Below are 65,781 nucleotides of genomic sequence, written 5' to 3'. Positions count from 1 at the left end.
TATATACATATACACACATATACATATATATATATATATATATATATATATATATATATATATATATACACACATATACATATATACACACACACACATATATACACACATATACACATATATATATATATATATATATATATATACACACACACACACACACACACACACATATATATACACACACACATTATATATATATATATATACACACACACACACACACACACACACACACACACACACACACAATACATAAGATACAAAAGCACAAAGGCAATCAAGCATCTACGGATATCTGTTTATGTCATGGAGTAAAAATAAAATGCGTCTCCGTTGATTACCTCTGCCAAGCTTCCTGTTTGTTTGTTTGTTATTTAGGATATTTTCAAAACCTGCTAACAGCTTTTAAACATGGACGTTTTGGCCATCAACCAAGGAAAAAGTGATTAGGGTTTGGTGCAGATCCAGATCCACGTGTGGTTAATCATTTTCCTGTCTTTATCACTGCGAGGCTAGTCATCTGTGATTTTCTTTATATACCTACTGCACTTATGCATGCCATAAGTCTATAAGTATGTCTATGTTTTGATGCAGATTTTAATCACAGTATTCTTTCCACATCTACAGTGCATAAATTACAAGTTCTAACTTCTGTCTAACATTTGCCATTATCAAAAAAAAAAAAAAAAAACATGATTGTGGACCCTTTCTGGAGATATTTGCTCTGTGTGCTGAGTTTTTATTTTTCTAATAACAAATAGGTTACCTCACACTGTTGTGTAACATGTTTGATTTTTGATCACCTTTGGCAGTTTAGGAGGAGGCTGCCTCATTAATTCAGGCGCTCAGGCCTTTATATCCACTACATCATCTGTATTTCTGTATAGTGACTCAGTAAGAAGTATAGTGGTTTTATGATACTTCTTCGCTGTGTTCCTATACTGTACAGTACTACTTACAAGGCTGTCAGTAAAAACTATACAGGAGCAGACTGCATAAATGGTCAGAGCACCTAAGTCTGTATATCACAGTAAGAGGGCTTTAATCAATTATTTCAAAGGAGTCCACCTGCTCTGGCCTGTCTGTTAGAGTGAGGGTGGAATTGACAGAGACTGGCCGGTACACTGCTTCTCACACATCGAAAGCTGAAGCTAGGCCTGCAGCCAAAGGGTCTGCATTAAACAACAGCTTAGCATTAAAACTCAGCCGACGCGTCTCTCTGCCCCCATTCTGCAAACGCTAGGCCCAGGATTTACTACGGACGGATAATCTCACTAGTAGGGCGCGCACATGGACCATCTGCCGCAGGCCGGTACAACCAAGTCTCTGGTGACTGACAAGTACACTGTAAGGTTACATCGCGTGTGCCGGTAGGATGCATGCTCACCATTAAGTTGAAAAGGTGGTCCGGCGTGGGACGGCGACTTGCAACATCATTTTGTAGAGTTTCTTATTCAGAGCTGGCGTGTGTGTGAATGTGTGTATGTGTGTGTCTCTCTCTGGGGAATATGACAGCTGAGCTGTCTGAACGCGCACACACAGGAGGAAACACGTTGCTAAGGAAATGTGATCAGACGCCGAGGGCTGAAGGCGTGCCTGCCTGCAGAGGAGATGGCACTCTGGAGCAGGGCAGGGCGGGGATACAGCCTGCCTGATTGATTATTTAATTACGCTTAACTAAATATTCATTAGGCAAGCCGAGTCATTATCTTGTGTAAACAACTGAAGCTCTCTCACTGAATGAAAATGATTTTATTTGGTTCCTGTGGGGTGAAAAAAATAAAAATAATAACTGGATTGTCTAATAACTCTAAATGGACCATAGCAGATCTGGATTAGGAAACACATTTAATAAAAACTAAGACCCAAAAACAATTTAACTCGTTCATTCAATAAATTGATGGCTATTCCATAGTAAAAAAAACAACAACACATTACTGTACTAATTATTTTCCATGCATGAGCTACCTCAATTGCTTAGGCTGATAATTAGATGATTATCACTAATGCAGCCTTTCAGAAACTTGAGCATTGCAGGATGCCATCTTTTAATGTTGCGCTAGATTAAATGAGTAGAGTAGATATTTTGGGAATATGCGTTTGTTTTGCATTCTTGATGAGTGTTAACTAGGCACATGTTTGTTGCCTACTGGCCATGTTCGGCCCCAGCAAAATGTAGCAAACACCTCTGAGACACGCCAAACCAGAGAAAACGTACCTTAAAGCCCACACCGTCTCGAGGAAACAGATGTCCCAAAATGCGTCAATCAAACTTTGACATGTGTGAAGACCTGCCCCCAGAGAAATATACTAGAAAGCCATAGCCCCTCACCTTCCGGTGGACCACCATGGGACCACTTTGGAAAAAAACGAGTCGTTGGATTAAACACATCAGGTGAGATATATTTCTGCGTGGAACATAGCTACGTTATCTAGCTAGCAGCAACCAAGCAATGAACGTTAGCTAGCATTACCGTGTTAACATGTTGGTGATGTATATTGTGCGAGAGGAGAGATGTAGTTCATTGAACGGTTTTCACCCAAAATGACATGTGACATTATTGTTTTAAGACAAACTGCAACTTTATTGACAGACAAAATTATCTATTAAATTGACAAACATCCATCCATCCATCCATCCATCATCAACCACTTATCCTGTGTACAGGGTGGCAGGGAAATTGACAAACATCATATGTGTAATTTAGGGCACAGTTCCAACAGGATAAAAAAAAAGTTGTCTCTCGCCACTTACTGCCATACATATTTTTTCCAAAATAAGGTCCCAAGGCCGGAAGCAGAAGCGAGTGACTTAGGCTCTCTATAAGCCACCAGTCTTATCTTTCCAGGCATTGCTATGTTATGGGAGTTTTACTGCTTTAATGCTGCATTCACGTGCTCCTCGGATGGTCCCATTTCCCAAGATGTGAAGTTGTTCTACTGACTTTGTGTCTTCTTGTGCTTTGAAGTCAGAATGTGGAAACAATATGGACGATACTACAAAAATGTGTTGGACTGTCATTGTCATTGTTATCCAAGGATGCTGAAACTGTTTGAAACTTTCAATTGCAAAGTGATTTTTGTCTCAGAGTTGTTAATGCACCAGTATATTCCTGAAACCACTAAAATATTGCTTGCACAATTAATTAAACATTTCTAACCATCAACCATGTTATCTGCCATGTGTCTACGTGACACATGACATCGACAACTCCGCGACTTGTGTACTAAAATTTTCTAGCTAACCGGCTGCTGACTGTATAGCTCCAAATCGTACATGAGAGTGGTATCAAACTACTCTCTGCAAGGACACTAAATGCATTGTGTAGAATTATTTAAGCTATTTAAATATAGCTTTCTGACCCAAACCACATTACGTTTGGTATTATTTCAAAGTTAAGTTAACAGTAAAGAGTTCCCCGTCCACACACTCTCTCTCTTACACACAGGCTGTAGGTATTGTAGTTATGTCATATTAAATGTTTATTTGCTCTGGGAATGTTTTGACAGTGTGTGTATGATGTGTTTTTGCATTGACCTAAATCCTCATTCACTGTACAGCTACATTCACACTGGGGAGCGGCACTGCAATCACTCTTGTACTGGTTGTTGCTGTGGAACAATATGAGTAAGGGGTTAAGTGCCTTGCTCCAGGGCAATTTGGTGGTAGTTGCCAAGGGAGAGGAGAGCGTTAGCCATTTTCTTTTTCAGCCCAAATTCCTCCAGCTGGCCAGGGATCCAACCTGGAGACTGTCCATTCATAAGCCTGTCACTGGACTGCTACCACTGTTTGTCCAGGAAATGTACCAGTGCCCCTGAGCAAGTCAGTTTAGTTATTCAGAGAGACATAGTCCATCTTGTGGCATCAAGGTTTCACTGACATCATCCATGAGGGTGACGGGGTCAGAGTTTTCTTGTTTCATGTAGTAGGAAACAGATACTGTATAAGGCAACTGGATTCATAGTAACCAAGTAAGTACAGACAGTGGCAATTATAAGAGCTTTGTATTAATTTTATTAATTATTATTTTTAAAACCGGGTTAAAGTAAAATATATATTGTAACCGATAAAAGAAACAAGCTGGCTTCTGAAACGCATCAGAATTTAGTTTAACACAGTTTTCCATGTCATTTTAATACAATAAAAATGAAGCACAGATTTTCTTTGGCACATGTCCAAATCAAGCTCTGACATGATTCTTTGACCCAATTTTAAGCCCTACCAGTTGAGAAACACAGAGCGAGATGACATATGTTTCTCATAAAGGTCACAGGCTTCTGGAACACCTTACTTTCATTGATTGTTTTTTCACAGTGGGATTCTAGGTTCCTCTGTGGTTTATGCTCTATACTTATTCTGTCCTCTATTATAAGCTTTCGCCCTGCAGAAGCTCTGCAAATAATTGTCTTGCCAGTAGTCAGTTTCAAGTAATTTCAGGATCAATTTAAAGATGACTGTTTTTTATCAAAATACATCAGTATGAAGCACCTGCCTGACCTTAAGATTTGACATATCCTATCTCCTATGCTTATCCTGGTGAAAGACATTTAAGTTCTCAAATTTGGTTTGCTTCCCCACTGTGACTAGATTAACGAGCTGCCCTTTTGCTTGTAGCATTGGCCATATTTCCTGCAGCTTTAGGTATCTTCATTAGATATAGAAATATTGACCTTCAGAGCTTTTTATGAGAATGTACAACAGAGAAAAGCAAGCATTTATCTATATAGCGCCGCAAACTATTCTCATCATTCCATATCTTCCTGTACTGTAACAAGCCCAACGCTGATATTTTGTATTGCGCTCTCAGTTCTCATGTGAAGCATTTGTTTTACATCTGATTCCTTTTGTGAAATGTGTCAATTTGCAACAGTAGGAATTTATTTACAACCAGTGTAGTGAATTTGAAACTACAAAACAGCAGCATCTAATTATCACCAAACAAACAGCAAATCAAAACACTTCATTGAACTGCAATAAAATCAAACGATTACAACTATACAGGGACATGATTGGTCAGTAGTATTGAAACATAATTGAGATGGGGATCAGCTTTACGTGCTATTTTATCCAGTATATCTATTATTTCAGCTCGACAAGAAATCTCAAGGAAGTTGTAGTGACACTAAGAATGGTCATATTTTATTGACTGCAAAGGTTTAGATGTTATTTGGTGCATATAAAGCCAGACAATGTGTATTGAATACAAAATTCTTTGAACTTAAATGGCCTAAAAGTGTTGTCAACAATTAACTTAAAAAAATTAAGAGGAATTTTACAAGAAAACGAATTTCTGGTACTTTTTAGCACCTTGCTGTAGGTTAGAAAGTCTGTGGGCTTGAAGCACTTTACTACAGTATGTGCTGACTCAACAACTTTTTAATCAAGCCCATAGTTATGCACACACAGTCAGCTGCATGGAGCCCGCTGAGAAATACTCGGATCCCTCTTGAATATAGATATAATTAGATTGTTGCACAAGATCTTGCAGGCTGAATTATGAACTCAGGCGCACACTTTATGTTCACTAAACAGAGCGTCGTGAGTGATGCTGCAGTGTGCAGTCTAAACAAAATCAATGGAGTATAAAGTCTAAGGTTTGATATTCAGAGGTTCCCACATGTACAGTGAGGAAAATAAGTATTTGAACACCCTGCTATTTTGCAAGTTCTCCCACTTAGAAATCATGGAGGGGTCTGAAATTGTCATCGTAGGTGCATGTCCACTGTGAGAGACATAATCTAAAAAAAATAAAAATAAAACCAGAAATCACAATGTATGATTTTTGAACTATTTATTTGTATGATACAGCTGCAAATAAGTATTTGAACACCTGAGAAAATCAATGTTAATATTTGGTACAGTAGCCTTTGTTTGCAATTACAGAGGTCAAACGTTTCCTGTAGTTTTTCACCAGGTTTGCACACACTGCAGGAGGGATTTTGGCCCACTCCTCCACACAGATCTTCTCTAGATCAGTCAGGTTTCTGGGCTGTCGCTGAGAAACACGGAGTTTGAGCTCCCTCCAAAGATTCTCTATTGGGTTTAGGTCTGGAGACTGGCTAGGCCACGCCAGAACCTTGATATGCTTCTTACAGAGCCACTCCTTGGTTATCCTGGCTGTGTGCTTCGGTTCATTGTCATGATGGAAGACCCAGCCTCGACCCATCTTCAATGCTCTGAGGGAAGGAGGTTGTTCCCCAAAATCTCACAATACATGGCCCCGGTCATCCTCTCCTTAATACAGTGCAGTCGCCCTGTCCCATGTGCAGAAAAACACCCCCAAAGCATGATGCTACCACCCCCATGCTTCACAGTAGGGATGGTGTTCTTGGGATGGTACTCATCATTCTTCTTCCTCCAAACACGGTTAGTGGAATTATGACCAAAAAGTTCTATTTTGGTCTCATCTGACCACATGACTTTCTCCCATGACTCCTCTGGATCATTTAACTGACATTTTAACTGATATATGGAAGATTACAAATATTACAACAAAATTACTCCTCCACAATGAGAATGTTAAAGTTAAGTCTTGCCAACACCGTCTAGTTAACATTAACTAGTAAGTTACTTAGCTTCTCAGTTTAATGGCACATTTAAGCTAGCCATCAACTCGGTCACATATTTATTGCATTTTTAACCACAGCTGTTTGCAAATGTGTTGTAGCTGATTGGGTAACACTTCTGACACGCCCACCAAACGGGCAAGCCCGTTGTAGTGATGGGAAAAGTCACTCTTTTGAAAGTCTGGAGTCACCAAATCTCGTTCATTAAAATGAACTTTTTTTTGTGTTATTTTGTTCATTTTAACTAGGCTGGTTATTGCAGCGCTGCAGCTCTCTTGTGGGCGATTTAAAAAAAACAGCGCAGTTCTCAAACACAGAAGGCTGCCTGTCTTGCTCTAATTGTCAAAGTATAATCCACAAATTCACCTCTTGATCTTTCTCTATCATGGTTCTATAAAGCCCTATGGAGCCACAACCAAATTCAAACCATGTAAAAACCACAGAAATATGTTGTCAATATTCGATTAAGCCACTACTCTGGCTAAATCCGTCCATTTTCATAATCTTTCCTGAGTATACAACCAGACCAGCCATATATATATAATTACTATCACTATATCGCTAAAGTGCTCATTCATACAGTAGCCTAACGCCTATCCATGAGTAAAATCTATATATCAACATCAGATTTATAGGGAATATATTGAAGTAATAAGCCTGACACACTAGATGAATAAAACACACTCTTATTAAAATTTAACAAATTTAATAATAATCTCAAACACTGCAGGTTGTTCACCAGTGAGAAGTTGTGAAACAACAGCACGGCTCTGTTGGTAAATAAAAAGGAAAAGTTACGTTAAGTTTTAATGGTTTAATGTCCAGGTCTCTTTGTTTTGGAGAGGAGACGACCTCTGTGGTAATTCAGCTTCGGGTAGAAACTTGTCAGGGCTCTGAAGTGGACCCAGAACAACTCTCATCAGCTGTTGGCTGTAAACACTAGTAGGACTAAAGTTATGGTGCGGCTGTGTTAAAACTATAACTTAGCACAACATTACTGCGCTGTAATAACGTTATGCTTTATTAAATGTCACAAAATTATCAAAATAGATATTAGATATATGTCAGTCCAGTGACTGTTACCTGACAACAGTCAGCCTGCCGAGTGAAGACAGACTCCGAGGAGGACCCATGTGAGCGCTAAACGATTAGTTCATTCCTGCTCCACAGCTTCCGAGATGTCATGTGACAAATGAACGACTCAAAACCAGAAGACCACAGTTGAGCGTCCTGAACTAATCAATTCTGTTTCCTGTGCTGACGGAGACCTTCCAGCTGCTGTGTAACGAGTGAACGTAAGACTATTCACGCATGCGTGAAAATGAACGAATTACTCACTGAGACTACCCGTTCCTCCTGAGTCACATACAAGATTAGATCAAATGAACGAAACGTTCTTTGAACGACACAACACTAGCCCGTTGCCCAACATTGCACAATGTTGACTGAAAAACTGTTAATTAATAACTAATTTACAAAGTTCAAGAGAACCCAGCTTTCTTTGCAGTGCTGTGAAAGTGTTTTTTTCTGTTCTGTGACTTTATTTTATAACCGTACACTGGGATGAACGGAGGCAGTACGTTGAGTCAGTGTGCCGCATTCCTGTTATGCTAACGTTAGGTAACAGTTAGCTAACGTAAGCTAACGTAACGAATCACCTGTGGCTGAAACCTTTCCAGACAATGCAGGATTTATTGCAGAAATGTTGGGTTAGACTGCATTAAATTTAGCTAGATGTACCAAATAAACTGGTAACTAAGTCTAAGACTAAATACATTTATCACAACAATAAACTCTACCCATATCACGTGTTTCGTGAGAAGTGTTTACATGACCTTTATTTTGTAAACTATAGAGGGTATGCACATGATGTCACAGAACGCAGTTATGCTGATTGAGTGGCAGAAAGAGGAGCAGCGGTGTTAGCTTGAATCAGCTAAAACACAAACAACACATCTAAAATGGGAAAGAGCTGGACCACTGGTTCTTTGGTAAGCAGTTAGGATCACTGTCAAGTCCGACTGCCTTTAATTTGAGCAAATAATCACTTGTTTTACTCCCAGTTTGCTAAATGCAGCCATGGTAACAGATGTTCACAGTCCAACGTGTTCCGGAAGGGGAAGTGACATCAACGCATGCACTCTATTCAAAAGTTGGTGTTCATATAGTGGTGCTACCAGCAGAGTTTCAGGAGCGGGACCACACATCAATGACCTCACTCCCTGCATTTCCATAAATACCCACACAACACAGGTCCTCTTCTTCGCTCTCGCATTCCGCCCACCCTTTCTCTTAATAGCTCGGACAGGAGGAGGCCAAGGTGCTGCTGAGAAAATGGGGAAACAGAAAGGGAAAGGCTTAGTGATTTATTGTAGGAAATCCTCTTCACGCCAATCCCGTAATCATACAACAGAAACACAGTGCAGTGACATCCAGTGTTGGGCAACTTACTCAGAAATTGAATATATTACCAGTTACTTATTACTCCTTAAAGTTATATTATTACTTTACTTATTACTGGGTGATAAAAGTAACTAGTTACGTTACTATATTACTTTCGAGTGTTTCCCGCGTGTTTTCCTAACTTTGGACAGGTTTGTGCAGCGTTTTCACGAGAGAGAGAGAGGGAGCGAGCGAGGAGGTGCTGCACAAATATATGCTCCTCAAAACAGCTCCTCAATCAAAAATGATTTTGAATAGCCCACACCTAGTAAAAAAATTTGAAATTCAATATGTGGTGGTCCTATCCAAATTATAGGCTAATTATGGGAAACACTGCTTATAAAATCTCTCCAGCTGAACTAAATGATTTAATATGAGCTTGTAACGTGGGCTAACGTTACACAGCTATTTTACCACAGGAGACACAAAGTTAGAAAACTGCACAGCAGACTTACCTTGAGGTGACAAGGATGAACCCGATCCTGAATCACGAGCGTTGAGTTAAAACAAGATTCTCCACTTTATTTTTCCGCTGCTGGTTGAAACAAGGCTACAGTCCCTTTCCCTGTTGTGTCTACCGATGAGGATGAAGCTAGCTAGTGCCGTGCAGAGGGCTCTGGTGCCGTGAATATCCTTTCAATTCACGGGAGAGGATGTCGCTGTCGCCACCTGCTGGTGTAGCTAGTAAATTACTCTCAAACTTACACATCTCTGTTTACAGATCTCAGCGGGACAGAGTGGACAAAATTCCACAAATGTGTAAAAAGGAAGTTACAAATGTCACGTGACCTGCAAATTGACAGGAAGCAATCCGCAAATGTGTAAAAACAGTTTTGTGTGTAGAAATGGATCCACAAATGCGTAAATAACACTTTTTTTGTGAAAATATAAAGATTTGGACAGATTTAATTGTGTGTATTTGCAAATCACACTGTATTTTTGTGAATACAAATGTAACAGGACCCACAAATTCACACGAAGTAATCTTCAAATGTGTAAAAACTGTTTTGTGTGTACACATCACCCTATATTTTTGTGGATATGATTTTACACATCACAAATGTTAAAATACACATCTACAGATAGTGAAATATTTGCGCATCATTGTACACATTTGTAGATTGTCTTCTGTGGGTTACAAATATTAAAGTCCTATTAAATCTTCCATATATTTGCAGCATGCTGGTGTGATGTCAACTTATTTCTCATTTCAGAATGGTTCTGTTTTGGGTTTTTTGTCTTTTAACTCAAGGACACTTCAGCAGCACTGTTTCAGACTGACTCACCTTTCAGATTTCCTCTAACAAATCAGCATTTGAGCACCTATCAGGTTATTTTAAGAAGTCAAAATAGTTGGAAGTCATCCAGCCCAAGATCAAAGCTTCTTTGGTGACACAGGACCTCTTGTGTTGCTTTGACTCCAATACCACAATGCACAGCCAACACATCATTTCATGGACGTTTGCATTCTTGGATAATACCATTACCATTAAAAACTAAAGAAAGGTGATTTACTCAAAGCAGAGGGAAGTAAGGGATATTGTGATTGTCTCTGCTTTCCAAAAGATATGAAAGCTGTATTTGATCTGAGTTTATTTTTGTAAGTCAGATAAATTAGACTTTATAGGGCCTGGCTTTATTTTGTGCAAGGTTACTGCCAGGCCAAGACTTCACATCCTGATTTAATGAGACCAAACGCAGCTGTTCCCAGTTTCACACCGGTGCCATCAAGACCTTAGTGGAAACAAGCCCTGCTCTGACATGCTGGACGTTTTTTTGGCAATCATACTTGCATATTACTGTATCTGTAAAAACTGCAGTTGCATTCGGTTTTCTTGAATATACATCCCTAAAGATGAGTGCCTTTATCAGCCTGGATTTGCACAAATGTCCAAACATATAATTACTGCTGCATGAGAAAACCTTTCCTTCTTTTCCACTTGAAACATCTTCCTAGTTCTTGCTTCTTGACTGTTGTACCACTCTCTGATGTCAGTCATTGAAAGCATCTGAAATGAAGCATCTCAAACCCATGAGTAATATCAAAGAACTGGGTTTATGCAGACAGCTTGGAGCCCCTATGCTGCAGGACCTCAGCTTGCAGCCCAACGCTTATGGCACCTCTGTTTTCTGGGAGCAATGAATGTGCGTGCCCAAGGTTGGCAGAGAGAAGGACCATGGATATTTTCCCAATGACTAGAGGAACTCATGCCCTGAAATAAATGACTTACTTTATTTCAAATGACAGGCCCACTTCTTTCCTACCACACTTGCCCTTGGCAGCCCCATAGCAACTTTGTTCAGCAACAACATAGGTTCACTCATTAAAGGAGCCAGTGGGAACACTAAATGCTGATTTCCCTTGGATTCCAGGAAGCAAGAAAAAAAATGCATGTTTCCCGGGAGTCAAAGCTACTCTTGCTCTGTGATCAAAAATATGTTTCCGTTGAGGCACTGGACCTGGTGGCTGGGGTTTAAGCACATGTTGAGGTTTGATTTTCTGATATGAAAAGGGGCACTCCACCGATTTTACATATTATGTTCAGTTTACTCGTCACAGAGAGTATTATTCTGCCTGTGAAAATAATGGCTCCTATGGCTCTAAAGGGACCTTTCTAAAGTCTGATGATTGAAAATTCTGAATTGCAGAAAGCCTGCTTTACAAACTGAGGGCATACAGTTTAAAAGATATGAGCATTTACAAAGCAAGATGGGTCAAACAAAAGACACTATTAAGTTGTAGCCTGGGTTAAGACCTTTGAATCTGTCCACTCCGCAGAGTTGACTGATTAGTCTGGAATCATGACATGAAACAGCGGTTTCTCAGTTAAAAAGCGGTGGAGCCAATGACCGCCACAGGGGGACTAATGATTAGCCACGGGAGGAACTAACACTGTTGTCAAGCTGTGCGCCGGAGCCAAAGAGGAGAAATAACAGTAGTGGCTATAGACAAGATAGACGCTGCTATCAAAGCTGTTATAAATATATCATTATAAATAAGGTAGTTTGTTCATACTTCACTCTGTCAACTCTTAAAACTTCATCAAAACCAGTATGTTGGCATGGTTACGCATCAGTGTCAACTTAGTAAACATTAGAATCAGGCGGATCTGTTGGTCTCAAGTTATGAGTTAGAGTGGAGGCAATGTCAGACTGAAGATGGAAATGAAGTTTAAGGAGTTAAGAATTCTGTCTGATATCAGGCAAATAAAGTTGCATTATGGAAAATGTAGTACCCAGTGTTTTGGGGACTTGACCTAGACTTGACATACAATTGAGATACTTGAGTGATGATATCTCGGCCTCTGCTACTTTTATAGGCATTGTTCAACATTATTTGGTTTCTTACTGAGTTAGATGAAAGGATCAATACAATTGTAATGTCTATGGACCGACGCCAAGTCCTGTTCCCGATAAGAAAGAAGCTTATTGGAGATGGATCACGGGCTGTCATCACGGTGGATAAACTTTACGTTGGCAGGTTAATAGTAATAAAATACAGTGCACGTCTCAACAGTATACTGTGGTTATCTGACTAGACTGTCTGATAATGTTTTGTGTATTTTCCTCTGTTTTTGTTTCCCTGTTTCTTTCTTTTGTTAATGTTGCTCTTCCTCCGCCGTTTACACGTCGATCAGCTGCGCTATTTTCATTCTGTTTAATTCACAAGCAGTGGGGCACACCGCTAGCACACACACGCAGGGGCATACAACATGAACACATAGACACACACATAATAGCGCATACAACACACACACCACACACAATTATACAACACACACACTGCACACACTAGCCTACACCACATCCCTTAGTTGAATGATGACCACACTTAAGCTCACCTCATGGAATGCACGTGGAGTTGGTTCAAGGGAAAAGAGATTAAAAAATGTTAACCATCTAAATAATCTGCAAGCAGACATTGTCCTATTACAGGAGACTCATTTATCCAAGACAGCAGATAAACTAAACTCACCACAGTTTCCTCACTCATACTCAGCCTGTTATAACTCAAATCAAAGGGGTGTCACTATTATGATAAATAGAAAAACACACTGGAATCATAATACCACTACTATAGATCCAGAGGGTCGATTTATTATTGTTAACATTTCGATTCGAATGTTGACGACCCCTCCTTTTTTCATGCTTTCTTCAACTCACTCTCGGCTCACTCAGACAAAGCTTTTATATTAGGAGGGGACTTCAACCTGTGTAATCCAGGAGTTGACAGGCTCAGTACGGCAGGTGGTCACTGTATTTGGAAATCAACAGACACCCTTAAACAATATATGAGCGATTTTGGTCTCTGCGATGTTTGGAGTTCTCACCAACCCACTCTTAGAGAATATACCTTCTTTTCACCCGTCCACCACTCATATTCTCGGCTTGACTATTTTATGGTTAGCAGCTCAATTATGACATACATTTCCGACACTCAGATTCACCCTATCACTATCAGTGATCACGCACCGGTTTCTATCACTCTTACTAATAAAAGGGTCACACGGGCAATTAGAAGTTGGGGATTTAATGCATCATTGCTTAAAGACCTAGATTTTATAAGTTATTTCAAAAAGGAGTGGGCAATATATATGGAAACCAATGGCCTGCCAGGAACCTCGCCTTGTCTTCTTTGGGAGGCAGCAAAAGCAGTCATGAGAGGTAAAATAATCTCCTATTCATCATACAAAAAAAAGAAAGAGAGATCTTGTGAATTAGAGCTAGAACAAAAAATAAAAACATTAGAAACTGCCCTTGCTGTCTCTCCACAGGAACACATCCTGAAAGATCTGAGAAAATCAAAACTTGAATTAAATGAAATTATTAATAAAAAGACCCAATTTCAGTTGCAAAGACTACGCTTGGAGAACTTTGAACATGGCAATAAATCCAGCAGATTCTTAGCCAACCAAAACCATCTTAAAATCATCTGCAAAACCCTAGCAAGAAGGCTAGAGAAGGTCACTCATGGTATAATACACTCCGACCAAACAGGATTTATTAAGGGCAGGCTCTCCACCAACAATACACGCAGGCTACTTAACGTAATAGACTATGCCACTATTCATAACCTGGAAAGTTACAGTTGTTTCTTTAGATGCAGAGAAAGCATTTGACAGAGCAAATTGGAAATTTCTATTCGCTACTTTATATAAATTTGGATTTGGAAACTCTTTCATAGATTGGATTAAAATCTTATACAGTTCCCCAAGAGCTTCTGTCAGAACAAATGATCATAATTCTCCATGCTTTAGTCTCCAGAGGGGTACCAGGCAGGGTTTCCCACTCTCTCCCTCGCTATTTGCCATTTTTATAGAACCACTAGCAGCTGCTATTAGACAAAATAATAATATTAAAGGAATTCAAACAGAAAATATACACCACAAGATAAGCCTTTATGCAGATGATGTATTACTTTTCCTCCTAAACTCACAAACTTCTCTTTCTGAGACAATCACACTTATAGATAAATTCTCTACCACACCGCTAAAGTCTGGGAATATTAAATATCTGGGTGTCAATATTTCCTCCAGGGTGTCAGAACTGACATGGCTAAACTACATGCCTTTACTTTAATCATTAGAGGATGACCTTGTACGGTGAACATCATTACCTATATCACTCATAGGAAGAGTCTCCACCATAAAAATGATGGTCCTACCTAAAATCAATTACCTGTTTTCAGTGTTACCCACCAAACCCTCTGCTGTCTGGTTTAAATCACTGGACTCAAACATCTCAAAATTTTTGTGGAAAAATAAATCCACACGAATCAGTTTAAAAACTATGCAAAAAGCAAAAGATTGTGGTGCTTTAGAACTGCCAAATTGTTATCATTACTTCCTGTCCTATAGACCACAATCTATCTCAAAATGGATCAATCAAAGCCCTCTGGACCACTCATGGGTGGAAAATAGAACAAACAAAAATTTCCGATATGCCATTCATCAGTTCCAGAATCAAACGTCATACCTGCTTTAAAAGCATTAACATAAGCATTTCCCTGGCAGCTTGGTGGGAACTTAAAATATCTGGGTTTTCACCTATCCCATGCAAATTTACCCCAATCTGGAATAATCCTGCATCCTGCAAAATAAGAAAACACTAAATTCCCCACTGTGGTATGACAAAGGGATAAGAAATCTAGAGCATGTAATACAAGGCAATAACTTTATTCCATTCCAGGATCTAGTGGCACAGTATGGAATTAGCCATAATAGATTTCTGGAATTTCAACAGTTTAAATCCATAATTCATGCTAGGTTTAAGGATAAAAGAATGGACTTAGATTTACCTCCAATGATAACAGACTTTCTTAAACTCTCGCCTCCAAAACTGTTATCAAAAGTATACATGTTACTGTTAAAAACAGATAGTTCAATCTCTCTCCCATTCTTAAAGTGGGAGACAGATTTATCCATTAGTCCAGACCAAAACTTTTGGATGCAGATATGTTTAAATACCTTTAGAATGACTACAAATCCCAATCTACAACTCATAGAACATAGAACACACTATACTGGACAAAGGATGTTCAGAATGGGTCTTATGCAGTCAAACACCTGCTGGAACTGCTCAGGTTTCATATCTGATAATTACATGCATGCTATGTGGCAATGTGCACCTGCTGTTCAAAATTTCTGGCAGAAGATATGTGAAGACCTATCGATATGGCTAAGTTACGGTGGGGGTTGGCGGGGGAGGGGGGAGGGGGGGTTGTGGTGGGTTTCTGTCTGGTGGTGAACGTGCAGTGTGGGTCACGGTGTAGCCGTAGGTGGGGGTCTGTGGTCTCCCTGGATGCAGGGGTGTGCTGGCATCTCTCCTGTGCAGCGCATTACTTGGCTGTTGTGTGGCGTTAGTTAGATTGGTAGCGGGTTAGTATTGGTTCACCTGTAGGTCGTGATTGGCTTGTGTGCTTGTTGGGGGTTAGGGGCCTCAGGTGCGGGCCTGGACTGGGCTGGTGTGCGGCTCTGTCCTGTGTGCATGTTATGTATCCTGATAATTGTATTTCGGTTCTCTGAGGGGTCCGGCGGCTTGTTGTTGGAGGGGTCGGGGACCGGGAAGAAGGGGGTTGATGGGGTAGGTTGGGGGTGGTGGGCTGGTCCTTTTTGAGCTGGTTGGGGGGGTGTCTCCTCTGGATTTTGTGCTCGGACTGGATGCTTGGTGGTTGTATGAGGATCCTGTGTGGAGAAGGATTGTACTTTGGGGTGTGTCGATGGTTGTTTTGTGGTCGCGTCGCGGCCCTCTGGATCGTAGTCGGTTTAAGTTGTGGGGTGCCGGGAGTTTCCTGCCCCTAGGTGGGTCCTAGGTGCTGGGTGCATCTGCTCACTTCCTAGGGCTGAGGGGCTGTTGCTGCTGTCGCGGGGTGACTGCTGTCTCTTTTCTTTGGGGACGGTGTCACGATCCTGTCCTGAGCTTGTCTGTCCTTAGCCGATCCCCCAGCCAAGTTCGCATCAGTTCCTCAGTCCGTTAGCCTGGAGACGGCTAACACTCGGACCATTAGCCTCCGGCCGTCAATTCCCTGGACAGCTAGCCCTCAAAGGACTTGTTCTCGGCCTGCTATTTGCAGGTTGGGAAGCATCCTCTTGTCCTGCCCGGCTAGTGCTACTAGTCCTCCGCCTGTCATGTCTGTGTCCTGCTCGGCTAGCGCTGCTAGTCCTCCGCCTGTCCTGCCTGTAACCTGTTCGGCTAGCGCTGCTAGTCCTCCGCCTGTCCTGCCAGTATTCTGCTCGGCTAGCGCAGCTAGTTCTCCGCCTGTCCTGCCAGTATTCTGCTCGGCTAGCGCAGCTAGTTCTCCGCCTAGCCTGTCCGTCTGCCTGCCCCATCTACCAAGGACTCAGAGACAATGACTCCAGGGAGTCAGAGGCAGCATGGGCAGCTAGCCTATAGCCTGATAGCCTGGAGGCTAGGCTTTCCCCGGAGTCATCCTTTCAGTACTTGTGTTATGTCTGTTCACCTCCAGTAATCTGCCTGTCAGCCAGTCTCTCTGTTTTCCCCTTCTGTCTCTCTGCCTCGTTAACCCTGATTCCAGTCACCTGTGTTGCTCCCGCCCTGCGCGTTAGTCCCTGTGTATAAATATTGGGTGTTTCTTTTTTGTCCTCGTCCGGTCATTGTCGGATGTCATGTGTAGTGTGATGTGTGTCCTGCCTGTTCTTCTAACTACCTGTTCATCATTTTGGATGTACCAGTCTCTGCAACCTGTAAGCTTTAATGCTTGTTTTTGGTTTGGATTAAAATCCTGAACTTGACGTCGGCTCTCTAGTGGGGCTGGGTGTCTCCTCTCCTTGCCTGGGCCCTCTTCGGCAGGGGTGGGGCTCCTGCTGCTTCCCCCTGCCTGTTAGTTTTCGGATGTGCAGTGTGGGTGCACGGCTGTACTCCGGTTTATTCTGGGCTTGTGCCTGGAGTTCTCGGCCCTTGACGGGTGCGTGGGTTGGTGGTGGCATGCAGCTGAGCTAGTTGATTTTGCCTCGTTGCTGGTTTGGCTGGTGTTGCACGGTGGCCTGGGGGCGTGCTGTGCATGGGGGATGTCGGCTGGCGCGGGCAGTCTTAGTTTTTCCGTCGGTTGGGGGGACGGTGGACTTTTATTGGCGGGTGCAAGGTGGCCTACGCGGCGCGTTTGCTGCCGGGCTGGGACTTGCTGCTGGTGTTTCTCTCTGCTGGCTTTCGCTGTCGTGTTCTGCCGCTCGCTCTCTCTCGTTTGCCCGACCTCACACGCGGGACTGGTTGTTCGCTGTGCGGCGGTGGGGTGCTGGGTTGGGGTGGAGCACTGGTCTATGTTGTGTGCGCGCCGCGGTCGGTTCGTGCGCTGCTCTTCCGTGGGTTATGCCTCTTGCGTTCTGTCGGCATTGCATTGTCAATTGGCATTTGGATGGTCGTTTTTATTTTTATTTACTTATTTCGGGGGTCTGTTGGTTGGGTCAGGGTCATATGTATCTGGGAGTCATATTTTTATTCGTTTATTTTTTTTCTTTCTCCAACCCCTGTTTTCATTTTTCTCTTAGTTGTCTTACTATGTCAGCTGTTTATTGCTGCTGGTTGTCTTTTATTATTATTATTATTTTTGTTTGTTGTTTTTCTCCTCCCCAAGCCCCCCCTCTCTGTTCTATTGCAGGTTACGTTGCTTTCTGTAATTGGTGTTTCCCTCTCCTATTCCCTGTTGTCCCCACCTTCCATCCCCCTTCTCTTGCAGGTGTTGTCCTTTCTCTGTGCTGTCTGTTTGTACCCCTCATCCCCACATCTGCCCCTCTGTCGGCCCGGTCACAAATCAATACATAATTAAATAAATAATAAAACAGACAAAGGAGTATATTAATACTCTCTTGTTAAAGTAAAATCTGTCTGACACAATATGCTATCCAGCTCATCATACTCTATACCAGGCTGCTGGGCAGGACAGGTTAAAAAAATAAAAAATAACAAAGGTCTATAAATTGTCATTTTGGCACTTTGGTTTTAGTATGGATTAAACAAACTCAATATAATATGTTCATTTGTGAGCTTCAGAGGTGCTGATAGGTGGATTTTTTTTTTACTTGACAGTGGCTATCTCTAATTGTGCAAACAAGTCTTTGTGCTAAGCCCCCTGACAGGGGTATCACGCTTCTCATCTCACTCTTGAGTGCGTTTCCCAAAATGTTAAACTATTCCATTAACAGGCAATATATTTGTAGTATTTGAATATAAAATTTTGATATAGGAAAATAAGGTAGAACAATCCAATGTCTTTTAAAAAGAAGGTGATTTACACTGGAAACTGAGACACCTACTAGCTGATTTATTCAGGTTCTATGAAAAAATAAGATTTCTGGACCAGATTAACTTTTAGATGGATATTTTGTCTACTGGCAGTGACATTTGTCAATGAGCTCTCATATTTTCTAAAAGCCATTAATTTGATGCTCTTGTGTTGGTTTCTTAAAATACCTCAGGTTTTCCCCCCTTTCTGGGCTCATTTGTGTCTGTCCAGCCTATTATTATAATAATAATAATAATAATAATCTTTATTTGTAGAGCACTTTTCAAAAACAAGTTACAAAGTGCTTTAAATTTATAAAATTATGTGACCAACGAGTTTTCATTTTGCCATTGTTAACAGGTTGGAGCAACCACTCGCGACGCTTCATCTAGAGAGTCGGCTTCTCGCCTATCAGCAAAAGCAGACAGTGAAAATTACATATCAGCAATATTACACCTTCCACTACAGTTTCAATGTCTATATCTGTAGAACTTAAACTCATACTCAGTCTAGACAGATAGGGCTGACAGTAGCACACAGGTAGAGGTAGGCAGTGTGGCCCTGCCGTTACATTTTCACATTAGCAGAATTTATGAACAATTGTCAAAAAGGAAAGAGTGAGGAAGCAGTGGAGTTAGTATAAAGTAGAGAAAGTCAGCAAGTAGAAAATTGTCTATAGTTACAGCAGCCCAGCATTGCTCAGGCTGGTATTTCACACCACTGTGACTGAAGGGGAACATCATACACAGAGCAGCTCTCCTTTTGAACTTTTATTTGAATAAGAGGCTTCCCCATTTGCCTTCAGCTTTCGGTGTATCTCTCTGTGCTGTTAAAACTGACAATCTGGTGCCGAGCTCAACATCCGTACCTCCAAGGTAGATACATATCCTTGCCAATCTATCTGGGCTTCAACTTGACAATCTCATCTTTGGTGTCACTGCAAACCGCTCACCTTGTGACAGTTTGTCTTAAAGACAGCTAGTGAAAGTGAACTTTTCTTGATGTTCTTTCAATTAATTGCAGCCAATTTACTTGAGGTTATTCATTCTTTTAAAATGCCTTCTGGTTGCTAAATACTTGCCTCAGCAGAAAATGCTGGTTTACTGTGTCACACATTGACATCCTCTGGCAAAGCAGTATGAACCACCCTGGAACGTGCTCTGGGCTTGAAACCAACCACCAGTGCCAGACCCATATAGCAAGTCTTTGGTGTGTGCCACGTGGACTATTCCAAGAGCCTAAACCCAAATATCTCTACCACAGAGCTACGAGAGCAAGGTTTTGACTTCCCCATTTTCCCTAATAGCACATTTTTTTCCTGGCCTCGCCATCATTTTACTTAACCCTTTCAGTCCCTGGTTTCTGCACTGTGAGACAGATGGTCTGGTGAAAAACCTTTTCATCTTTCTAAACCATAAGATTCTCAACTGTACATTATCAGACGACTGCTGGGGTAATACAAATGTTCCAATTTTATTTTACTATGAAATGTATTTGAGGAATTGGATTTGTAGTGGTGGAAGATTGACTTTCTTTTCAATTTAAAAGAGGGAGGCTTTTACAGGAAATTGACTTTTCATATTTTCTTGTCTATTGTTGCATGTTAGTCCATCCCAGACAGAGAACAGACAAACTTGATATGTACTGTATGTTTGTCTAAATATGCCTTATGTGCTAACAGTAGATAACTAAGTAATAACAGATTATGTTCTCACCAATACTTTAGCTCTGAGATCTTCCTCATCACTGTGAATTAATTTTTATTTTAAATGAATGTCTGTAACAGTTTGCCAGCAAGATGAACACAGATAGATTGCTACTGAGTGCAATTGAGTTTCAGCTGAAAATGATAATTGAAAATGTATATTTTTGATGTTCTATGTTTTCTTTTTGTCAGTTCTATGAAAAGAACAAAACCAACAATGAATTGATCCCATTAACAAGTATTGTCTGTGTATACAAAGCCTATGGGTCATTCCTCTGTGCCATAGAGCTTCATAGCTGTTTTAATACATCAATCAGCCATACTGTTCCACTGTGTGACATACAATATTTTCATATAATATAATTTTGATATTGTTTATTTTGAGTCAATCCGACAAATACTGTCCTGAAGCTATAAATACTCACTAGCGCACCAAATGTGTATTATTCCGCCATTGAATATAGTCCCCAATAAACTTACATTTTACCCAGCAATATTTGCTAAAAACTACCGTACCCACCTGTTTATGGAAATTATTAGGCCTTTAAAAAAATAAAACCTACATTTTTGTAGCAGGTATTTAAAGAAGTATTCAGTGGGAACAAATGAGTTTGGGGCTGAGAGGCACATACAAAATAGATAGACTGTAAGAAAGGTATTTTCATGGGATTTGTGACAATAACAAAAATATAAATGGACACTAACCTTATCATTTAAAATGTATTTTAGCTAGTATTTCATACTGTATGAGTAATGTTGGTCAAACAGCATTGTTTTAATAGTACAATGCAGTCATTACAATGGGATACCTGTCAATCTTCATGTATATAATCAACAAAATGGTGTACAAGTGATTTATTTATGAAACAGAACAATCTTACACTAATGTTTGTAGAAAATGTATATCTAACAACATAAGTATACAAAAACATTTACATTTGTGCATTGCAAACTCTCAACAAAATGAACAAGATGGAAACCAAACATGGAAGAACACAAATGCTATACAAACTAGGGACAAGGTTGTACATTAACACGTCCTCGATCCACACTAGTCACACAGTCACACGTCATCTTTAGAGACCTTCATCTGGATTCCTTTTCAACCAACACTGTTAAGTTTCACAACATCCAAGAGTGATATTTGTTTTTTTATAAACATATGAATGAAAAAGTTATTTGTATAAAGTGTTTTCACTGCATTTGATCTTCACGACTCCATCACACATAATGACTGACTGTTGAACCTCTGTTGACTCTGGTACACAACATTAGATTTACAAGGAGTCTGGCCCCTAAACTGCAATTCTATTTATTTCACTACCTTTAAAACTGATGTTATTACCATATCCTTCTTTCTTTTTTGTAGACATGTTATAGATAAGGAGTGTTTCAATATAATGTAAAAAAAAAAAAAAAAAAAGGCAGTTTGCTACAGTTCAAGTAGGTCAATTTGCAGCCAATTTTTGTGATGGAGCATTTATAAGCTCCTATACGTGTAGAGTAGGAGCACTGAAAAATGTTCCACAATTGATATATCATTTTGAGGGCAACAAGGCCCTGTATGCACAGCTAAGAAAATAAACACAGTGGCTTTTTTAACATACACATACTACCAGAATTAACTTTCTTTGGCAGCTACTATCACATACATAAACACAGCATGTGTTTATGTATGTGATTACTTAAGAGCAGCTAATGCTTATCCCTTCCAAAGCTTTGCGCCACAGTTTATCAGATTTCAAAAACTAACAAGGAAAGGGAACTGCATGACAACACTAAAAAACTTGCAATACTATAATGAAATATCTTGACGTTTGTGATATTCAATTATGCGTTTTGTCAGTGTAAACAAATAAATAATTATTTACAAACTCTAGCAAAACATCTAAACAAACAAAACAAGCAGAGCATAAATAATTTACAAAAGGAATTATAATACAGACTTAGTATAAACATCTTTGGCACTTGCTAAAATGGCTTATTTAAATTGTTCACCCAAGTTCTCCATAAGAAAAAAAAACACTTTCAGGATGAAAAGAATGAGGAGAAATAGTAATGGACTGGAGACAACTTAATGATTATGCTTTGGTTACAGTTTATGTTTGTCAGACACTTTATGATCAGTTGTTTGGCAAAACAGAAGCCAAACAGACAGAAATGTATTAAAAATAGAGAACAACCGAGTCACTTACAAGTTGTAGAAAGTAAGAAACTGTAGGAAAGCACATACAGCATGTAAGTGGTTGTACTATGAATCCTTTAAAATGTAGACATAGATACATGAGTTATAATTAGATAATCTGCTGAGGCTTTTTTAAAACTTGTCCACTCTCATCAGTTTTTCTTTCCCAGCTTCAGGAAATGTATATAAGTCACAGAAAAACTGAAATCAGCCATGGTTTCCTCTCCAGTGGATGGATCCAGGCGAAACACGGAAAAGTATGGAAAGTCTCATTTAAGTTGAAATGGATTTAGTGAGGATGACGTGATGTTTACTTTGAGAGATTCTTGTCTTTTCGCCTTCTGATGTTTTTCTATCAGACTTGATTCAGTTATCTGTGGAAAGATTGAGAAAATAGCTTCTATTACCGCCACATTTATAATCAAGACTAGACTCAACGAGATTCACACAGTCAAAGTGCCAGAGTGCAGCAACAACATGTGGACTGGTGCGTCAAAAAGCGTGCCTTCAGTAATGTGGCTGTGATTGTGAAAAGGCTGCAGGCACATTTTCCACTGTTTAGCACTCAACAGAAGATCTGAAGTCCTTGGACCAATACACAAGGTCTTTCACAATGCATCTGCGGCATTGTACATGGGCAAGCTGACAAGCAGAAACATAGCGTGACTCTTTTTCTTGCTTCAGCCAACACACAACACATAACCGCATTTAGCATTACCTTGTGAACACTGTTGGCAACTCCGGCTTATCTGAGGTTTGAAAAAGATGTTGAAGGTTTTAAGATGTGACTCACATTATTCAAACATGGAGAAGGTTTTCTCCCCCACTTTCTGATCTTTGTACTGTGCAGGTATCATATATAAACTGGCTACTTTTTGTACAAATTATCCTGTAATGCACTAATTTTGGTGCATTAGGTTTAGCAGTCTTGGTTGTCGCATGTAGTGGTTTCCTAAGTTTCTGTTTTTTAAAATTTAATGTCTCACATATCCTACACACACATATTTACACACACATATTATTTCTATGACAAAAAAGAAACATGAATGGAAGTACTGAAAATGTTTGTACTAACCTCTACACTCATACTTGAGATCGGAGAAGAACACCAACTCTTGCGAGAAAACAAACAAGCCTAACCTTCCTCCGGCAAACGTCTTGTCATAAACTGGTCCTGAGTCAGCCATGATCTGTTTACCTTCATAGACCACAACCCTGCAAAATAAAAGGCAAACATTAGGACGCATAGAATACTTTATCACTACATTCGGTGATAAAAATGTAATAATGTAAGTGAATAACTAGAATCCCCATTATATTCAGTAAGTGTCACTGATTATACGTCACTGAACGAAACGTTGTGTCTATATTTAAAACAACATTTAACCTTTTTATACACTTGTTGTCACTGGTGACCCTTCTTTTGTTTTCTGTGGTGCACTAAAAGGCCATGTGGCATAAAAACTGCAGTGGAGTGACTCTTTGGAATCCTGTACTCAAAGTTGCCCATTATTGAAACAAAAAAACAATATGTTTTCCTGTTCTGGTCAACTTAATTTCTTACCTTATAAAACCAGTCTTCGGTCTGTGGATGAGATGCCACCTGTAAGCTGTGTAATCCTTCCAACCAATGTTTTTGGGGTCATGCCACAGAGTGCGCACCTATGTAAAATAGGTAACAACACTTAATTCTGCTACCGCCTTTAAAACACACTAGATAGCATTTAGACTGCAGCTCACCTGTCCAGGAGTGTTGCCCGTGTGCCACAAAGCATTTCTGAGGTTTTCTCCAGTTCCAGTGGTTGAGTTGACGACTTTGAGTGAAACACCAGAGATGCCAAAGGCCTTGGAGGGCTTGTCCTCCCAGTAAGTCTGTGTGATCTGTTTCCACATCACTACATAAAAGCGCCCACTGGACTGGTAGCCGAACACAAAGCCTGCATAGTCATCATCTCTGTCCGTGTTCACGTACATCGTTCCACTGAAGTCCACAGCATTGAACTCATCAAAACCTGTGATGGTGTGAGAGAAACACGAGAGAAACATGATGCTAAATCATAGGGCTGTGTGCAGTCAAATGGAGTTTGAGCAACAATTTAACATGACATGGTTGTTGGAGAGTTGTTGAAACATATGTGTGCCACTCACCTACTGCAATGCCTGGATCAGAGTTGGCAGTCTGAACCAGCTCTTTGCCCTGGTGTCTGACCACCCAGTTGGGATCGATTTGAGTGGTTCCCTTAGGATCCAAGTGGACCATCTGGAACTTCCTGAAGTCTGTGACACTGATGGCATTGTTTTCCGGACACACATCAAGAATATCTGGGATATTGTCATTGTCAAAGTCATCTTTGCAGGCATCCCCTCTTCCATCACCTTTAACAAAAGACATCAAATAAAAATGTTTGACCTAATTTAAATTAGATGTACATGATATAAACTATTTTTTCCCTTATTTACCGTAGGTTGGAAAATTCTCTATGGTAGCTAATGTAAATGTCATTATACTGCAGTCAGTGTTGAGGAGCTCCTCCAAGTTAATATTAAAAAATGGGGAAAATAAAAATTCCTCCCAGGAAACTGGCTTTAATACCTTTGCCAAGTCCACTAAGGAAAATCAGCCATCTTTTCATGCTGTGACAACTTCCACTGATACTTGTAACTATCTGCAGCCTGAAGTCTATTAGAGCCAGACTGCATGCCAGGAGCTCACAGTGGAAAGGACGCCAGTGGCTTATGAAGGCCACTGCGTGGAAGTAGCTAGCTGTTTTCTGTCAACAGCTTTGTTATTTCACGAGGGGCTAAAACGATTCTATCAAATAAACACTATCTGACGAGCTGTGAAGAAAGTGAAAACGTCAGTGTCTAAGGCCTTCATCCTTCATGGTCTGTTTCCAGTTACAGACAGCTGTACAAACTCCAGGTAACCCTGCTTATTGGGCACTGTGGATTAATCACGAGCAAAGCCTTAAGGAAATAAAAACTTCATAGCCTGGCGTGTACCCTTGCAGGTGGCTAACTGAAGTCATGCAGAATGACATCATGCCAACCTAGTCGTTGACTCTTTCCACAGCCACCATATTTCACACTTGCTGCAGTTAAGCAAATTGCTACTGTGAAATCTGGGAAAAGGCATACTGAAGCAAAATGTGAACACCACTGGGTAATGAGTACGAAATATGAGTGCATGGAGTCCATGGGAGAAAGCAAACACACAAACTGGGCCATTGTACAAGCTACAAATCTAGCTATAGATTATCAATTCCCAGACTGACAAGTACAGCTTGAGTATTAACAAGTCTACTTCATCAGGCCAAATTATATTCAATTTACTGTGTACTGGAATGTATCATAAACTGGCCATGTGAGATTAATGGGGGTAAATTACCTAATGTTTTTTTTAATTAAGTGTTAATTCATGAATTAATGGTGAGATTATTCTGTCAACTGCTGTTTTCAAGGTCAAAAATAAGAAGAATAAGAAGAACTCTCAATCTCGAATTTTAAGCCAACACTGACAAAAAGTCCTGTCAGTGCTCAGAGAAATGGGAAATCTCAGCAACTACAAACCCATGACAGCTAGGCAACTCAATCTGCTAAGGAATCTCATGATACAATAGAAAGCTCCAACAGCTACTGTGTGGACCCATGTACTATATAATATTTGCATGAAAGTTATTTTCTAGTTTTTGTATGTTTATATTTTGACTGGAAACCTCACTACAAATTACACCTTCATTTCAAAGTACAAAATCTGATGGTTTTCCATGCACATTGCATTATAAACACGCCAGTAAAAAAATTATAGCTGCATCAAAATTAGAATTCTACAGAATGACAACAAACTGTGTTATGAAATACTAAAATATCCCTAATCCTAGCTTATTCAACATAAACCAAAAAGCACCTAGCATCTAGTTAGGAATTTATAGTGTTAGTATTAGTTTTGTTGGCTGGCTAGTTTGCTAGTCTTACAATAGCATGCAGCAAAATGATGACAATTGATGACTACAATTTACTGACCTTAGTCTGAGAATTTTTTAAGTTAGCTTTCTTTGACTCAAGCAAATGTTAACAGTAGAAGTACAAGTAGAAAAATATCTGTACCCTTTGTACCAACATTTTTCCATTACTGCATCAAACAGTACATACACCACTGGCTGAAATGTGCAAATCATCAACAGCTGGATTTGCATGTCATTAAAAAGCACATGGCACGCACCCAACGCTGCAACCTTTAAACCCAGGGTACAAAACTAACTTATTTGTCCACCAGCCAATGGCTAGTGAATGCTCAAAATCTACCAGCCACTCAATAGATTACCATAGTTTTTTGGCTGGTGATGAAGTACTGTAAATCTACCAGCCATTTGCATTTTTTACTGGCATTTGGCTGATGCTAATTTTGGAGCCTGTTTAAACCGTTTGAATGTTACATCCTCACCATCAGAGTCCAGCTGGTCTGCGTTGGGTGTCAGTCTGCAGTTGTCCCTGTCATCAGGTATACCATCATCATCATCATCATAGTCACATGCATCTCCTTTGCCATCCTTGTCGTGGTCAGCTTGGTTGGCGTTGGCCACATAAGGACAGTTGTCCAGGTTGTTCTGATGGCCGTCTTCATCGATGTCCTGGTTATTATCACACTGATCTCCAACCAGGTCATTGTCTACGTCAGTCTGTAGGATAAATACAGAGGTTAACAGTGTTAACTAACTGTTGTAGTGGAATGTGTCATTATATGCAGAGGAGTTCAGTACCTGGTCAGGGTTGTGCAGCAATGGACAGTTGTCACACTGGTCACCAACTCCATCCATGTCAGTGTCCTTCTGTTCAGTGTTGTACACATATGGGCAGTTGTCATTCTCATTCAGAATTTCTGAGGAAAAGGGAAAGTTGATGACATTTTCTTGAGAATCTAAGGTACAAATATAATAAATTAGCTGCCCTCGATGGACTGATTAAAGTATTTTATCTTGGCTTAGGCTTGGCTATTTTACCATCTCCATCAATGTCCACTGCGCAGGCATCCCCTTCTCCATTGTGGTCAGTGTCTATTTGAGCAGGATTGTGTTCATAAGGACAGTTGTCGCAGCGGTCGCCAACTTCATCCTTGTCAAAGTCAAACTGGCGGGGATTGTAAAGGAGAGGGCAATTGTCCTGTGGCGAAAAAGTATATTGTTGTTAGGGAAGTCTGAGTATCATGAATCTAATCATAGAATAAAACGTGTCCATGTGTGAAAAACTCTTGTACCCTCTCATCTAGAATTCCATCGTTGTCGTCATCCTTGTCACAAGCATCTCCTTGACCGTCTTTGTCAAAGTCTTCTTGTCCAGAGTTGGGAAGGCTAGGGCAGTTATCCTGCAATAGTAGCGGGAAGTTCAGAAGTTTTACAGTTTAACAGTTTAGAATCACTGAAAAATAGGCTACAGTAAATAAGGTGACAAAAGTTTGATGAAATACCTTCTTGCAGTGATAAGTGGCATTGGCATCACACACAAGGTTCTGATTGGGCCAGCCATCCAAGTCTGAGTCTTCTCCACAAATGAAGCCATCTCCAGCATAACCGGTCCTACACTCACACTTGTACATAGGATCACTGAAGTGGCTGATGTAGATACATTCGGCATATTTGTGACAGTTGTGGGTCTTGTCCTTGCATGGGTTCTCTGGCTCACACACCTAAAGAAAAAACATAGCAGGTGGAACAGAATTATGAAATTTGTCACTGACCACATCTAACCACAAGTGCACTGGATGTGATCTGCTTGAAAAAGGAAAAAATGTACATGCCCCTGTCATCAGTCTTTTACGATTTCCATTTTGTTGTCAGCTTCTGATGACATGACCAGAGTACTTACTTCACCACCACTCTTTGTAGCTTTCTTTTTTAGAAGACCAATCAAAACTGAGGACTACTCCAGACCGAACTGAAGGGTCGAGGGAGGGATTTTCAACAAAGCCAAAGTGTGGGGCACTTCTGGGCACTGTTGATTTTATGAAATCCCACTTAATGCACCATACATCCCGCTATGACCCACTGCTGCCCCTTTATTGCAGCACAAGGTATTCACAGCTGCCACTCATTACCAGAGGATGAACATAACTCCAGTTTGGATGCCACTCCATGAGCTCATAGAGCAGAAAGTGACAGCAAGAACAGGCCTTTGATCAAAACTGTGAAATGGAGCCCCGTAATGCCAGTGATGAGACAATTCCCTTTCCCCCAAATCAATTAGTGAAATCAGGGCATCAAATCAAAGACAAGCAGCTGCAGAGGCCAAAGAGTGACAAAATGGTCCCCGAGGGATGTTATGCAAGTGCCTCTCAGAGCGTCACGGCAAAGTTTCTCTGTGAATTCAGTGATAACAGGGGAGCAGAAATAATACAAATACTGTATGTGACTGTAATGTTACCAGTGATAGAGCTGAAATGCAGCTGTCAAGACCGGAATAGAAAGTGGAAATGCTTGAATAAAAGCACTGACTATTTCAATCTGCCTCTCATCTTGCATTGAAAGTACAAGAGATGTGTAGCACAAGTTTGTTGTTAAGAGTTGCCCAACTCTCCTCCCTTTCCTTCTGCTTACTGATTCTGGGTCAAAGTGAGTACAATTCATATATGGTGGCCCAGGGCCTCATCTCCAACACTGTGTTCACTGCCACAGTGAAGCTTATATATCACCCGATATGCTGCTACCATTACTCATAAATTTGGATCTGGCATACAATCAGGATGGGTTAGTCTGTTATTGGTGCTGAATGAGAGTAACTTCAACTCACCTGTTTGTTCTTCTTGGCAGCCTCCACACCCATACCGAAAGGCTGGGTGCCCTTGTAGCGCTTCGGACAGGGCAGGCAGTGGAAACCTGGATCGGTGTTGACACAGCGCTGCGTTCCACTCACTTTGTAGCAAACGTCAGACACCATGTCACACTGGAGGAGGGAAAGAAAATCATCAGTAAAATGCAAACAAATAATTACTTGAATGAAGTCTGAAATACAAGTCTGGTTTATAACATAAGAAGCACATAAGAAAACCAAGGAACGTTTACCTCATTAATGTCTTCACAGTGTGTACCATTTCCACGGAAACCAGCAGGACATGGGCCACACTCCCAGGATCCATCTGGAGAGCTGTTGCAATCCACTCCCCCAAAGCAAGGGTTAGACAGACAGCCATCTGCAAGGGATTTAATTTATTTAAACATGGCTGGCCATATCTGTAGTGTGTGACCAAATGATTCAACTTTAATTTGTAATGGTTTTTATCTAAACTTGACGCTTCAAGATAAAGCTCCACCAGCTGGGACATACTCTCCATAAACATTCCAGACTTTAAAGGTTTGGTTCACCCAAATAACAAAAAACATATTTTCTCTAGCCGAATCAAGCTCTACCTAAAGTTTCATTTACCCAGATTTATGATTTTTGCCTCCACTCTGATATACAACAGAGGTAAATATAATAAATAAAAATACGTAATACTGTAATCTTAAAGGTACAGTCTTAAAGTAACAATAGTCTACAATAGCTATGCTTCTTGATACTGATGTTTAGCAGGCACAATGATTACCATGTTCAGCATCTTAGTTTAGTGTGTTAGCATGCTAACATTAGCTAATTAGTGCTAAATACAAAGAACAGCTGAAACTGATGGGAATGTCATTAGTTCTGTAGGTAATTGGTTAACAATTTTGACTACAAAACACAAATGTCAACCTCATGGTGGCACTAGAGGAAAAGGCATTAGATCACTAAAGTCAGTAGCATTACCCCTTCTAGGGATCATAAATGTCAGTAGCAATTTCATTGCAATCCATCCAGTAGCTGGTGAGATATTTCAGTCTGGACCAAAGTGGTGGGTCGACCGACCAGCATTGCCATCCCTATAGCCTGTCGCTTGCATGGCTAAAACATAATGGTGGTCATAATGGTGCTCACCAATAGGACAGTCCTTTTTGTTGCAGCTGTCACTGTCGTTGGCCTCTCCGATACATTTCTTGCCGCCATGCTGAGGTTGAGGGCTGTTACACTCACGCGCCCGACTTTTCACTCCCCCTCCACAGGTTGCTGAACAGGTTGCCCATGGAGACCAAGGACCCCAACCTCCATCAACTGAAAAAGTACAGAGATAGATTTTTTAGTAATTAGTCTTTGACAAGAAACACTTTATTAATTTAAATATTTCAACAAAACACGTCGACATTTAAAGTCTGAAATGTGAAATGTAGCCAGAGAGTCAGAAGCCTGAAACTTAATACTACAAGAAAAACCATACTGAGCTGATTTGAGTTTCCTGAAAGACAGAAAGGAGGTCAGTCCTAAACACATGAGGAATGTTGCCGCAGGGGAGCCATGAGGCACGAGGAAGTCTGTTTTTTCGACACGGACACTGCTGTAATGGAGATGCTGCTTTTGAGTGTTTCCCTGAAGAGCTGAAATACTCACTGGGACATGGCTTGGCAGTGCAGCGCTGAGTCTCTCTCCCACTTCCCTCACAGTCTTTGCCCCCCAGCTGTGGCACGGGTGCATTGCAGTGTCGTATCCTGGTGATCTGTCCTTCTCCACAGGTCACTGAACAGGACGACCACGGTGACCACAAACTCCACCCTCCGTCTTGTCGAACTGGGTAAACATCAAACGTATAAGGCAGAGACCACCAAAACACATGTCATGTATTATCCTCTAGATTTCCTCTCAGTCAAGTACTTACAAACATGTATAATTTGCAAAAGTAAAAAAAAAAAACAGACACCACATTTTCAACAAGTAAACATTATGTGATGCTAGGGACGATTGGCTCACAACAAAGATATTCAAAGATGCTTGTGCCAGTATTTATGTCATTGTGGGTAAACTATCCTCCAGTGGTTAGACTGATTCACTCACTCACATAGATGCAGTGTAATCTTAGCTAGAAAGCAATAACACACGCTAATCCTGCAATTTATCAAACACCCAATTCCAAACAAATCCAGCGAAATCTCCCAACCTCATATAGAACATCTAATGATCAAATGCATTAATATTTTATACTTTTGCATGACAGGCGGTGGTGAGTCATTGCACTATGGAACACCCTCTCTGCCAGTGATTTATATGGAATTAACTTAGACTGGGCACACCCTGCAACTCAACCATGCGATCCAGTTCTTCACTGGGATTCAGCCTCATTGAAATGGACCCATTTCCAACAGTTTTATGCAGGCGTGAACTCTGTCCTTTGCAATTGCAGGGTCTTATCTCATATTTAACACACTGCTTAGTTTCTCCATAGCTCCATTGTGTGCTCCCCCCCCCCCGTATATCCTACTGTTGTTTGTGGCAAAGGCAGACGCACACTTTGATCAAGGCACTAAGGCCAATACTACTGGATGCCATCTATTTCAATGAAAAGTGACAGGAGATAAAATATTTCAAAAATATCCGCACCACGGCTGTCGCATTTGCTCAGGCTGCACTTGCGGGTCTGGATAGAAGGTCCAGTGCAGGGGTTACTAGTTGCATCACATGACCGACCCCTCTGTTGAGTTCCTGTCCCACAGGTGACTGTGCATTCTGTCCACTCTGACCAGGGCGACCAGCCATCCTCACTGTCTTTATTTGGAAGAAGCAAAAGCACAAAGTCAACATTTTGTTTCCTTTTTTTTCCAAATCTACTAAGTGTTAACACATTACAGTAACACAGTACTGGCAAAAGATAATGACTGCACTGGTTTTCATTCTTTATGTCAGCCTGTTTATCACATGACCTCATCTAAAAAACCCACAGTAGTAGTAGTGTCTTATATTTTGAACAATAAATATGTGGTTCACTCACAAAGACAAACTGGCTGCAACAGTCCTTTGGTATTAACATTTTATATGTGTGGAATATTGCTTTTATGGCATATTGAACCATTCATTTAAAATGGCATGCATGCATAAAACCGTGCATGCCTATAATTGTTATATGCTGGAAGCATTCGCTAATAGGAGATTCCGACTACTTACGCATACACACGGGGCAGCACTCGCCGTCGACAAATGAGGGGCTGGCACAGGCCACTGCGGGGCATGTAATTTGGTGACACACGATCTTGGATTCCTAACATCAGTGAGTATTGGAGATATATCAAGGTCATTGACATTCACAACAAATCTGTACATATTTCCATATGACTTGGCACTACCTGGCAGGTACATTTGGTGCAGCTGTCTACAACCCAGTCTTCCTTATCGTCAAACAGGCGGCCATCCTGCCAGCACATGTTTTTCTCTTTAGTGTTCTTCATCCTCCCAAGGGCCTCCTTCATGACTGTGTTCTCCTCTGTCTGAACATACAGCAACACACAGATTCACAGTCAGAAATGACACACTCATGATGAAGGCACACTGCATTCCATTAAGCATATATAAGTATACACCTGCTGACAAGCTGATTCTTTTAAGAGAGCACATGTGAGGTTACTTTTCACCAGGTGGAAAGAGGAATAGTATATCCTGCTCTGATAGAAGTACTGCTACTCTCTTAAATATTTATATAGAAGTAAGAATACTTATGTTGAAAACAAGACAACCACCAGTGTGCATATTATAATAAATAAGGGCCAAATGTAGACTCCTGCCTTTCAATGAACCTATCCCACCAACATGTATCTCTCTCCAGTTTAGTAATGCTCTGAGGTGGACAATAAAGAAAAACTTGAACGGAATGACTGAATAAAGAATTTTTAAAGTAGCTCAAAACAGTTAACTTAACCAAAAAAGCTTGATTGTATTGATGAGAATATTTGTAAAATGTTAATTTCAATGTGCTTATCATGGTTGCAAATTGCAAACCCTACATTTCTTTATATCTCTAATGTTTCAAGGAAAATAGCCCACTGAGGAGTGTTGCTTAGTTATGCACTTAGTAACCTCCAACCCAATTGGAGACCAAGGGATCTCTGGCTGGACTCTTGATCACTTGGGAACCGTCAGTCGATAAACTACTGCCAAAGGTTTGTGTGTATGTGTGTGTCAGTGTCTGCATCCTCCCATTTGGAAAAGGGAGGCAGCAGTGTGCAGCACTAGAATCTAAGACACCACTCGATCTGGAAGAGCCTCAGGGACCCTTCTCATCCCAGCCGGTTTTTTTTCTTTTCCCAAGGTTCATGCCCAGACTCTCTTATTGCTGGGAGGCTCCCAGAGGAAACACATGGGCTGTTTAAACACAGCCAGACATTAGACTGGACCCTATTGCTGCCAGGGGAACACTTCCTATATCCACATGTAACATGTCATAAAATCTGTCTGACTCACGCTGCCACAGATAGCAGGAGTCAAATGGGTTCAGCCATCACAGGCAACTCTATAAACAGTGCAGCTACTTACTGTTTGCTTTCAAACCAATATAGGTTACCTAGTAACCTCATTCAAACCTCTTACTTCCTGGCTTTTACACAGTGGCTTGTATAATTTATTTTCCTAAAATGTCAATTTTCTCTAAAATGTTGGTATTCTTCCCTCACACAGACACAGATTCACAGCGATTTCACATTCATCACTGAAATGTGCCTGTAAAGTACAGAGCAGAAAAAGCAGTAGATAGCCTAAAACAAACACAAGTCAGGATTGTGTTGATTTACAATATGTCACTTCTACTACTTACCACTTTTTGCAAGCCATCAATGAGGTTACTGACGACAACACGTAGGCCTTTGAGCTCCTGGAACATGGTGCTAAGTTCTTCGCAGGAGCGTTCGCACATATCTGCGCCCTCGTCTGTCTTCTGACCTATAACGTTTGTAGTGATGGAGGGACTCACATCCACAATTTCTGTGCTCTCACTCACAATATTAGCATCATCTGGAGGGGCAAAAAAAACAGACATCAGGGTGATTGAGCAAGCAAGCAAATGAATGAGCAACACAGACTGACGATGGAAAACATATTTATCAGATACGATGATTGAAACACAAGGACTCTGATCAGGGAACGGAGCGATTTCCTGTTTTCCTGTAGGCGGCCAAAAGATCACAACAATGCGGTGATTACAGTGTTTATCGAGTTCCCAAAAACAGATGTTCAGTCGGGGGTGTTTGATTCGAAAAATGTATCTGTTTGAAATAGTGACGGTAATCTTTCCACCAGAGATGACAGCAGGGTTGGTTGTGGGAGGGCTGGCATTCACACCACTGTCATAAATCTCCACGACCTTTTACATAAGTGGACACTTCCAATATGAACTTTGCGGAGTGGAGTGACCACACAGATAGATTTACATGGATCTTGTGAAGCTTGTGGTCTTGTCCTTACTGCTGGTCAGTAGCACAGAGGCTAGCTATAGTGTGTGAAAATCCCTTGAGTGGCAGCATTGGTCATTCATTGCTCACACTGAGGGTTTAACGCTAGGAACTCTTCTCCTTAAGTGCATAATGCGAAAGGGAATGCAATCTTACAAACTACAACGTTGTTTGAATGGTATACTGAGGCTAAATGTTGCGTCTTTTTTGCACAATCTGGAAATCTGGAGCAGGAAAAGGCATTTTTGTGGGGTGGAGTTTGTATTAAACCATAAGAAATTATGAGTATCTAACATTTACATTGCCTCAATTTGTTTCCCCAGTTTGTGTCTCAAACCACTTAACTTCAGTTACATCATAAAGAACTTGAATGTGTGATGCCGAAAACAAACAAACAAGACCCATATCAAAGCTCCATGGAATGCCTGTCATTCAGCCAAAGCACACCACATATCTGCAACTGGTTTGGATCTTGCTGTATAAATTGGTGAAGATTAATGGAAGGCTGGGGACTCTAAATCAAGAAGCTGTCCAAATTGCCCAATGATGTCCCACTATAGCCAGTGCTATGTTTTCTTTCCTTTTCAGTCTGCTGGATCCATTCAAAGCTCGGAAGGGGCTTCCCGCTGTGTGTACATGTGAACGCGTGCTAGCTCGTCTGTGAAAGCATTTGCACATTCTTCTCCCTCTGATGGACAGTCTATATTTTCTCCAAGCAGATAGAGGAAAGAATTAAAAAAGAGCACAAGGGTTGGGTAGTTTTAATACTGCTCATTAATGTCCAAAATGAAAGATTTTATGAGTGTGGGTTGTGTGGGTTTATGAGTGACTTTTGGCTTTACGTGCAGAACCTTGACTGGTACCAGCCAGCATGTAGAAAACTTCCAGGCCTTGGTGACATTAGTTAAAAAAATAAACTCATTCAGCTGGAATTCAACACTGCTGGTGGCAGTGGAAACCAGCAACCTCTCTATCACGCACAAACATGCACACCGCATATGGATTTGCTTTGTCACAGTGAACCAAAGACACTGTTTCGAGATCTGGTGACCCTTTAGCTTTTTAGTTGCAGCCGCTGTTCGTGTGAACCCCCACTGAGGATCATGAGATACTATCCTTATGCAAGCAAAGCTTCAGCTGAGAAAAGCAACCCAATCAGCCAATTCATGACTTCATTGTGTCTATGTGTGTGTTTGTGCTTGTGTGTGCAGCTGGAAGTGGAAGCTCCCCACTCTGCAGTTTAGCATTTACTTTCTCTTTTCTCTTTTCTTTCCCAGGGCATTATCCCGAGTCCCCTGCCAATGGAAATAAATGTAAGCATCTGTATCTCCTTTTGCTCACCAGGCACACTACTCGACCTCAAGCCACTGCATCGACACTGCTGTTTCCGTACACATGAAGTAATCGTGGGAGATCTTGCCATATATCAAATCTGCAAGCTTTTTGACCCACTTCATACAAAGGAAGTCAACTGAGAATGCTAAAACGTTTAGTCTGGAAAGTTGCTGTGGTTGATACTTAACAAAACACAGATACCATGCATGGGAGGATTGCATGTGAAAGAGTTTCCCAATCACATCTGTAAGGTATAAGGCTTGAAACAGTTTGCAAATGTAATTATTCTGACTCATCATTTGGCTTATGAAAATGACACTGACAGAGTATGGCAGAAACTTTAGGGCGAATGATGATTTAAACACCTTAAAGATAACCACAGAAAAAGATTCCACTCTTACCTTGTTTAGTGACCTCACAGTCTCTGCTCAGCAGGACGTCGTCCACTGTGGTGTCAAAGATGAAACGCACGTTCTGCAGAAGGCCCTGTTTGGTAAGAAAAAATGTGTGACTACTGCGGTTACAGTCTCTGTTACATATTTTGGCTACTTTGGCATATTATAGAAGTGACATACATCTATTTTCTATACCCACTTACTCCTATTCAAGCATGCATTGGGAAACAGTCTAATAGACAAACACATTCCCACACATGAAGTTCACTCTTGACCTTGTCATACACATTCACACTGATTTTTACTCACAAGGGGCAATTTAGAGTCTAAATTTAGAGTCCTTTCCACACAGAAAGACTGGGCAACACTGAGCCACTCTGCCACACTTTGAAGAGGGAGTACGTCAGTCTCTACTTCTGGAAACTGTTGCTTTAAATGAGCTTTTATTATACTGTATGCATAATTAAGACACAAATTTAGCTTCTTGTAACTTATAAGAGGTGACAAAGTATTGTAAATTTCCCAGCATAGTGAGATGAGTCCCAAAGGGACACAAGTAGAAAGGCAACTAAAGATCCTTGGAAATCCTTGTCTAGCTACCAAAACGCCATAGTCTCTGTCTTACCCTGAAGTGGTTCTCCCGGATGGATCCCTTCGCAACATACATGCGGCTGCCCTCAGTCTGCAGGTGCTCATAGAAAGGCTCATCTAGGATGAAGCTGTCTATCAGGCTGCAGCCCACAAACAGGTTTGCATTTTCCCCATGTACATGAAGTGTGATGTTCTTCCACTGTGAGTCAGACAGGTCCACATCCTCGAATGAAACCACATTCTGCGAGCCGTCCACCCAGTATACTAGGTCCAGAGTGTTGGCCCGTCCGTTGGACACAATCTCAAACTGCCGCCGGCCATCAGGGCCCTCCAAACCAATCAGGGTGCCCCGTGAGGCGCGGTCCTGGCGTATGCTGGCACTGAACACAAAGCCCTCATTGTTTTGGATCTGTCGTAGTATTTGTTTTAGTATAGGGGGGCTCACTGGGGGCAGGTGGTCGAAGCGGATGAAGCGGTAAGCGGGGGCATCCGAGTCTTGGCCCCGGAACTGTTTGGCCCCCAGAGTCCTGCGTGTGATGTGGCTGATTTCAAATAAGTCAAATGATGTCTCGTCCTCCTGCTCGCCATCTACAAATAAGACAAGAAGAAATGCAAGTCACCAGTTATTTTAGGGAAAAAGAAGAGTTCACAAGCCCCCCCCTTTTTTTAAAAAAGAGGGCAAAATGTTTAGTCCTCAGTTTCATCTTTTCACTTTAAAAACACTTGATTGGGGGGGGGGTTACTAAATCATGAATAACTATCAATATTATTATTAGTCAGCATAGCAGTAATTTACAAGTTTTCCACTTACCTTGAGTTAATGCCTGGAGGAAATTAAATGATAAGAGCAGCAAGAACAGACTTCTCCTGAGTATCATATCTCCTTCAAAAAACAACAGAAATGCTTCTGATTAGTTTTTATGTCCCTCTTGTCTTTTTGCGACATACTTAGGCCACACAAATATTTGAAAAAAATCTGCATAAAGCTAAATACTAATGTTTCAAATTAAGATAAAAGAATTCCGGCATCATATCTGACTGTTCAGGAATAAAATCGCCATCAGCTTTTCAGTTTTATCTTTTAGTGATACCAGTCAACAAGTAATGAATTACTTGAATTCACGTGTCTCCTACGTTATGTCTCCATACAAGTTCAACAATAAACCGGCTGTTGTGCGGTCCATGTAACTTACCTGACGAATGGAGTTTTTATTTATTTTTTAATTCAGACAGATATCCCGACAACAAGAAAATAAAAAAGTTGAACTCGGTAGAAAAAAAGATACAGACGATTTGAGCCGATGATGAAATGAATGAGAAGTGGTATCTCCAGTTAACGTCGTGCGTAAAACCCGTAAAGTCCACTTTGGTTCACAACATCCACAGTCTGGAGGACTTCAGGCACAACAGTGACTGCAGCACACAACGCCCTCCCTCCTTATATAGAGGCTCGCAGACAGCCTGTCAGTCAAACTCTTGGGTATGAACAGTTTGAGGTCGGTTGTTAAGAGACAGAGTTACATAATTATCTTCCGATGGCGTCATTTTCTTATCCGTGCTCTCACATACACTGAGGCTGGATGATTTGTGAGCCCTCCCCTCCTCTCCCTCACCGTGATGCCCACCATCCCCTAACTATCAAACCCACCTTCCCTCTGTGTCTGGAGCTAATTCACATTCACTGGGTTAGAGAGGTGGAAGGATGTGGGCTGTTTTACTCTGTGGGGGAAATGTTATGGTGACAAAGAAATCAAAACCATATTTAATAGCGCTGTAGGTACACTTCATAAAGGTGGTGCTGTACCAGTAATAACAGCATATTTATAATAAGATTTTTAAATATGATTTGTAGGGTACCTATAAAACAGAGCTCTGATGGCCACTTTCCTGAATATTATATGCTAAAAACTCTACAAGAGCATAAAGTAAAGATTTTGAATAATATAGGTAACTGTATTTAGACTAAAATAGTGTTATAATTCAAAACTTATAAAATATTAATAACTCAAAGTGAGAATCCCAACTATGTCTGCAATGTGAGACTAAAAAAGAACATGAAAATGACCTCCAATACAATTGATACTTTGGATGCTTCCACTTTGTTGGCAAGCAGAGTCTTGCGTCTGGAGATCATCCGTTTTTTGCCAAGGCTTCCCTCTGCGGTGTCAGGGAAAGACAAGCTGATACAACGTCTCTTTCTTGGAGCCCCGTTAGAGGGTTCATAGGGCTGGATGTGGGTAGGCCTTTGTGTACCAATAGGATACGTCTCAGGGGTGGTTTTCAATAATTGGAAATGTGCATTACATTCAGAAGGAAAGGGGGGGCATTTTCTTACCAAATGGGGCAATTGCCTTTCAACAACATGGATTCACTAACCTGACAGAAATTAGTAGTGAACGGTTAGTCAGACATACAAGAGTATGATGATGTGCTTGCTGATTATAAAAGCATTCTGCAGTGACCAGAGAACATCAGATTAAAATTATCCGAGGTGGAAAAAGTTGAAATACTCCACAGACTTGGTATCGGTAGTGCAACTGTTGAAAGGTGCTATACAACTGTCAGTTTTAGTGTCAAAATTTGCACAGTTTCACTTTTTTGTTTTTTTTTTTTACAATTTTTCTGGGTCATCTGGATCACACCACAATCCACTGCTTATGTAGTACGCAGCAGAGATCCACACACAAACGTGGACTATTAATGCTACAAACACCAGAGATCGGGAGGAGTCATGAAATGAAGGTGATGGATGTCAGTTGATAAACAACTATAGTTTCCAGTTCTTTTCTCCAAGCTGTGACTTCACCACAGAGGTTTATGTGTTTTTAACAAAAAATCAGTTCAGTGTGACTCAGGAGCACACTCCAAAAAGGAAATCTGGCACCTGAAATGTTTAAAGTACTGAGAACTGGAGAGAGTGACACATGTAACATGCAAATGTCAGATCCTTTGAAAAATACAATAGTTTTGGGAATGATGAAAATAAAGAAGTTGGGCAGAAATGGTCAGTTTAGTGAATATTTACTTCAAATAGCCCCTTTAAATTGATCATGCCAAACACTGAGTAATGCCAATGAAAGAAATTTGGCCACAATGGCTGGCATTGTAAAATATCCTTGCATAATCTCCCAAATGGAATGACAGTTCCGTTTGCATGACAATTGCACTATAATGTACAATATATATTTCTATATATCTGCTAAATATCTGGAGAGAAGCAGCCTTTTCTTTGGATGTTGGTCTCCTCACTTACTAAATTATGGCAATTGCTATAGCCTCCAGTTTGTTACTGTTTCTTTCAGAATATTTCAGTCTTGGCAAATCAAATCAAAACTTAATATATAAACTAAAATTTCTAAAATGAAGCATAGCATTAGTTCAGGCAGAGCCCTAAAGTCACGCTTGCATAATGTGATTGGCATCATTTGTTAGCAATATGCTTCACTATATTTGGCTCATTCCCAGCTGTGTGTCAAGTAATGTCCAGTCATACTCATGAAGGTGTACAGACATTATAACCTCAAACTATACAGCTGAATACGCTCATGCCACCACCATTTGCTGCTGCAGCTGCCTCCACCACCCCGACCTCCTCCTTATGTGGTATTTTGTGTTGTGGGGATGGAAGAGTTTGCCGGTTGATTGGTCCCTAACCCTAACCCAGACTGAAATATCTGACGATGAGGTTGACAAATGTGCTTTTAAATGAAATGCCAACAACACTTTAATGGATTGCCATGAAATTTGGCTTACACTCAGGAGGAACTGTAATGACTTAATCTAGCGCCATCATCAGGTCACAGTGTCCCAATACTTTGTTTCATGACTATATACCTGCAAAACTAATGATATTCCTATCAGCCTCATCTGTACTTTGAGTTTAGTGCAAACATTAGCATGCTTATATGCTCATACTAAGAAGGGAAAGGTGGTATTATACCTGCAAAACATCAGCATGTTAACATTGTCATTGTGAGCATGTTAGCGTGCTGACATTAGTAGGCCTGTTTCGCTAGAAGCACCCCTGTGCTATAAATACAGCCACACAAAGCTGCTATGACTGCAGACAATTGTTAAGTGATGCTGCCTAAAAAAGAAAGATTGGAGTTTCAGGCGTTTTCTTCAAGAGTTCTCACAATAGTAATTTTCACTGTCAAAATATTATAGTGCTTCCTTTGCCAAACACAGGTCAGTTAAATTCTGCCGTCTCTGACTTCATTTGTTTTTGTCTCTTCTCTCAATTTAAACACTTGTCTGCTCTAGCTTATTCTCTTTCTGCAAACTTTAGGCAAAATTATTCTTCCTACTATGCACGTTCATTTGACCTGATGAAATGTTTATTGTTTGTATGGAGCCGCATCAAAGCAACCACCAGTCAAAGCCTCTGCAATGCAGAAAGATATGGAAAACTGAGATAGTTCTAGAAAAGACATATATATCCACTAGCACAATAACGTAATAAACAATGTCAGTTACAAATTTCATGACAACCCCTCCGCACGGGTGCATCTACTGGCTCATGCGATGCCATTTTGGAACACTTCAGTGTCTTTTCTGAAATATCACTGGAATGTCCTGCCTGCTAATCCTGTCTAAAAGTTCTGACCTCATTTCAAATACAGGTCATACTGAGCATTTCCTTTCATACTGAGATTGTTACAAGTAGAAATTTACGACAGCATTTGAATCAGATCTCTTTTCACAGAACGCAGCTTCATGAATTGCTCTCATAGGTTTTGTGAGGCAATTGAGAAGTCAACAGGGGAGCATGAAAACTGCTGAAAACATTCCAGCTGATCTGTACACCATCATACTTTCTGTCTTTGAAGGATATTCTAACTGTGTATTGACACACGAATGCTGTTCACAAGTCATCCTACACAAACTGGGACTTGCATGACAATAAGGTATTACTAGATAATATATATTGTCTAAACAGTCATGTATGTAACAACCAAAAAGAAGAACCTGCAAAAACTAGTACTTGTTTCCTGGATACCACATGTTTGCTTTCAAACTAATTCCAATTTTCATATAAAATGGCTCACATATCTTGGCTTAGACCAGGCATTACATCAGATAGCCAATGTTTGATTAGTACTCCTCTCAGAGGTTTATGTGACCTATGTGGGTGGGATTTGTTGATACATGATTTGTGAACATAACACAACTGAATATTTCCTGGGTGATATTATGGTTGGGATCATAACAGCATTAGGAGAACACCTCAATATTATTATCACAAAGAGAACAAAATCGGATGATGATGCTCAAAATGTAGATTTGCCAAACCTTTGTTTGTGTGCTTAGCCAATATCCTAAGCGGAAGGATGAACAGAGGGAATCTTGTTTACGTCCTTTGTTGCCTGCAGAACTGTTGGAGGATGGCAGGCTGTGAGAACCACATTAATTGCCTGCTGGTTGCTCATGTTCAGCCAGGGTAAAACACTGCCAGCCTTATGCAATGTTGCTTGTCATAGTGATGTAATGAGGCCTCAGTCAATCCAGTGGGCTAAGACTAATTCCCAGATGTGTATTTCAACTGCTGGAACACAAGCAAATGTCCCCCAAATTGCAGGTCTGTAATACAAGGTTGAGTTTTGAAGTTTAAATAAATGTGAGATACGGCATAAAACGTAGTGTTTCTCTAAATATACTTTGACTCATTTAGGTTAATGGGTGGGGGATTACATTAGGACAATCACCATTTCGCTTCCACCCTCTTCTCACAATTGTATTTTCATTTCGGAGATACAATCGTTTGATAATAACTTCCAGATTCCCATTTTCCTCCTTGGGCTGATGGGACGTGTAGAGTTATGGCAGAGAAGTAAGATATATTGAGCAAATGTATAAGAGCTTAAGAACTGAGAGGGCTCATTTTACAGCAAACGTGTGCAAGTATTACTGAGAAATCTAGAGGGAACAACAAGGGGGAACCTGGAAAAAGATTAATGCGTATGGACAGTGAAAGCAAGCACCATGAACAGTGTTGTGTGTGTGAGAGAGAGAGAACAAAGTGAGAGTGAGATCTTTTCAGTGTAGCGGAGAGGAGGAGGAGGAGCTCTGGCCTTGGGTCCCTGGGCACAGAAGGTGCTGCAGCATAACTGAAGTTTCACTGCCTATACAAACTCATCATGCATTGTTGTGACTCAAGGAGGTGAACTAAACAAATGTATGTTCAAGTTAATGATTACGTTAAAGTACCTTATCTATTTCACACTAAACTTTCCATTTTTTGCTACTTTATACTTGTACTCCCTACATTTAGGTACATATTATACTCTTTTAGTTTATTAGGTAATTGTAGTTTCAAGTTACTTTGCAAATTAAGATTTTAAACACAATGCTTAGAGTAAATTGTTTCCAAGTCCATAAGACAATTAAAACTGCTATTAAAATAAACTTCACCTGGACCAGCTAAATTAAAATAAATGCTTACACATGAATTCATCAATAACAATAATCCAATACTGTAATAAAGTACATAATAATATAATACTGACAAGGGTCACTCAGCCTGTATAATGAGTACTTGCATTTTAGATACTTTAAGCTGCAAATACTTCACTAGTTTAACTTAAATCTGCAGTAATCAATATTTAACAACTGATCAAATAACTTTGTGTAATGTAAAAGGGGTCCCTAGTAATGACAAAAACACAGAGAATGATTATACGCTGCAGGTCCTATCAGAGCCACACAACATTATAGCATCTTTCAGCTCATTGTTTCAGTTTTTACTGCTCACAACTTTACTGGTCAGTTTTACTCACAGATCTTAACAACTGTATTTCCAGCCACAGCAGGCATCTGTTTTTAGAAGCACTAAAAAAACTCTAATAAACCCACTATAATAGCCCAACACCAAAAGGCAGAAAGACAAAGTTAGTGACTAGCTGGTGAACAAAGTGGGGTATTTGGCAACTAAAGAGCCAGATATTTTCTCAGGAGTTGGTGGAGACCAAAACAGAGCTAAAAGGAGAGTGAATTGTAGACATAAATTTATCACATGGACAGAAATACCACTCCAAGTGACTCATGCTAATGTTTCTCTGTGTCTGCTAGCTATGTAAATAAGCAAATGTTTGCTGATGAGTTTTCCATATCAACTTTATAAGGTGTGAATGTTGTGTTTACAGCTTGCTGCACTGCTACCAAGTAGACAAATATCAATTAATGAGGTGAGCTGTTGTGGGAAATGGTGGTGGAAACATATGTTGCAACCACTGCTGCCAGTTCGCAGCTGCCAGTTAAAGCTAAAAATTTATGTATGGTGTCATTTCGACACCAAAATATGGGAGAATAGGGCCCAATTTTAAAAATACACAAATTATCCTTTAAGAATATATCAGGAATTAGAGGATTCATGTCTCAGCAAGATTTAGAAAAACGTGTCCATGCACTTATCTTCAGTAGGCTAGACTACTGTAACGCTAGTTATTCATATCTTGCACTGCACATGTCATTTTTATTCTTCTGGATAGGTTATTTTTATCTTCTATTTAATTTTACTATTTTAAATGTCTTTTTATGTTTCCTTGATTTTTTTCTTAATGCCTTTTATTTCATCTGTAAAGCACTTGGAATTGCCTTGTTGTTAAAAGGTGCTATACAAATAAACTTGCCTTGGCTTATACTGTGTTCCTGGTTCTCTCCAGTCAGCCATTGAGAAATTGCAGCTCTCCTTTAATGCAAGATTCCTGTATAAATCTCAAATTAGGCCTCAATGAAAATAAAACACAAGTTCATGCTGTTTTCAAATCCAGAGATATGGATTATAATCATTTCCATATCTCCAAGCTTACTGGTTTATATATTGAGATCACAGATTACAGAAACTTTGGCACCTGTCTCGATGGGAAACTCACATTAAATATCACGTAGGAATGCTTGTTAGTAGTTTATGACAAAAGCTTGGCTTTTTGTCCAGAAATGAACCCAGAATTACCCTGCGGTGTAAAAAGAGGATTGTTGAAGCAGTTCTCCTCTCGGCTGTAAAATATGGGGATGTCATATATCAACATGCTGCGGCCATCCTACTATTTTGCCAACAGGTTTTTCACTGGATGACCACTGCATTCTATCCGATAAAGTTGGCTGGCCTTCCCTGCCCGAGAGACGTAATAACTATTGGCATTATTTATCTGCAAATCCCTTATTGGAAACTTGCCATTGTATATTTCACCTTTCGCTCCTCTAGCACTATGACCCAGATTAGTAAAAAAACTTCCCTTGCTCCCAGTGCAACAATCTCATGGAACAGCCTGCAGTGTCAAAATTAAAACACTCACACTTCTCTACAACTTCAAGAACACTCTCATTAACTGTTCTCTACCTGCTTTTGACTGCTTTTCGCCTACACATTAGATTATGATTTCTGTCTTAAATATTTGTCTGTCCACTTTGGATTTTCATGGGATTTGTTGACAATAAGAAAAATACAGAATATCACAAGACTCACCCTTGTCCATCACCCTTTTTATCCTTTTTCCCCTCCCAAAATGGGATAATCATCTGCTGCTGGCACAGTAATAAAAATGAAGCACTTTTTTTTTACATATTGTCAAGTTGAGAAAAGAATGTACTTTTTTGGATTTTGACACACGAGCAAGCTCATTGAAAACAAACTGAGGATAGGTGCAGTTAGAAGGAATGATGTGCTGAAGAATACCAAATGTTCCAGAGGAGTATTTCCTGCTCATTATTGACTCCAGGTTTTGTAGCTGGCACCCTGCTTCTATCTGTACACTGAATGTTTTAGCAGTCAGGGTGAGTGTGATGCAGCCATGGTGAAGAAATAACATTTGTCTACATCCCTGGAATAGAACTGGTGTTCATTCGAAGGTATGAAAACCTGGCACAATATGACATGGAGTAAGATCACAACCTGAAGTTATTCCTCAAATTTTAAGTTAGTCAGGCATGTGATAGCCATGGTTAGTTGGCAACCACACAACCTGAAAACCAAGGTCAAGTAAAGAATGATAGATGACATATTTGAGCTTTTATATTGCTCGCTTTGATGTGTTTTTAAACACTGCTGGCACGCTAAACCTTAGCAGTGAGTCTGATCACATCATTCTCTTCAGAGCTTTTTTTGTTGTTTGTTCATTTAATGGCAAAAGTAAAAGATCAAGAATCAAAGCTAAGTTTTACGTAACAACAGTGATATCACAAATTGATAGCAGAAAGATTACCAAGCTACATGCAGAACCGAATCCATGCACGAAAGTGAGTTTCAACCCCATGTGCTGTTTATTCTCCAGCTTGGTTAAACACGATTAGACAGGAAAACATAAAATTGCCTCTTGGTGGAAATAAATTCAGTCATAAAAACAAAGGAATTTGCTAATGGTAGAGGTTGATGTTGAAATGCTATCTTTGAGTCAGTGAAAGGTTGGAGTTTAGGTTGATGGAGTGAGTTAATGAACTTGAGAAATGTGCAGAGACATGATGGTTTATACTCAGATGCCAAACTATCATCTCATCTCACTCTTGCACCTTGGCTTAATAGAGCTGGCGAAATATCTTAACGACACGAAGACCTTGAAGAAAGACTGCACTTATCAAACTGGTCCTTCAACTCAAATGAAAACTTGGAACGACCTTTTCTGCAGCACAGACCTCATCATGCAGCATTTGTTTGGACTCAAATGTAGCTTCGATGGGTCTTTGCTGAAGAGGACTAGAGGATGAATTAAAGAAGGACACTGCTCATTTTATTTTTATTTAAAGATCAAGATTGTTATTCAAAGAGTTTCTATTTTAAGGGATTTCAAAAGCTCGACGGGGTTCCTAAGTGGTCCCAGTCTCGTTCAGTTATCTGGCACCTTGTGTTACGTGCTTCTGTTTTCCCCATTTTTCCCGCTCACTCCATGAGGGTCTTGTGTTGATTTATCTGAGTGTTAAGCACTCAAATGTTTATGTCTTGTACCCTGGAAGACACCATCTGCTACTAATCGGTATTTTAGTCGTCATCTGCATGCAGCAGCCCAGAACATCTCGGGACAGAGTCAAGTACAAAGACGCTGATTTCCCTTTCTGGCTCTTCCTGTGTGGCTCCATCTGGATATTTCACCAACCAATACGTACTAGTCACTCTCCTGCTAGGATCCAAGTTCATCCTTTACACGTTACCTCGTATGCAGTAGTCAGAAAGAGTTACTGTAAAAGTTACTGAACACTGGGACATGTGCTGTATCGTTCAAGCCAAAAATATGACTGTGTGACTTGTAGACTACAGAAGGAGGAACACAGGCCGGCTAACAAATTTGTTTTTCAACATATTCACAAAGAAGTGTATGTGAATAGTAACATGTGTATGATAAGAGGGAAAATGTTCTACATGCAGACATGAAAGAAGAAAGTGGTTTCATATTCAGTGGTGCTTTCATCTCTAACCTTAACCCTGTTGCTAATGTAAAAATTCATGTACAGTGATTTAATTTTGGTGACATCATTGGTGCTATGCAGTGCTCACTGCAGTGGTGTTTTCGCACAGCTCTTATTTTTGATGCTACAGTGACAGTGCATAAAATGATCAGACCACATTTTTTTTTGCCTTGGTCATTATATACACATAAATTTTTGGCCTGAGTTGGCCGAGTGACATGGCAGACATAGCTTGCCGTCTTTCATGACTCAAGGAGGCGCCGTGGACCGACTCTACTGTTCCACCTGACAGCCCCAACAGCATTATGCCTCTTTTGCTTCACCATGTTTACAGTTGTGTGTGCATTAGTGCTCTATGCTCCTGTGGGTCAGCCTCATGCAACCCGTCAAAGTTGTCAAGCTTTGGCAAAAAACAGTCCCATGCAAGTATTTCGGACAGTTTGAACATTGTGAGTTGTCCCAGATGCTGCCTCAACTGACTTCCACTATCTAACTAACTAATACTACATGGGATGAGAAAGCACCCATCGTTCAGATTTTTCCGGATACTCCATGTCTTTCATGACAGACCATTTTCAGGCGGTCATTTTATGATATTCAGAAAAGCTTTGCGTAAGACTTGCTTGAGTCACAGCTGTATGACAACACACTTTGACACGTGCACAAATATTCCCCTAACTTGACTTTGACTTGCACTGTGTGCATGAAAACAAAGGAACACAGATGCTCAGAGATCTTTGGGGGATCAATAAATTGCATGTGTCTCATGATGTATATCTTGGTTTTCTTCATATAACCTACTCATAAGAGAAAGTGAAGGCCTACAGTCAGCTCAGGGCACAATGAACTACCTTTACACACACACACACACACACTTGAGAGGCCGGCATGACTATGTTTGAGTTGTAGATAATGATGAGATGCAAAATAAACAAGCTGAGGTCTATACTGTTTCGTCCTCCAATGTGACACTCCGTTCAGTGCTGTCACATATCAGGCGTTCTAGTACTCTGCCAAGTTGGATGCAGACTAAGTTCTCTCCTCTCAACCTCTGTCAAATTGAATGACAAAGTATTGTGAGGGATCAAACTTTGGACCATATTGTGTTAAGATGTACGGGTGTGGCTATTATTTGCAAGTTTAAACACGTCATTCTTTACTGGTGAGATCAATACAGGGAGTGCACCCAGCACAACTTCACACAGACAAGGAATGTGCGTGTGCACCAATATATCACTTTGGTTTGTGAATGTGTGCTCACTGAATTTGAATAGCGGGTTAATTCATTCAAGAGGAGATAAACGAACTAAGACACACACACACACACACACACACACACACACACCCCATGTTAAAATGGAGAAAGAACATGGCTACATAAATTTACTCAAAAGACAATTTAGTATGTTTTGTTCCAGTGGAAAGTCTCAGGAACACTAAAGCTCAGCGTGACAAGGCAGACTCAACCTTGCCAGTGCATACCTATCTTTGTGGAGTAAAAAGCATGCGCACACACACAAATACATAATATGGTGAATGACAAAAGAACAGACACCACCCCATAAATCCTATGCAGCCTCAGCACTGCTTTCTTTAATGTATAACACAGTTTTTGTGATAGGAAACCGGGCCACTTCAAAGCTATATTTCATCTGACCTAGCTGAGTCTGGTGGTGCACAGAGAGCTATCTTCACAGGCAGTCTGCCTTGGTATCAATTAAAGCACTCCAGTCCAAAAAGAGAGAGTAAATCAAACGCAGAATATTGGACATGGGACAAGGCTGAGATGAGCAGTCTCCTGAGAATTCGCCTCTGTCTGAGGGAGTTAAGACAAGGCAGCCTATCAGTGGATTTTTCAGCATCAGCGTCAGATAATACATCAAATCCAATATCTTTTCCTAATGGACGGGGAATGAGTGACGCTGAAATGTCATTCCATTACAGATAGGTAGAGTTTTCCTTCAGCTTCTCCTAAGACAGCTGTGGGTTAGAACATGACGACAGTGATAATGGCAGCATAATAGGAAACAGGAAAAAGTTTTTTTCTGAGAAAGAAAAAATAAAAATTGTGCCCCGACCTCCACCATTAAGGAAAATAAAGCGAGTGAAATGTAATTAGTTATTAACTATGGGATTATTATACTTATCAAACTGAGAGTGAAGAAGCTTAATATTAAACATAAAAGCATACAAGATGTAGTTTCCAGCAGTTACTTTGGTATTGCATATAAACCTTTTGATTGTTGACGTGATCCTAAACAAAAATGCACTACCAATTCTTTTTATTTAATTATTCAAATTGATCATATTTAAGATAAACCCATTGACATGTATTGTGCAATTTTCAAGGGGGTCCTAAAATAAAAGAACAAAACCATACAAAACAACACAACAAAAAATGCAAAAGAAAAACTAGAAAAGCAATTCTTGAAGAAATTACAGTGTGAATACTATCTGTTGAAGGGCTTGCGCAAAACTGACATTTTTAAATAATTAAATTAAATAAGCAAATATGCAGGAGTTAAGTTATTATAGTTATTCCAATCCAATAAAAGTTTATTTAATTTTATTAATGTCCTTAAAGGAAAAGAGGGCCTTAACTAAGAGCACCTTAATGAGTAATCTAAAGCATAATTGATTGATTGATATATTTATTTCAAACATGTAAAAAAAAACAAAAAAAACAAAAAACAATTTAAAATAAGCATACATTCAAATTAACACAAAAACAACAACAACTAAAGAAACCTAAAAATTTTTAGCAACCAAACATATGATTGCCAATAAAAGAAAACTTTATTTATATGTTTGAAAGGGGGTAGGAAGAAGTAAAACTTATATACTCCTACCCCTTCTAATCTCTATAATGAACAAAGAATTTGTTTTGGATATGAATCATTAAATGAATGCATTTGAAAAGAAGTTGATACTAGTGAAAGTGTCGTCTTGTGTCAAGAGGGAGCGATCCTAAAAAATTCTAATACAAAACTATTATAGATGACATGATGACATTGAGAGGAAGCTCACAACCATGGTAAAATGCTGAATGGTAAAGTCATATTGCATGCAAAAAGTCTTGAATACATGATATATATATATTTTTTTGTTTTGTTTAAGTTTCATTGTATACAATACATTGTAGTATATATATAATAGTTCCTACTATAGGCCTAACTATTAAAAATCAGAAAAAAGTGGTCATAAAGTAGAACATCTTACATCCAGTAACATACACATACCATGTAGAAAACAGACAAAACTTTACAACAAAGAATTTCCACAGACATCTAACCAAGATGTACCAATTTCTTCACCATGAACCTTTAGCAGCGATGTAGCCCTTTTAAATCTCCTACTTTCTTATTGTGTTCTAGTACAGTCGAGTGTAGCTGACATTTTGTTGGGACTGAGGTACAGAAGAGTAAATGTACAGCTCAAACAATGTGGACGGGTGTGTCAGTATGAACAGTAGTAGCATCTGTGTGTCTGGCAGCCAAAGAGGTTGCACCCAGTTGATGTCATAGCTATGTGTGCTGATCTGTTAAGTAGTGGTCACACAGCCTGTGATATAGAAGTACATCTGTTCCACATACTGAACCAAAAAAATCTGATGCTTGACCGTCCAAAATGTGGACAAATGGATGGGAATAACTACTGATAAAATTGTTTTTGGCACGTTCAGCTGTAATTATCTGTAATTGAGTATATTTTGCATCACCATAATGTAGCTGACTGAATCTCAGTTAAAAGAAAAGCGGTCTAATGATGTACATGCTGGAAGTTTAACAAAGATGAGCGCTGGAATGGGTGACTCATTTCGACAATTTGAAGCACAGAAGTAGAAGAACACATATAACAAGTAAAACAAAACCTCTTTAAACTTGTATCTATTTTTGATCTTTATATAATCAACAACTAAAAACAAAACCCTTTCGTTCTCCTTTCCCAGTAAAATCCTAGCCAGGGGGGTGGAACTGCTTTAATAAAACCTGCATGCTCTTTGCAGCAGCCTGCTGTAATTACGCCGTCATGTTGGCGACGCTATGCACAGCAGCACCGGTGTCAAGAGACAGACGGGGCCCCACTGCTGGACTGAAACTGTCTCAGCTTCCCATCCAGGGTCCCAGTCAGCAGCTAAGACAGACAGAGAAAAAAAATTACATCACGTTTAGCTTGTGGATGATATTTCCCAGGAACTGTGTCACACATCACTCTCCTTTTTACGACTCTCTATTTCGAGGACCAAGTTACATAACACGCACCTGCTTCCTTAAAGAAGACTAGCATCACCGAGGTCAAGCTCCGTACTGGGTTTCTAATAGAAATTCCTGATTTTCCATACCTGCCATTTTTCACAAAAAACATGAAGCCTCTGGCCTGATGTTTGTTATATAACTTTGTTTAATCAGACGTGGAGCTTGAGGTTCCTGCCAGTGCTATTCATGGTGAGTCAACTGTTTACAGATTAATAAGGCACCCACACATCAAATAAACATTAACCCCACACCCTGCACACCCCTTTAACTCTCTCACCGACATGTGGATGAGGCACACTGACAAGCACATGTACACAAAACACCTCTTCGCTATATTTTTTAGTGAGAAGGGAAGATTGTCTCATCTGTTTCTATCAGCCAGCAGAGCAGATGAGGGTGAGGGAGCATTACCTCAACACTCTGACAGCCAGTAAGCTGCAATAGCAACACAAAACCCCTGGGATTCAGAATGAGGCTTGTGATACATATTCATATCTGCAGCTGCTCAAAGTATATATGATTTGATGGGACAATCATATTTCAAGATAGTTTTATTTTTACAATACTTTATTTTCAAGCACATGTGGTGTGTAAGACCAGGGAACGCAACAAACCATTTCAAATCTTTTTCATACTACTTCAAGACAAGGTTATTTGTACTACCCTTAATCCCACTTAGGGACTTAAAGGACTCCACACATCCTACATTCTGAAAAATAAATGAAAACAACCCAACAAATTGCAAACCAAATGGGAATGTTTGGGTAAATGTGCCAATCTGCTGTGAAGCATTAATGTCATTTATGGTGATTTCAGAGATTTTTTAGTTGGTTGTAAAGACAGAGTATCTTTTTAAAGTATACTAACAGCAGGAATCTTGGAGCACAAAGATTTGCCAAGCAGTGATAAAAAACACATTTGGTACAACAATAGTCCAACATTTTTTCCCATGTACTAAAGCAGTTTTATGGAGAAATGATCTTTTACCAGCAAGACAATGCCTGTGCCGGGAAAGGGAGTCAGAATAGTTGAGGTCTGAGGATGACACATACAACAGAGACATACAATGACACTGGGGTGTATTCACTCTTCCTTTGATGGGTGATCATTACAGCCTCTATCCTACAGACACACAGAAGATTTCCAGGGGTGTGTATGGTGCCCAAAGACAAGAGGATTTCTCCAGAACACCTACATAAGTGTGTTTTTTAGCATTTAAAAATATTTTTGATTTCCCCACGAAATACAAACAGACTGACAGATAATCTCACTAGCTCTTCCATTTTCAAGGAATTTTCTTTTACCATGTCTCCTGCTCAGTGACCTTAATCAACAATAGCCAACATGTCTGGATCCTGCCCCTGGGCTGCTAAAATAACTATTAAAACTTAAGAGGGTCAGAGAGCAGCTCCATTAGCAACCATAGCTCTCTTCATCAACTGTCACCCAAAACCACTAGACTATGCAATCACCTAGGCATTATACTCCTCACATGCACTGTAGAGTTGAAACAAAATCACAGATTTTCTAAAAAAGTTGATAACAACATTAATGGAATTTTTACGTCAGCACTTCCAGCAAACATCTGCAATCCGGCACATTCCATGTCTGCAACCTTTGACCTTTATTCACTGAGGATTAAGTAAAGCTAAGCCCATGAGGACTGAAGGTTTTGGGCGACCTTCAGGGTCAAAAGTCAGAGCATGTTGCGAGCTGATTCACTGTAGACATTTAGCATGGGGTCATGCTGGGCCTTCACAAGTGAGGTATTTCCTCAACATTCTACTTCTAAGAAACATAGTGTTCATTCGGTTTGATCTCTGTTTAAAGATTTATTTGCAATGTCAGATGTCTTTATGTAATCCAGTTACCATTGATATATAAGTGATTCACAAGCATTTATTTTTCACTTTTCAAAAAAAACCTGGCCTCTAATAATCTTAGACATAGATGAACAAAGTTGAAAATGTGGGCTGCATCTTTTATGATCTTTTTTGTTTTTATATTAAAGAATGTTTAGTATATTAAAAGTCTCATTCAAAATTTTTCAGGAATTTTGAGATCGTAAATCAAAGTGAGAGTTTGCATGGTGTGTCATGTGTGTTACATAATCTAAGTTATAGTCAGGCATGTTGTCTCCATACCGCGGAAAAAAGAACACAAATCAATAGTTCAAAGCAGGAATAAAAATGGCGATTAAGAATGCAATGTGGGTTCAATTTTCAGAGGCGAATGCTTCTGTCCAACACTGGCATTCTGGACAACAGAAAGGTATGAACAATATCTAAGGCTTTGAAGATATGAGAGAGATGTGTTTTCCTTCCCAAAGGACATCATTCATCTGTTGTAGAGCACAGGCTTTACAAATGCAAACAGACCAGGGTGTTCTGTACTGTACATGCTGAGAGGGGAGGGAAAATCCACATGAGAGATGGGAAAGGGAGCAGACAGTCACCAGGGTCACCTGTTTGATGAGCTTACAAGTTCATGAACTGTCAGTAAAAGAAGTGTTTAGTCTGTTGCTCGTGGTGATAGTATTGGTATTGATTTGTGTATATGATCCTGTAGAGCTCTTTTTATTGATATTTGTGCATTCTAGCACAAAGTTTTATTTATACTGCTATTAAAACACACTCCCTATTGTTTCTTTTAATAATCATTATTTTTACATGTAACTATCTTTATTTTTCTCTTAAAAATTAGGAAACTGATAGTAAGTTGACAGTAGTCAAAATTTGTAACTGATAAGGCAATGGCCAGCTATACTGCAAAATAATTAAAGCCATTTTTATTCCGAAACTGTCCAATTCTAATTGAACCGGTGTGAAATTCTTCACAGATTTTTTTCATAAATGTTCAAATAAATTGACAATCTAATCTCAGATCTTATCATATTCATTATTATTGAAGACATAATATTCTATTTAATAATTTAGTTTTTTGTTACTGTCTGTTACTGTTTACTGTAGTTTGCATATCTGGGTTGCCTTATTGCATTAAAGCTGCTCAGACTAAACAAAATGCTGTATGTCATTCCAATTTACAGTGTCATATTTCGGGTATTCAGGCAAAGACTATTAACTAACACCACAACCAACTGAGACTACTGCATGTGAAAGGTTTTGACACAATGCCTCTGCAACTGGACCCAAACTCCTTATTTTCTCACTTCCTGTCTCCAGCTGTGTTGAACACAGGCCAGTTGATTCCAGAGAAGCTGTCTCAGCTCAGTCTGCATCTCACTCTAATGTGACATTCTGGAGCAGACGGCAGAGTACAGCTCTGTATTTGCTGTCTGCTCACTACAGTAAGAAGAGAGCATTTTGCTCTCTGGTGTCAGGCAAAGAGGAAACAAAGTGATAAAATATAAAAAAAGGGACTAGCTTTCAAATGCCAAATGGCCACAAACAAAAAGATACAGTAAAAAGGTCTAGTGGGACGCCAGCTGCATTTTTTTTTTGTCTGCCTGCAATGAGCAAAGATGATACATGTTGACATATGGAGACAAGAGTAAGGGTACTGAGCTTGATAACCAATGAGATGATGCACTCACTGTTCATCTTACTAGTTGGGACGATAGAACATGTTAACTTTTAGAGACAGCTGCTTGTGTCAGCAAGCGGTCACAGTCCTGCACTAACTCCAACACATGAAGGGCAAATGAGGTCCAAAGTACTTGAGGGAAACTTCTTACTTAAAGAGGTGGTATTATGCTATTTGGCTTTTCCCCTCTCCTTTATTGAGTTATGTATCTTTTTTGTGCATGTAACTGGGCTTTTTCACTTTGCAAACCTAAGTCCAGCCCAAAGGGAGTTCCCATCTCCCACAGAAAGCTCTGCTCTGAACCGCTTGAAAACAGCTCGTTTGTAGTTCAGCCCTTCACTTCCTTTACTTGTGACATCACAATGAAAACGCATCATAAAGCTTGCCAAGCGGCTAGCGGGGGTCAGGCACGCCCTCAAACCAAGCTAGTCTGAGCGGAGGCCCTTTGGCTAGACTCGCCTTTGTTTGGTTTTTCATTGTAGAAATGTTGTACATGTACCTGCTTCCAGGTACTTTTTTTCGTATCACCTCACCTCCGTCGAGGTTCCAAGTGAGCTGAGGGATACTAAAATGTGACGTGAAAACACGACAGACAGCTGATTGGTCAGAGAGAATCGTCACTATTCAGTGCATCATCATTGTGTGCACCAGACAGAGGCCAGCAACAGAAAGTTTTATATTTTACAGTGTTCGTATAGAATTTCATCACTAAATCCACTTCTGAGAAGTTTTGAGGTGAGAAATCAACTGTGTAGATTTCGAATATTGACAGTTTTACGAGAAGTGATGGCGGAACAAAAATGTGCTTGAATATTTTCGGAGTTGAGGTGCTCTGCAAGTGGCTGCGGGGGAAGCCTGTACCAACCCGCGGGAGGAGCGTGTGAGGCCGGCCAGCCGCCCGCTCACAGAGCCCTCTGCTCCCGCCGTCACACAGACCGCTGCAGCAACAACGGCAGAGGAAAACACAGCTGGAAGGTTTTCATACCGCTTATCTGTTTTTACATTCTGAGGAATGTTGAAACATTTTAACCTTAAAAAGATAACGCTGTGTGGATCGCTGGTGTGTGTGTCGCATTGAACATTACGTCGTGGCAGTTGTGTGTGGCGTCGCTATGACGACAAGCTACGGACTATCTCTGGGTTCTATCTGCAATGGAAAATGGAGCAGGGCCGAGTAGAGTCGAGTCTGTCGATTTGCGCTATTGTAGCATTTTTCGGCAAGGCAGCATAGATCATCAGAACACCGGCAACAGTTCAACGTTTAGTCCTAAAAGACGATGCAACTCCAACTCTGTTTGCTTTATTGGTTGTGAATTATATTTAAAATAAACAAGGCAATGTAACTTAACATTCTGTTCAAGTGCAGAGTTGTTGTTAACGTTGGCTAACACAGCTAAAGTTATAGCTAACGTTATAATGCTAATGTTACACCCGATGTGAAAGCGACTGAGCAAACGTTCAAATTGTTTGGCCAATTTTTATGTAAAACTGAGTTGAAATATGGTGATTTTTGTAGTGGTTTATGGTAAGATGTGGAACAATGATGTTGTGTGGTTGTGGACTTGAGAGTAACTTTTACCATCTGCTAGGTTATGGTCGCAGTCTGAAGGGGCTTTGATTTGGATCACACTACCTTGTTTCTTACGACCCGCCCTTCTCTGCTTCTGATTGGCTGGTAGTTCTTACCTGGAAACTGCGCATCTGCAACTCCCAACAAAGATTTGTTGATGTCAGAGTGCTGCGGGTTCAGTCTCTTACCCAAGAATACTTTCACAGAAACAAACACACTTGTTAAACAACAGGAAATCTTGCTCACTATGATTCAATGATTCAATGATTCAAGTCTGTATGTTTTCAAACAATTTTTAATTGGATATTTTTAATGTAAGATTACTGAAACTTCTGTTTCTTGTTCTATCTCACACAGGCTCCGCCCTCTACTGGACTCTATGGGTACTACCTCCTCCAATCACACGCACGCACTTGCCCACTGAAATTTTATCGTGCACATAGCCGAAAAAAAGGGGTGACAGAGGGACAGAGGCTGATGCACACCACCAGACCTCCTCCCTCCGTTATGTGTCCAGCATGCAATTATTTGTGTTTCATGTGCACCTCCATCTTCGGCTCAGTGCGTACCGCGCTTTAGTCTCCACAAAACTGCACATTCACCGATGCTAAGCTATGATCCGACCTACGGCCCACACTCGAGAGAGACAGTGGGAGGGCCCGGGTCTTTGCTGCACTAGTCAAACCACTGGGACAGAAGCCCATGTCCCACGTCGCTCTCCTGGTGGTATCCGAGGTAGTAGGACCTGGGCTTCCTCCTTGCTAGCCGGCTGTCCGGCCTGCGCAACGGGTCGCCTACATTGCCTGGCAGCCGAATGAAGGGCTGCTGCCATGACGGTGACACAATGCAGCAATGCGAGCTAACTCTGCGTTCCCCGTGCTCTCACGACAGTGTCCACGGGAACACTGCTAGCTCACTGGCAGTGTTTGTAGATTCTTAAAACACACAACCGCATTGTCAATATATCCTACACCGAACCAGTGCAGCGTTCAGCTGACTAGCTACGACGGCACGAGTCGAGCTAACGCCAATCTAGATCAGATATAGCCGCAGAGACGCAACCAGACAACACGTCTCTTCCAGCGGTGCGGCCTGTGGCACCAGTGGAGAGGAGGATGCCCTGTCCTGACTCGGCAGCTGTGTTGATATTGACTGCTCCACTGACGACGCACTCACGGTGACACTGTTGCACGTTAGGCCGTCATTGGAGCAGCGAGCTGTGGTACGTTCAAGGACACCATGGATCAACAGACCGTGGGGGATTCAAGGACACCACAGAGAAGCAAGCTGTGGTGCATTCAAAGACACCAGGGAGCAACCGGCCCTGGTGTGTTCAGGGAAACTATAGCCCGTTCGACGTTGTCGTTTCCACATGCTGATGATCAAGAAAATGCTGGAGCCAGTGCAGCCCGGCAACTGGTTCACCGCCATCGACCTGACAGACGCATATTTCATGTCGAGGTCACACAGTAATAGGAAATTTCTACACTTCGCCTCTCAGGGGGTAGTCTACAAATACATTAGGCTCCCTGTCAACTACTCGCTAGCCCCCCACACGCTGAGCAGATGCATCGCACTCATGGTCATGGAGAGACTGAAGCCTTGAGTGATCTCCACACAGCCCAGTTGATTTTGCACCTCAACAGCCTGGGGTTGCAATCAACTGGGAAGAGAGCTCCCCCCAGCCACTGGGGGACTGAGTGTCTGGGGATTGTGCTCAACTGCAACACTCCAAGAGCGTATCTGTTGAGACAGGCGCGTCCCTTGGTGGTCCACAGGCTGCAGCAGGGGACAGCTGCGTAAAGCACTGTCAGTGATGCTGCTGTTGGGCCTCAGGGCAGTAGTCCATCAGGTGGTCCCTCTGGGCTTGCTGCACAGGCAACTGCTACAATGTTGGTTTGCCAGCCTGTATCTGGACCTCAGGAGGCAAAGGTGATGCGGTGCGGGTGCTGCTCGGCAGGGTGTCTTCATCCATGTCAGTCTTCACAGATGAGTCTCTCACTGGATGGGGAGGGACCTGCCAGGGGAGTGCAGTGAGTGTTGTAGCTCCCCGAGGAGAGCCGAGGGGGCCACAGACCACACATCCACAATCCACTCCAGGTTGTGTTTCTAGTGTGGTGGTACGTTTCCTCCAGCGCGTACATCAACAGACAGGGCGGAGTCCAATCCACGGCTCTGTTGGCGCTGGCAGGGAACCTATGGACGTGGACATCAGAACACCTGCGGTCTCTGAAAGCCCTTCACGTCCCAGGCTTGGAGAACGGGGGTGGCTGACCTCATATCGGTGGGCTGGCCCCCAACCGAGCGGGTGGAGACTGCACAAGAATGTGGTTCAGCAGATCTGAGCTCGGTTCGGGAGAGCGGAGGTGGATCTGTTTGCCAACACCCATTGCCCGCTGTGGTTTTCAATTCAGCCACAAGACAGCCCACCCTTGGGGATGGACGCGTTACACACGCATTGCCAGAAGGGCTGCTGTTTGCGTTCCCCCCCCACCCCATCTCATCCCTCCAGTTAGGTGAGGCGGGAATGCTTTAGTAGGACTTGCTGCTTGTGTTGGTGGCTCTAATATCTGCACCTTATGAGCCCCTGGAGCAGTCCTCATTGAAAATGCTATCTCTCGAACAGCCCTGCGCCTTGCTCTCACCTCTGCTAGGAAGGTGAGTGAGCTTGTTGGTTAACCCCAGCTGCATGCTGGTTCTTGGTGTCCACAGTGCAGCTGGATTGAGACAACATACCTCCTTTGTTCTTAAGAACATAAGGAGGATGTTCAGGTCCAGGACAATAAATCTGGATGCTTTCTACCCCTCTACCCCACTTAGGGTGCAGGGGGGTGAGAGTGCATCTGTTGTGTCCATGTGTGCTATGCTAACATCCTATGTGGCCCCACCCACTGTACCCATAGAGTCCAGTAGAGGGCGGAGTCTGTGTGAGATAGAACGAAGGTTACGATATGGTAACCCTAGTTCTATAAAAGCACAGGCGGAGCCCTCTACCGATGAACCTTGCCGCTCTGACACCGTCTGCTGAAGAGGCGGTCAGATGCTGAGGCTATAGGGACACTGCTATTTATACGTCACGCATGTACCGGTAGCGACGTCCTATTGGTCGGCTACGTGCACGATAAAATTTCAGTAGGCAAGTGCGTGCGTGCGTGTGATTGGAGGAGGAGTACCCATAGAATCCAGTAGAGGGCTCCACCTGTGCTTATAGAACTAGGGTTACCATATCGTAAGCTTCATTTTGGTTGTCTTCATCAATCATCAAATTTTCTTTTAAACAAAAAACAAAAAACCTTATTTGCCTATGTAGGAGAGCCCTGTTTATCATTATTATTATAACAATGACATGAGATATGATATATGGTATTATTATTATTAGTAGCAGTAGTAGTATATAGGTGGGTTTTATAGTTTCTTTTTTTATGGCCCCCACAATACACTATTTACTTCAAAGAGGTGGTATTATGCTTTTGCCTTTCCCCCCCTCCTTTATTGAGTTGTATCTCTTTTTTGTGCATGTAATAGGTTTGCAAAGTGAAAAAGCCCAAAGTCCAGCCCAAAGGGAGTTCCCATCTCCCACAGAAAAATTGGTAGTAGTACTCTATAATTTATAATAAATCAGATATTTTAAATTTTTTTCTGTAGTTTTATTTGACTCTTATTTATCAAAACCTTAATATGTTTTGTACTAAGTACTATTTATAACAATAAAAAGTCTCTTTTTATACTGCATTATGTCATGGTATCTTGGTATGGTCTCAACATAACAAAATTTTAAGGATAATCTTTTTTTATCTTTTTCTTAAAATAAGGGGAAAAAACAACATTGGCTGATATATCGGCTATCAGATTTTAAAAATATCAAATATCAAAATCGATATCGGACTTAAAAATCCCATATTGGTCGGGCTCTACACTAAAACTCTATGTAAATATGTTTAAAACTCTGCCTGAAAACAAGCACACCCCACACCTGCTTGGGATTAGTCAAAGCAAAACCCCCATTTTCATTTAATGGCTCTGGCTTGTAAATGTCTCCTACTGTACCATTCTGTTCATATACAGCCTGTCCCCTACAGGTAAAAGTTAAAAATTTCCCAATTTCTATAGTCACGTCTAATAAGGGCTGACACAACATACAGTCACTTCAACACCGAGGTTAAGAATTGTACTTTGTAACTTTTCATTACAAAATGCATATATTTGTTGTTTTTCATTGATATTCTCTTATTTTAAAGTTCACATTCTACATAACCGTTCTTTATGGTGTCCGATGGCCGTGCTGTTCACACTACACAACTTGCCGACGGGAGTCTTGAAGTCGTTGTGGTGTTCACACTACGTGACTGATATTAGACAGGGGGTCACACACTACATGAGTTGACAGCGGCTGTGTCACCCAAAGCTCGTCTGCAAACCATGTTTTTTCAAGAAAACACACGGGAAATGTTAAACGGGAAATTATGCAAACCTACACATGAAACAGCTGTTGTTTGTTATTATAAAGATAAACATTGTAAAGACAAAGAATATGTGTGAAAGAATGGATTAGCACACACAGATAGCAGGGATCGTCTGTGCTACAGAGAGAGCTGGGGCCTGTACCACGAAGCGAGTTCAACATTCCCAGGATATGTTTTCGTTATCTGGCTTAACTAACCCTAACAATCGCGATCGGGATAAGCGGTACCACGAAGCTGGTTATCAACTCGGTAAGTCAACCCAGGGTTTCCCAATCCAGCCGTGAGCGTGTTCACATAAAAGAGGCGGAGTTAGCAGCAGATGACCAATCACTGAAATGAACAAGTCCACTGTCAGCAGAGCGTCATGTTTTCTGAACGAGGATTAAACTCTAACACTACAGAAATACGACAGTAGCACGGCTGCATCTGACACATGCAGGGAGACAGAGAATCGCCGACAATGTGAATGCCTAAATGAACAGGTGTAGTCTATAATGCGTTGATATGATGTGTTCTTATGAGCTGTCTGAAAATATCAGCCTTATTCTTTCAGCTCGGCTGTGTGTTGGTGTTTCCACATTAAAAAACTAAAAAAACTCTAAACACTAAAGAAGTGGTCGTTCCACCTCACTTTAAAAAACTTCTATTAACTTCAAAAATTAGATTAATTTATTTAACACACTCGTAGGGTTCCAAACATTGTTCTAAATTAACTTCATAAAGCATTGAAACGAAAAATCCATTCATACCATAAAATGTGCTGAGATAGTGGTTGAAAGACTGAATCTCAACATTTAAGCTACTGAAAACTAACCTCATTACCTGCGCCCACATCGCAAAAGGTGGGGCGAAACATGACCAGTCTCTGTAGTAGGCTATACTAACCTAAAATAGGCTAGATAGCCTACATTCATATTAAAATTTAGTATTTCAATAATCCCAACTAAACTGCTCTTCAACCTCACATAAGAAAAATTAAACCCATTTATTTTAACGGCTGCGACAGGCTGTGTGAAACAGACTGGGAGCAAATAAATAAAATAGGATATTAAACACATCTCAAACCAGTAAGTAGGCTCAGCCTACTGTAAAAACCTGCAGGCAACAATAGCTTAAAGCTTTTAAATCAGTCGCTGTAGGATGATGTCGCTTTAGCCTCTAGAGTTTCTCCGTATCACCACAGCAAACATAAAGCAGCCTATAGGCTAAAACAGTCTGTGGAACTTCCTACAGATGGTGATGTCATTTTCCAAGAGAGCTGATTGGTCAGTAGGCGGCGTTGTCATAGAGTCGATCTCTTATCTGGAACATAACCTGCTCCGGAGCAGGTTAGCCGTTCAGCATAAGTAAGTAAGTAAGTAAGTAAAGTTTATTTATAAAGCACTTTTCTCAGATAAAATCACAAAGTGCTTCACAAAAGAGTAAATAAAAATAAAACAGTATAAAAGTTACCATGGCGATCTACCCCGGTAAGAAGTGAACCACCTTCTTGGTACTGAAAACCCAGGGTTAACCCCGAAGTTACCTGGATAAGCTCAAATCCTGCTTCGTGGTACAAGCCTCTGGAGGTGAGTAAAAAGTGTTTCGCAGTGAAAAGTAGCTGCCTGCTCTGCCAGCTGCCTGCTCTCATTGGCTGGATGTGGATGTCAAGTCTGCCGACTCCTCCAGATATTTGGCATGATATCTTTTAATCATTCAGATTAAAAGGCTCTTCTCACACAAACAAGGTGGTAGAAACTCAAGAACCTGATCGTGAGGCTTACATGGAAAAGTCACCAATTAAAAATCCAATGTATCTGAATGAAGGAATTCAATTATTTAGCAATGGAAGTAATATACAGGAGGTTTATCAACTTTCTTATAATGTATAGTAGATTATGTCAGCATAAATCAGAATAGTTTTGTCGTCCACTGAAAAAATAAAAAAAGACAGTGTACTCTATTGTCCTTTAAAATAAATCCACTTCACTAATAAGCTGATCTTTGGCAAATACCACAAAGACGTTTGTAGTGCTGATGTGGAACAATGTAATCGGAGCTATTGGCAGCTTGGGATGAAACAGCAAATCTCAGTAACCCAAATCCAGCACAGCCCCATGAAGTCTATTTCTCTAGTCTGACCCAGTACCCTATTTCTCTGAAGTCACTGCTGATTCGCCTCTAGCTACAGCATTTTTCTTTGCCTAGCTTTTAAATTCCAAAAATCATTGAAGGAAACACTAATCAAATTGGACACAGTTTGTTTGCCTTCCACCAGTCTAATCAGAAAAGAAATGAGAAAGAGAACATCCTTGTGTGTTGAACCAGTAGAGACAAAATCACTCCTGTTAGACTTTTACGGTAGGTCCACCACCAGAGAGCTTACAAAGCTTAACAGAGGTATGGCATGTGAAAACCCACAAGATTTTACAAGACAACAAAGTGAAGTGACAGTAAAAGTTAGGATCCCTCATTACAGACTAAAGTACAGGAATAAACCTGAGGGAATGAAACCCGGAGGTAGATCTGCCTACTTGATGGTATTTTAAGTATTGGGGTGGAAAACATGAGTGAAAAATGAGTGGAAAATATGCATTGCATTATCTGTCTGTGCCTTGCATCGGAAAGTTCTCACAGCAGTAAATACGAAGAACATCTGGCCCTTAAATGTGCCTAAAAAGTAAGGTGTGCACAGGTTGGTGACACTCTTTGTCAGTATTTTTTCACGTCTTGGTAAGGAGAAAACACAAGCTCATGAATTAAAGCAATATTGCCATTATGATACCACATGACCTTAATTGTAAGACTGACCAGCAATTTCCCAGGACTTCTTGAACCCCCTCCCCTCCAATTTTTGGCCACAAACAAAAGAAAAATAAAGACAGATGCATCCATTCCAGTCAGACATTAGATCAACTGTATCAAAGTTTAGTAGAAGCAGTAGTCACAAAGCTCAGTAAGGCACTCAATATATTTGACTGATTACATCAACTTTCTTAGGAACAGTAAATAAACACTTTTCAGTAAATGTGAAAGAGAGCTTTCTGTAACTGTAATTCTGTCTCCATGTTAAGAAGAGTGCTCATATAAATGATGAGGGCGGTAATGTCAGAGTCGAAGGTGTACTGTTATAATTCTGGATTCTGTAGAGATCAACTTTTTAAGTTTTCACAGATTTGGCACAGATTGAACTGTTGTTTCCCCATGTCCAACCACTTCATGAGGCTGAAGTGTGGTGGTTTCAAATATCTCAAGCCATCAGTGTGTTTCATCTGACAGCTGTATAACAGGACCCCACCATGATCAGCAGCGTCATAAATCTGCAGCTATTGATGCATGAGCAACATTTTCAAATTCTTACAACTGTATTAATCCCATCTAAACCAAGTGGCAAATCATAACCTGTAGGTTTTCATTGACAGCCGCGTTAATATTATAAAAATATTACAAGATGAATCCTACACAATTTATCCTTCTCTCCTGATCCCTGGTTTTAATATATCTGTCAACTTTTCAGGCATAATACTGCATCTTAGCCAATTATATAGAGTAACTGACGCTACCCCTTGTAATACAAATTATATAACTATGTAAATGTAATGTGAATAATTTGACTATTATTCAGAGTGAAACAAAATGTCAAGGACAGAGTTTTACATTATTTAAGTATAGCTATGATGGGTCAGAAGGAGAGACTTCAGTCTTAAAGAGGTGGTATTATGCTTTTTGGCTTTTCCCCTCTCCTTTATTGAGTTGTATCTTTTTTGTGCATGTAACAGGTTTGCAAAGTGAAAAAGCCCAAAGCCCAGCCCAAAGGGAGTTCCCATCTCCCACAGAAAGCTCTGCTCTGAACTGCTTGAAACCAGCTCGTTTGTAGTTCAGCCCTTCACTTCCTTTACTTGTGACATCACAATGAAAACTCATCATAAAGTTTGCCAAGCGGCTAGCGGGGTCAGGCATGCCCTCAAACCAAGCTAGTCTGAGCGGAGGCCCTTTGGCTCGATTCGCCTTTGTTTGGTTTTTCATTGTAGAAATGTTGTACCTGTACCTGCTTCCAGGTACTTTTTTTCGTATCACTTCACCTCCGTCGAGGTTCCAAGTGAGCTGAGAGATACTAAAATGTGACGTGAAAACACGACAGACAGCTGATTGGTCAGAGAGAATATTCACTATTCACTGCATCATCATTGTGTGCACCAGACAGAAGCCAGCAACAGAAAGTTTTATATTTTACAGTTTCGTATAGAATTTCATCACTAAATCCACTTCTGAGAAGTTTTGAGGTGAGAAATCAGCTGTGTAGATTTCGAATATTGACAATTTTACGAGAAGTGATGGCGGAAC

The 65,781-nt window shown here is 40.7% G+C and overlaps 2 protein-coding genes across 5 annotated transcripts in view; both read right to left on the bottom strand.

Moving 5' to 3' along the window:
- Nucleotides 1–21,296: 21,296 nt before the first annotated feature.
- On the bottom strand, nucleotides 21,297–42,540 carry thbs2a (thrombospondin 2a). 3 transcript variants are annotated; one of them, XM_046071108.1, is made up of 23 exons: nucleotides 42,524–42,540; nucleotides 38,043–38,114; nucleotides 37,266–37,819; nucleotides 36,647–36,731; nucleotides 34,277–34,473; nucleotides 32,817–32,957; nucleotides 32,638–32,731; nucleotides 32,077–32,241; nucleotides 31,093–31,269; nucleotides 30,586–30,759; nucleotides 29,697–29,824; nucleotides 29,425–29,577; nucleotides 28,106–28,324; nucleotides 27,896–28,003; nucleotides 27,642–27,801; nucleotides 27,402–27,520; nucleotides 27,086–27,320; nucleotides 24,790–25,017; nucleotides 24,382–24,653; nucleotides 24,206–24,303; nucleotides 23,717–23,856; nucleotides 23,360–23,390; nucleotides 21,297–23,015 (listed from the first exon to the last, which is right to left on the bottom strand). In XM_046071108.1, the coding sequence occupies exons 2-23, from the start codon at nucleotides 38,107–38,109 to the stop codon at nucleotides 23,012–23,014; spliced, it is 3,549 nt and encodes a 1,182-aa protein (XP_045927064.1). In that variant the 5' UTR covers nucleotides 38,110–38,114; nucleotides 42,524–42,540; the 3' UTR covers nucleotides 21,297–23,011. The 3 variants fall into 3 exon arrangements, with proteins under 3 accessions (XP_045927064.1, XP_045927063.1, XP_045927065.1); XM_046071107.1 differs by lacking the exon at nucleotides 42,524–42,540 and adding an exon at nucleotides 38,425–38,690; XM_046071109.1 differs by lacking the exons at nucleotides 23,360–23,390; nucleotides 42,524–42,540 and adding an exon at nucleotides 38,425–38,692.
- A 9,047-nt stretch (nucleotides 42,541–51,587) lies between these two features.
- Nucleotides 51,588–65,781, bottom strand: part of wdr27 (WD repeat domain 27) — a 49,062-nt gene continuing 34,868 nt past the window's right edge. For both annotated transcript variants that reach the window (XR_006828417.1, XM_046071110.1), the window contains one exon: nucleotides 51,588–51,760. Coding sequence is in view for 1 of the 2 variants with exons in the window: in XM_046071110.1 (XP_045927066.1) it covers nucleotides 51,689–51,760 (72 nt within the window). In the remaining variant the exon portion in view is untranslated. The remainder of the gene's footprint in view (nucleotides 51,761–65,781) is intronic.

Source organism: Micropterus dolomieu, linkage group LG15 (assembly GCF_021292245.1).
Source record: "Micropterus dolomieu isolate WLL.071019.BEF.003 ecotype Adirondacks linkage group LG15, ASM2129224v1, whole genome shotgun sequence".
NCBI lineage: Eukaryota > Metazoa > Chordata > Actinopteri > Centrarchiformes > Centrarchidae > Micropterus > Micropterus dolomieu.
Note: the sequence above shows the minus strand (reverse complement) of the source record. Positions and strands in the feature narration are given on the sequence as shown.

Coding starts and splice junctions, on each gene's coding strand:
- thbs2a (XM_046071108.1), bottom strand. CDS start 38,109: ATGATACTCAGGAGAAGTCTGTTCTTGCTGCTCTTATCATTTAATTTC. Junction 32,732..32,816: donor GCACCAAATGTACCTGCCAG/GTAGTGCCAAGT, acceptor CACTGATGTTAG/GAATCCAAGATCGTGTGTCA. Junction 27,321..27,401: donor TGCTGCACAACCCTGACCAG/GTACTGAACTCC, acceptor TTTATCCTACAG/ACTGACGTAGACAATGACCT.